Source organism: Camelus ferus, chromosome 10, assembly GCF_009834535.1.
Source record: "Camelus ferus isolate YT-003-E chromosome 10, BCGSAC_Cfer_1.0, whole genome shotgun sequence".
Classification (NCBI taxonomy): domain Eukaryota; kingdom Metazoa; phylum Chordata; class Mammalia; order Artiodactyla; family Camelidae; genus Camelus; species Camelus ferus.
This window is the reverse complement of record NC_045705.1, coordinates 11,658,709-11,730,797: the sequence shown is the minus strand read 5'-3', so window position 1 is coordinate 11,730,797 and position 72,089 is coordinate 11,658,709. Positions and strand designations below refer to the sequence as shown.

General features: G+C 35.6%; 1 non-coding gene across 1 annotated transcript; it reads right to left on the bottom strand.

Moving 5' to 3' along the window:
• Positions 1–27,803: 27,803 nt before the first annotated feature.
• Positions 27,804–27,929, bottom strand: LOC116666704. The gene has a single exon (XR_004323606.1). It is a non-coding gene; the product is annotated as a small nucleolar RNA SNORA19 (small nucleolar RNA).
• Positions 27,930–72,089: the final 44,160 nt, after the last annotated feature.

The following is a 72,089-nucleotide window of genomic DNA, read 5'->3' as shown; positions in this document are numbered from 1 at the left end:
CTTTCTTTCTTTCTTTCTTTTTTATTGGTTGAAAATCCATCTAGCCATTCTTTTCCACTTTATATGGATAAAATTTTCATACACAAGCCTATTTCTGTCTTTTATCATATCACAGGAAAATGGCAGTGAAGTGATAGCCTAGGATTTGCATTCTTTAAACCAGTTTGGCTTCAGTGAGGAGAATATTTTGGCAAGGGGCAGGTCAGAACGTTGGAGGACCTGGAGAGGAGACAAAGGCAGTAAGTGGTTCCCTGGAGAGCTGACTCTGGCGTGGGCAACAGTGTCACATTACTGTGAAGTGGGGAGAAACAGGTACACTGGAGAAATGCTTAAATTGTAGAATTCACTGTGCTTGCTGGTTGATAGGATGTGGAGTATAAGCAAAGTTTCAGCATATCTGGCTTGAGGTTTATAAGGGAAAATTCAGTTCAATTGGATATAAAGTTTGATGAATTATAAACAAAACAAAAAGACAACCCATGGAATGGGAGAAAATATTTGCAAATGATGCAACTGACAAGGACTTAATCTTGTTTGTAGAATATACAAACGGCTCATACAACCCAATAACAAAAAAACAACCCAATCAGAAATGGGCAGAAGTCCTAAACAAACATTTCTCCAGTGAAAACATACCAGTGGCCAACAGGCATATTTAAAAAAATACTCAATATTGCTAATTATCAGAGAAATGCAGATCAAAACTACAATGAGGTATCACCTCACATCAATCAGAATGGCCATCATTAGAAACAAACAATAAATGCTGGAGAGGGTGTGGAAAAAAAGGAACCCCCCCTACACTGTTGGTGGGAATGTAGTTTGGTGCAGCCGTTATGGAAAACAGTATGGCGTTTCCTTAAAAAACTAAAAATATGCTTGCTATATGATCCAGCAACCCTACTCCTGGGCATACATCCAGAGAAAACTCTAATTTGAAAAAATACATGTTCATAGCAGCACTATTTACATTAGCCAAGACATGGAAGCAACCTAAATGTCCATCAACAGATGACTGGAAAAAGAAGTTGTGTATATACACAATGGAATACTACTCAGCCATTAAAAAGATTAAAGTACTGCCATTTGCAGCAACATGGATGGACCTGGAGATTGTCATACTAAGTGAAGTAAGCCAGAAAGAGAAAGGAAAATACCATATGATGTCACTTATGACATCTAAGATGTCATATATGACATCTAAAAAAAATGGCATAAATGAACCTATTTACAAGCCAGAAATAGACTCACAGACTTAGAAAACAAACTTATGGTTATCAAGAGGGAAAGGGGGGTTGAGAATAAATTGGGAGTTCGGGATTTGCAGATGCTAACTACTATATATAAAATAAATAAACAACAAGGTCCTACTGTATAGCACAGGGAACAATATTCAGTACCTTGTAATAGCCTGTAGTGAAAAATAATATAAAAAAGAATATGTATACGTATAACTAAATCAGTATGTTTTACACCAGAAACTAACACAACATTATAAACCGACTATACTTCAATAAAAAAATTAAACTTATTAGCCTTAGCATTCAAATTCTTCATTCTTAGTTAATTTTCGTCAACTTAGGAAAAAAAAAATCAAAGACTTCGTATTAAGTCTGTTCCTTTTTCATCTTTGTTATATGGGGAGAAATATGTCTTTTTTTTACTTTTATTTATTATAAATAATCTTATTCTTGTTTGGTCAATTTTCTAGCTGGTTAAAAATTAATGTTTACTTTTTTTCTGTTTATTTTCATTTGCCTGAAAAAAATATGTGCCGGGTAGCTCTTTGATGAATTTTGCTTTTAATCATTTATATGAGAATCCTTGTTGTTCAACAGAAACATTTTATAAGAATTTTTAAAATTTTAACTGGTATATTTTAGTTTAGCTTAGATATATATTTATGTTTTTCCTTTTAGATTTTTCTACTTGTTTTCTATTAAAACTATATTTTCTTTGTTTTGTTGAGTGATTTTTAAATATATCAGAAATTACTTTTATTTTTTCTAAGATATTGTTTATTCTGTATTTTCTGATTATCAAAATAAAATAATAAAATGCACATTTTGAAGAGGAATTAACATACTAATATTAGTGTTTGTAAACCTAGTTCAGTTAGTAGAATCATCTCAAATGCTTTTAAAAAGTTTTAATGCCCAAGTCCCATATCAGAAACTCCAATTAAATCAGAAACTTGATGGTGGAACCCAGGTATCCACATGAAAAGAAAAAAAAAAAAAACAATCCAAGTGATTTCAATGTTCTGCTAAGGTTGAAATGAACACTCTGTTCCTCTTCTGTCTGCTCTCTTTACCGTTCTCTTCCTCTTATCTACCACCCAAGTTCAATCCAAGCGTTCTGTTCTAGCTACCTATTGGAATAGGCTACATCAAAACTTAGTACCGTAAAGCAGTGATCAGTCATTCCATCTCAGGATGCTATGGGTTAGGAATTTGCCCCAATTCAGTGTGGAAACCCTTCATTACCCGTAACATTGCAGAGATGACCTGGGGTAATTCTACTGGCAGATGGGCTGGTCTGGAGGATCCAAATGGCTTTACTCACATGCCAGGCAGCTTGGCAGTGATGACCGTAAGACTGGACAACAGGAATTATCTAATGTAACATCTAATTGTGGCCTCTCCAGCATGTTTTCTGTGTACTGTGTGTGCTTGAATAACAACTGTAGAATATTCTTTACTAGAATTATTCAAGTATTTTGCTGTAATTTTTAAAAACAAGCACTTTTTTTGATTTGCGTTGAATACCTCCATTGAAATGGAATAGATTCCATTTTTATACTCAGATTATTTTTGTTTTTTATTTCATATCTAGAAATTTTCTTAGAGAATGTCTTCATTACAGTTCTGCACTAAATATTCTGATATCTTTCTCATGAAGTCGTTTTTAATGGACACATTTAATTAAAATATAACATACCTAGCACAAATTATAAGTGTGCTGCAGGTTGGATTATCAAAACGTGAGTTACCCAAAAGAAAAGAAGATATACATCCATGAAAAGTTATGTACACAAATGTGCACAGGAGCTTGATTTGTAGTAGCCACAAACTGGCAACTATTTAGAGGTCCATCAGCAGGTGAAAGGATAAACAAATTGTGATATATTCATATCACAAGAGAATACTATTCATAAATGAAAACAATGAACTCTTGATGCATGCAACAACATGGATGAATTTCAAGGTAATTGTACTGAGTATAAGAAGCCAGATCAAAAAATGAGAGCATACCGAATAATTATATTTATATAAAACTCTAGAAAATGCAAAATAATTGCTATAGTTACACAGACCAGATCAATGGATCTGATCTGGTGAAGGGAAGGGAAGGACAAGAGGGAGGAGTGTGTTCTCTATTTTGATTGTGGTGATGGTTTCACTGGTCTATGCATGTGTCAAAACTTATCCAATTGTATGATTTAAATATTTGCATTTACTGTATGACAGTTATACGTCAATAAACTTATTCTGTTTTAAAATGTACAAGATTTGTATAACACACATCCGGATGAGATAACTTGTACCATACTATCCTCCCTCATGCCTTCTCCCAGCCACTGTCTTCCCCCACGTCATCAAGGTAACTGCATCTGGATTTTTAACTACATACATTATGTCTACTTTTGAATTTTATATAAATGGAATTATACCATAAGTACATTATTGTCTGGTTTATTTTGCTCAACAATATTGTGAGATTCATCTATGTGTTGCATTTGTTAATTCTCATGGCTGAATTTTATTTGATTACATTAATAAGCAAAATTTTCAGATCGATTATCCTGTTGTCTGACATTTGAGTTGTTTCTGTTTCTTAGCTTTTTTTGAATCTTGCTGCTGTGAACATTATTGTACATGCCTTTTGTATGTTTTCTATTGCATACATATCCATAAGTAGCATTGGCAAGTGAGAGTATGCGTGTCATATGGTATGGGTATGTTTTAATTTTTAAGAGACTGCTAAACTGTTTTCCAAAGTGTTCGTTATCATTTTTATTCCAGCCAATAGTGTTTGAGATTTTGAGGTCCTCATATCTCCAACACTTGGTCTAGTCTTTTTAATTTTTGATATTCTGGTAAGTTTGTGGTATTCTCTCATTATGGTTTTATTTTTAAGTCCTCTAATGATTAAAGATATTGAAGGTATGTTCCTGTGTATATTGGCTGTTTGTGTATCTTCTTTAGTAATGTGTCTATCAAATCGTTTGCCCATCTTTTATATGGATGTTTATTTCCTTATTAATACATTTGAGTGGTTCTGTAAATATTCATTATATAGGAATTTTATCAAATATGAGGTTTGCAATATTTGTTTCTCTGTTTGTAGCTTGTCTCTTTAGTCTCTTAACAGTATATGCTGAAGAATAGAATTTCCCAATTTTGATGAAGTTCAACTTACATATATTTTCCATGTATGGATCATGTTTGTAGTGTCTTTTTTTTCTTTTGAGTTTTGAGTATTTATTCCTTTGTTTTTACTTTAAGTTGATGCTCACCAATCAAGTAGGTGAAAAAAAATGTTATCTCAAAAATTTTTACTATACATTATTCTTTTTGAGTGAGGTTGACTCTTTTTTTTCCCCCATATGATTAAGAGGCTTTTATTTATTTTTCTCTAAACTTTTGTCATTTTTCTATTGGGTTGAAAGACTTTCTCTTACTGACTTCTGGAAACTCTTTGAATATTAAGATTAGCGCTTTGTCTATGATATATGTTGGAGCTGTTTCTTCCTTGTTAATCATTTGTCTTTTGACTTATCTGAGAAATCACTGCCTATACCATGATCACAAAGTTCTTCTCTTATGTTTCACTTGGAAGGTTTTTTAGCTTTAAAATTTACATTTAGGTCTTTAGTCCACTTTTTGAGTTAATTTTGAATACCATGTGAGGTGTGAATTTAAGTTCCTTTCATGTGGATATCCAAAAATTCTGACACCATTTATTTAAAAGAGTTTTTCCCACTGAATTGGTTTTGCACCTTTGCAATTAAGCACGTGTGTGTGTATATGTGCACTTCTAGAACACTGTGTTCCGTTGATCTATTTTTTATCTACATGCCAATACCACACTGATTGGAGTTTAGTAAGTCTTGTAGTTGGGTTGTGAAATCCTCCAGCAATATTTATCTTTTACAAAGGGGTTTTGGATATTCTAAGTCCTGTCCATTTCCAGATGAATTTTAGAATCAGCTTTTCAATTTCTGCAAAGAATTCTGTTGGGATTTTGACAGAGAAATCATGGCATTTATAGGTCAATTTGTGAAGAATCGCCATCTTACTATCTTAACAATACTGAGTCTTTCAGCCCGTGAACTCTGTGTCTCTCTCCACTTATTTAGGTATTCTTCAATTTCTCTCAGCAATGTTTTGTAGTTTCCAGTATATGCAAATCTTGGGTCACATTTATCCTTAAATGTTGTATATTGTTGATGTTCTTGTAAGTAGTATTTTTAAATATCAACTTTTGATTGTTCATTGCTAGTAATAGAAATATAGTTTACTTTATAGCTTGATCTCATTATCTTGCAACCTTGATAAACTCATTTATTAACTCTCTTGGCTTGTTAATGAATTTCATAGGATTTTCTACATAGAAAATAGAAACTGTAGATAGGGATTGACTTCTTCCTTTGCAATCTGGTTACTTTTATTTCTTTTTTGTACCTTATTGCCTTCATTGTAAACTGTAGTTGAACAGAAATGGTGAGAGCAGTCACACTTCTTGTTCCACGGGAAAACAGTCAACATTTCACCTGTAACTATGCTGTTACTTGTATGCTTTTCATCGGTGCCCTTTATTAGGGAGAGGAAATTCTAGTTATCTAGTCCTGTGTAACAAATCACAACAGACTTAATGGCTTAAAACAACAAACATTTATAATCTCACAGATTCTATGGGTTAGGAGTTTGGAAGCAGCTTAACTGATTCTGCATCAAGGTCTTGCATGAGGTTGCAGGCAAGCTATTTGTCTGAGCTTCACTGATCTTTTAATTTCATATTATTTCCATATATTTAGGTATTTTACATTATTTATTATATCTAGTTATATATTATACATTATTCACATATATAGATATGCACTGATAAATTCACACATATAAGAACATACATATATGTTATACACAGACATTTAGATTCACACTCATGAAAGTTTCACAGAATATTTCTTCTGATTTGTACTCTCATGATCAAATTAAGAATGCCCATGTTACCTCATTCAAATAGCAGTTTTAATAACAATTTTTTAATACTAAAAGGGATTCGCAGGACAGTTTTTTTGTCTAACAAACACATTCACATTTTTTTGGTTAATAAAACTGAAACTTATTGAGAATTAATGAGAAAGCATTACACTAGTTTACTATAAACCAGGAACAAGCTGATCTTTACCTGGACTTCTCAAATGTAAGTTTATTCGGATTTTTCCATATTTTCTTTTGATCGTACATATGTAAAGTTTTAAGGAATATTCACATCTTTTTCTCTAGGCCCCTTCATTTTACTATGAAGGAACTTAGAATAAGTCGTGTGGCCAAGGAGTACTAGTAGTTTTTCAGAAGCCTGTTAAATTTCTACATGTCGTGCATACATTCAGAGTTCTAGACAATTTATTTTGTTATCTTCTACTGTATATTGTACAAATGTAAATAAAGCCTACAATCAGAAAAAAAAAAACTCCTTCACCTGTCAATTTTATTAAATCCATTTTGTTTGATACTTCATAATTTTATTTTTTACTTCTTATTTTTGGAAAATAATACCGTAGGTTGTTTCTATGGATTGATAGGCTAAATAAGGCTTTCATAAAAGGATTTTATACTTTATCCTCACTCTGCAATTGTACTGCTGTAGTTTTTGCTGAATAATATATATATGTACATATATTTATTATTGGTGGATGTCATGAGAAATTAATGGTAAATATAAATATAGGCTGAAAATAAGATGCTAAGAGATTCCAGTCCTCATAATCAAGAGTTAAACCATACGTTTCACTTTATGGAATAATTATAATTCATGGGAATTTTGCAAGATTAGAATCATAAAGTTCCTTACCCAAATTCAACTATTGTTAATACTTTATTATACGTAATATTTTTTCCTGAACCAAGGTGAGAGTACACTGAGTACACAATGATCCTATACTGCTTAATACTTCAGACTTATTTCCTAGAAATAGATATTCTTTTACATAATCGCAGAATATGAATTAACTTGTATAAATTTAATGCTGATATAATGCTTTTATCTAATCCACCATTCACATTCCAATAATGTCCTTCAGAGCAGTTTTTCCATCCAGTACAGAATCTAGTCTAGAATCAAGTGTTCTATTTAGTTGCTATGTTTCTTTAGACTTCTTTATTCTAGAATATTTTCACAGCTTTTGTTGTCCTTTATGATGCTGGCAATTTTGAAGAATTTATAAACACTACCTTTACTTTTTTTAATTTTAATTTAGGAATAATTTCAGATTTATGGAAAAGTTATGAAAATGGTACATTCAGTTCCTACATAATCTCAACCAGCATCCCTAATGTAAACTTCAAAATTACCACAGTGCAGTTGCCAAACTAAGACATTATTATTGTCACAATACTGTTAATCGTATTACAGACTATGTGATTTTCAGCAGTTTTACCAAAAAAGTCCTTCTTCTGTTCCAAGATAACACATCACATCTAGTCATCATCTCCTTAGTTACTTATGGTCTGATACACTTTCTCAGTCTTTTTTGCTTTTCATGAACTTAATAGTTTTAAAGACTACTCCTCAGATGTTTTGTATAATGTCTCTTAATTTGAGATTGTCCAATATTTCCCGTAATGGATTAAGGTTATGGGCTTTGGGAAGGAATACCACAGAACTGTAGGTGAAATGTCCTTCTCATTGTATTATATCAGAAAGCACACATAAACATGAATTATCACCAGCTTTCATTAGATGTACCTTCCACTAAAGTAAAATCCCCATGATATAGCTCAGGATAAACTATCTTACAGATTTTAATCAAGAATAAATGTTTTCTACTAATAATTCCTTTGGGCCTGGGCATCTCAGATTAATTTAATTTCTTTATCTGCACATATTGCTATTGCATAGTCCTATAAGCATGACAGCTGGTAATAACAGCGCTTCTGCCTTTTGAGCATCTGGTCAGTTACTAGTAAAATGACTGATCTGGAATAAAATTATTCCCAGTAACTGTTAGGGGTTCTCTTCTTCTGTATCTTTAGTAAATTCTATTTCTATTTCTCATTTCTTTCCTTGAGCCTCAAATCTAGACAGAATAACTTAGACTTTGACTCATGTCTGGGTATGGATCCTATTTTTACAACTTGAGTAATTGTTTAACTTTTATAAACTTTAACACTGTAAAATGAGGATTCTGAGTGTACTTGGTTTTAATAGTGATTGAAGAGACACTAAATGAAAGCACTCAGAACAGTGTCTGATACACAGTAAAAGCTCAAACAAAAAAGTTTGTGATTAACATTTTAAGCAGAATTGAAAATGGATTGTACCTAAAGAATATTCTTGAGAGCTTGGTTCTCTGTCCTATTTGAGGAATGCCTAAAATAGAAGTAACTAATACTAATGGTTTTTTCCCTAAATCTTGAAAGGTCTAAATCTTGCAAAGTACTACATGAAGATTAGAATGCTCATGGTCCAGAAATATAATATACATAAGAAAAGTTTATGATGCATTATTTGTGGAATTTAACATATTTGGGATTTGGATAAACCTGTGAGACTTTCCTTATCTGCTTGTGTAGTCAGATTATTTTAAATAACAAGAATAGAGGAAGCTGGGCATGGACCTTCATTGTGATGTTTGATGGGGGAAAAAAATACTTATATAGAAAAGAACTTCCTAGAACCATAGAAAAACATATCAATCTAGCAGAAGCTGCGCTCAGTTTCCCAGAATGCTCGTCGTTCCACCTTGCAACTCTTAAAGAAATCGTTTTAACAGAACATAGAAAATTGTTGTAAAATCAAGCGGCACAGGTGTTCATAACAAGCAGGTTTTCTTTTGAAACAATCATTGTGAGAGGTATTTTTTTGAGTGAGTTCATTCTTGCTTCACTTTGCAGTCACTTGAAAACCGTTACCCTACTTTCTGGCAAGGACTGAAATGTGTGGAGGGCCCTTGAGTCTCATGAATTATCAGAATGAATCAACAGAAAGCTCTCTCTTTTTTTTGGCCCAGGTGTTTCCATAATTGTGAACCGTGGGGGACATAGCTATTGTGTTCAACTGCCTTCGCAGTCTCTTCCTACTAAAGTAGAACCCAGATTGTGTACATAGTTGTCAGTAACAGTTAAAATTTACCAAAGGGTGACTTACATTTTATTTATAGGGCATAAAGGTAAGCCCTGAATTTGCACTTCATAGTTATCCAAAGATAATACTCCCAGTATTCAAATTCCCAAATAATTTGCAAAACAGGTAATTTTGCTATAAGGCACACGGCTATTATAGTTACCCATAAACCATGAAGAGCATAAAAGTACAAAGGGCTGAGTGCTTTTCAAATTGCTTTCACAAATCTCATGTAAGACTCACAGTGGTGCTGTGAATTAGGCCCGTACCCTAATTTACAGAAGAAGAAATCCATTCAGAAAAGTCAAAATGACTTCCTGAAGGTCACTTGACTAATAAGTGTTAAGGCAAAGACTCAAACCTGGATCACTTAATTTCAAGGCCGCTGCCCTTTCTACAACCACATAAATTCTGGCCACATATTGCTGGAGGACATTTTTGTTTTTATTGATACATCAGTATTCCAGCTCTGCAGTTTACTTTGCTGGTATTGGTGTTTCTTAAAATAGGAACACAATTTAGAATGCCAAACAGAGTGAAATGAGATAAGAAGTAATGAAAGGACATTTTTAAACTGTTTTATCTTATTCTACTTTAGAAATATGATTTTAAGGTGCCACAAAAGAATTACATTTTTGTATATCAAATTCTGTATTTAAAGCAAAATTTGATATACAAAAACTCTTCTAAGGAAATCCTTCTTAATATGGTTTTGTAAAGCAAATATTATTTTTCCACACTTTAAATGAAATACAAAAATACATCTTTCCGAGTAGTTTATCATGTGTAATAATCTAGAAATTAGGTTTTTCAGGTATAGGCTCAAATAAATCTAGTAAGTACAATTGGCATCTTGAATCTCAATCATGGATCAACATTCCCTGCAAGAATTCTGACAAAAGTTCAAATTGAGTTTTTTTTTTTTTTTTTTTTTTTTTTTCCTCTCCTGATGGTTGTAGAGAAGCCAGCACAGCATAGAAGGATTTCTCTAATGTTGGTCATCCTTCACGGCTTAATCACAGGAGACACCTTTCCTGAATATCCAGAAAACCTAAGGCTTTTCTGTTACATTCTCCTGAAGCATTCTCCTTGCTCCTTGATTACACATATTATAAATGAAATAGTAAACAGCTCATGGGATTTTATTTATTTATTGTCTATTGTTAACTTTTACTGAGAGGCTGTGGGAGAGCAGTCTCTGTCCGCTTGGCCAGGTTGTCCCTAGCACTTAACACATGCATGAGGCAGATTAGGATGAAGATAAATATTCCTTCAATACAGAAGAAAGGCTTAAAAATTTACAGTATTATATTGTATTTCTAAACTAAATTGGTGTATGACTAATCTATATCTTTAGAAAAATACATACTAGCATTGTTAAAGAGATTATGTCTGGGTTTTGTAAGGTTACTGATAATTTGATTTTGTCCTTTGTTCTTAACTGTGTTTGCCAATTGTATATTATGTTTTTATTAAGGGGAAATAATTTTAAAAGTAAAATTATAGTAAGAAAGTAGTATCATCATAAATGAGAAGGTAGAAAAAGAAGCAGTCAATAATGCAGTGAACAATTTGTTGGTTAAAGGGAGAATTTCAGTTAGATCCTCATATTAAATAATACAGAACAATAAATTGCCCTATTAAAATAATTTTAAATGTAGAAGATTAAATGTAGCAACCAGCTGATGGCTCAATTGAAAGACTTCTGGATGTAAGTGGATATTAAAATCATAAATCAAGTGATGAAAAATTCCAAGAATATATAGATAGATTGGGTATATTAGAAATAAAAATATCCATATATTAAGAAACAATAAAATTATTTGAAAGTAAACTCCAGAAAAATGTTTTATATTTAAAGAATTATTATGAAAGAATAAGGAAAACATATGACCCCACATATATAAATAAGCAAAGAGGTCCTATTTGCCTACAGGAACTCTGCAAAGAGAACACTCGAATGGCTGATAAGCATATAGAATGTTGATACTCACTAGGAATCAAATTCAAATTAAAACATCAATGAGATACCAATTTTATATCATCAAGCTGGCAAAGATTTTAAAAATACACTTAATGTTGGCAAGGTTACAGTGAGACAGGAACTGCTGTTTTTATTATAAATTAAATCGACTTTTCTGGAAAGCAATGCCATATGTATAAGGAGATCTAACTCAGTAATTCTCATTTTAGCATTTCATCTAAAGGGGAATAATATGAGACATAGACAGGGATACGCATGAAAGGAGTATCACTGAAGATTTATTCATATGGTGAACAATGGGACAACTTAAATATTCAACAACTAGGTAATGCTGAAGCAGTTTACTGGCCTCTAGATGATTAATCATTACACAGGTATGAAAATGATTTTTTTTAAATAATGATAAAAAAATTCATATTATGATGAAATTGAACAGAATAGTCCGTATTGTCTTAAAACATATGAAATATAATGGAAATATAATTGAAAAACATTTTTTAAGAAGGTAATGCTTTCTTGCACTTGGATGAGGTCGTATCTGGTGGTGCTGAGGCAAGGATAACTGCTAGCACGTACTGATCTCTTGCAGACACGCATTGCCCTAAGCACACTCTGAGCCACCTGCTCTAATTCTCTTAATTCTATTAAGCGAGTACTATTATTTTTTCCATCTGATACATGAGACTTAAAGAATTTAAGTGACTCACCCAAGGTTGCACAGCTAGCAAGGAGTAAAACAGAAATTCAAAACAGACATGTTTTTCTACTGCACAGGTACTAAACTTTTAATCATTATGTCAGTTTGTTTTTGACAAACATTTAAAACAAGCATTTAGTAAAGTATTTAAGTAAAATATCATTATGAAAAATTACATCCAATTTGAAGCCTGATATTATGCTTTTCAATATATTCTAAATCTATTATAGGTTTAAACATTTTAAAAAGAAGTAAGAAAAAGAATAAAACTTATCTTACACAACACACAAAAGTCAACTTAAGATAGATTAAAGACTTGAATGTAAGAACTGAAACCATAAAACTCCTAGAAGGAAACATAGAGGGTAAGATTTTTACATATGTATTGGCAATGATTTTTTTTGGATTTGACACAAAAGAAAAGGAACAAAGCAAAAATAAATAAATGGGACTACATCAACCTAAAATGCTTCTGCACAGCAAAGGAACCAAAAAATTAAAAGGTAACCTAGAGAATGGGAGAAAAGTTTTGCAAATCATCTATCTGATAAGGGGTTAATATCCAAAATTAGTAAAGAACACATAGAATTCAATGGCAAAACAAACAAAAAAACTCCACATAATCTGATTTTTAAAAGGGGCAAAAAACTCAATAGATATTTTTCCAAAGGAGACATACAAATGCCCAACAGGTACATGAAAAGGTGTACAACATTACTAATCATCAGAGAAATGCAAATCAAAACCACAATAAAATATCACTTCTCACCTAGGAGAATAGCTATCATCAAGAAGACAAGAGAAAGTAAGTGTTATCTTCTGATAACAGAAGATACAATGGAATTTTATTTAGCCATGAGAAAGAAGAAAATCCTTACATTTGCAACAATATAAATGGAACTTGAAGGTATCATGCTAAGTGAAATAAGCCAGACAGAAAAATACAAATAGTACATGGTGTCACGTTCATGTAGGATTGAAAAAAAAGTCAAACTTTCAGAAATAGTGAGTAGAAAAATGGTTGCCAGGATCTGGAATGTGGGGGAAATAGGGAAAGGCTGGTAAAAGCACATAAACTTCCAGCTATAAAGTGAATAAGGTCTGAGGATCTATCATAAAACATGTCATATCATAAAATTATAGTCATATAGTTAATAACATTGTATAATTGAAATTTTCCAAGACAGTAGGACGTTCTCACACATAAATAAATAGACAAATATGTGAGGTGATAGATGTATTAAGTGGATAGGGCAGTCTTTTCAAAATGTACACATATATCAAATCATCATGTGTACACCTTAACATATAATTTAATTTATCAACTATACCTCAACAGAGCTGAAATTTTATAAAAAGCAATAAGACAATAAAATAGAATTTCATCCACATCTCAACTGTACTAAGAAGACATTTTAGGTTTCAAAGCTGATGAAGAAATTGTCACTGACCATTCACATAATAAAACATATGTATCTCTGATTATTTGTAAAATTAAGTAAAATAAACACAGCAAAATGTGAAAAAAAAGATAATGGGATACACTCTTCTAATAAATATGTGAGGGTCATATTTGGATCTAAAGTGTAAAACACAACCCTAGGGAATAAATGGTTAAAGAATTATTCATTCATTTATTTAATCATTCAGTTAACATTTATCACCTTATGTATGCCAGGGATTATGAATAGACAAATACCTTTTAAAAGTCCAGATATTTAATAAATTAACAAAATGCTAAAGAACACAGGAAATATATCATTCTGGTATACAAAACAAAAAAACCCTTTTTAATTGACAGAAACTTAATATCTACAGACTTGTTGGGAGTAAGTGGATTTCTACATGACTGAAGGCACTGTAAGCTGGTACAATATTTTGGATGAGCAGATTGACAACTTATGACACAAACAATAAAAATCATGTTTTTTTTTAACCTAGTAATACCATTTTTTAGAGCCTATCTCATGGGAATAATGCAAGGAGGGAGAAAGTCCTCTTTGTTCCAAAAATTCTTACAGCTTCATTATATATTATAACTGAAAACTGAAAAAAAAAAGTCCAAATGACCAATTGTGAGAAAAACGCTAAGCAGATAGTGCTATGTTCAATTAAAGAAATAGTGTATTGACATTGATGAATGTAAGAACCATGCACAAACTGAGAATGAGTGACATACTTGAAAAAACATAGAACTTGGAAGGCAGTATGCATAATGACTGCAACTCTAAAAATTAATCCACACGATCATAATAATAGGCACAGTATACATGATGAAGTTTGTATATAGGGATGGAAACGGGCTTTTCTAAGTTTTTTTTCCCTGATATGATTGATCTAGAGACAGTATAACACAGTAGAAGATGATATAATGAATTAGTAAAAACGCGAGGTTAAAGTCAAACAGACTTCTGTTCAAATGAGAACTGCCACTAGACTGGATGTGTTTACAGAAAGACTCATCTCCTCTTTCTCTTTAATGTTAAGAGGCTGCTGGGCACTTTCATCACTGCAATGAGAATGAATGAACCGTGGGTTCACCAATGGGAAGAAATGCAATAATTGTTCTAAAACTTCAGTCAGAATCTTTTTGGCAGCTTAGGTAGCAATGCTATTTAAGCACATGGTCCAGTTTTATTCTATAAAATGATAAATGGACCATAATGAAAGCAATAAAATGAATTATAGTAGCAGGATTAATCATGAGTGAAAATGAGTATATCAAGAATAATACAGAGAGGGGAAGGGAAAGGGAAATTATACCTCCCTCTGTTCAGCTGCTTGGAATTTAGTCATTTCTACTCTTAGCCCTCTAAATGAACAAAGCTCTCTGGAGAATATTTTGGATATCAAATAGTCAAAACTCTTTAAATATATTGCCCAATTTCTGTGTAGTTCTTGCTTAATTTTTTTTTCTCATTCCCCGAGAGTTTTGCCCTTCTCACATTCACTTCCACAAGGAAGAACTCAAAAGCAGATAAAGTGAAGCACTGTTGATTTTAAAACCCACTCTTAGGGTGTTACGTTAGCTTGTCTGTTTCCTTACAAGATCATTAACTCTACGAGTCCGGGAGGATGCTTACCGACCTTCAGTATCCCTAGAATCTAGCGCAGAGGCTCACACAGAGTGCAGTCGATATAGGTTTATTGAGCCACCTGAGAATTCTGGAAGTCACACAGAAATTTACTTGGTTCTCATTATCCAAGAAATGCATATTCCTGTTCCTCAGACAAACCAAATTTTGTCTTGCACTTGCCTAGTATGAACACAGACTATTCAGTGTCATCTCAACAGACCTTTAATAGAGAAGTTTGCATCTTTCAGATGGCAATAGTCTTAAATAGCGAGAAAAGGCTGCCCAAGAAAATTAAGTAAAGTTTCAGTTAAAGAGACAATGGCAGGGGGTGGGAGAGTATAGCTCAGTGTCAGAGTGCATGCTTAGCATCAACAAGGTCCTGGTTCAATACCTAATACCTCCATTAAGAAAAATAAGAGATGGTGCAGCCACTGTGGAAAACAGTATGGAGATTCCTCAAAAGACTAGGAATAGACTTACTATATGACCCAGGAATCCCGCTCCTGGGCATATATCCAGAAGGAATCCTACTTCAAAATGACATCTGCACTCCAGTGTTCATAGCAGCACTATTTACAATAGCCAAGACATGGAAATAGCCTAAATGTCCATCAACGGATGACTGGATAAAGAAGATGTGGTATATTTATACAATGGAATACTATTCAGCCATAAAAACCGACAACATAACACTATTTGCAGCAACATGGATGCTCCTGGAGAATGTCATTCTAAGTGAAGTAAGCCAGAAAGAGAAAGAAAAATACCATGTGAGATTGCTCATATGGAGAATCTAAAAAAAAAACAAAACATAAATACAAAACAGAAACAGACTCATAGACATAGAAATCAAACTTGTGGTTGCCAGGGGAACGCAGGATGGGAAGGGACTGGGATTTCAAAATGTGGAATAGATAAACAAGATTGTACTGTGTAGCACAAGGAAATACATACAGGATCTTGTGGTGGCTCACAGCAAAAGAGAACGTGACAATGAATATATGTATGTTCGTGTATAGCTGAAAAATTGTGCTCTACACTGGAATTTGACACAACATTGTAAAATGACTATAACTCAATAAAAACAAATGTTTAAATAAAATAAATAAAGAAAAAGAAAAAGGAAAACAAGACGGAGTCAGTGATACAGTACCTACCACCAGCAGCGCCTAATGCTAGTCCTGGCTAGACTATTTAGACTGGCAGAGGCCTGTCTATTTCCTTATTGCACAATTCTGTTTGTTCTCCTCAAATAAATTCAAAGAAAGCATATGAAAGAATGATCTGCCTTCTGTGTGATCCATCATATTGAAAATAGCAAAGTAAAATGAGAAAATTCTGGTAATAATATACATATATCAAAACCAAACTAATATTTCCATTGTTAGTTTCACCATTTCTAGTGATTTTCTTACTCAGTTACACTTAGGTCAACAATTAACTTCATCTCTCTGTCTCTCTCTTTTTTTTTTTTTAGATTTCAAATGTATTGGAAATATTCTTTCTTTTTTTTCTTTTTTAAAATTTTATTTATGCATTTATTTTACCATATCATATTTTTAAAATTAACATATAGTTGATGTACAATATTATATGCTATAGGTTTAACTTCAGTTTCTTTTATACAGAGTCTGATTGTTATTTTTTTCCTATTATAGAGACCAAATATACTCACTAAATATCTTATGAAATTTATGTTTATTAGTTTTTGATTCTTTTCAAGTAGTTTGGACATTTATTTTATAGTAAACAATAAAAATAGTAAAAAAAAAAAAAAATTTCCAGGAGAGGTCTCCTGAAACAGAAGTATGAAAAAATCTCTTTTGGAGGCTGATACAGTGATATTGAAATTATTTGATGCATCTTTAAGCATAGTATCTTATGTCATAAAACTTTCTCACAAACTAAATCCTATGAAGTTGTTTCTTAGAAGACTGTTCTCTACAGAATACAAAAGGTGTACTATAGTTCATGCAAATTGCACTTGGCTGATGATATTATATATTATTTTCCTAGATTTTGTTTCTGAGATGGGCAGATTACTTTTGCCTGTGAAGAACCACTTGACATTAGAAGAATCCAGATTTTTCATGAGTCATTAAAAAATAAATGAAACAGCTTTGAATATTATCAGCAAATAGAGTTGTGTTACTCCTCGTGAAAAACATGGGTGAGTAACAAACAAAATGTTAACTAATTTAAGTAAAATTAATTTAATTTAATTTAATTTTAAATTAAAAAGATACATATATATAAATTTGTTCTATATCTAAAAGATATATACACATATATTTATATTTGTTGACCATTCAATAGAAAATCATCATCAGAGAAAGACGATTTAAGTATATAAAGGCTGTGAAAGATAATCAGACATAATTTCAAGAAGTTTACAGTCTAATTAGAAATGCGAGATGATATCTCAACAGATACAGCTGCATCGGTATCTCTGCCTCTATGTCTATGTGTGTCTCTATAGCTACACACCTGCTTCTACACCTCCTGCCCTATTTCTGAGGCCATAGTACCAAATACCAAGTGAACTGCATAGATTCATTCATAAATTCTTCAGGGATCCACTGGACAGAAAGATTGTTGTAGATGGATGCTTTTGGAGAGGTGAGAAGCAAGATTAAACTGAAGAAGGGTTTAGTTCAATTTGAATAGCAGAGAGGAGAAAGGGCAATCTAAGAATGATGCCATAAACAAGGACAGGTAAGGAGATGTGTGGGAAAAGCAGAGTGGTTCTTCAGAAATGGAGTTCTTTAACAGAGTGAAACTGAGAGATGATGCTGTTGGGTTGGTGGCAACTGGGTTTCGAGGAGAAGTCATAGACTATAATGTTGATCAATAATATGACCCGATAGGCTGATGCTACTCAAATACACACACATCACTCATTTGCTGCAAGTTCTGCAATCACCTTTATCATATATTTCCAAGTTTAAAAAATTAAACAAAATTATAGCAAGGAGAAGATGATGTACAAACCTAACCTTCAAGTGGGCATCTATGCCTCTTGTATTAATATGAAGACATTCCCTGCTTGTTTGTACCCCTGCACCTTTAAACAGGCTATATCCTTTCCCTGTCCTTTTTCTAGTAGACTCCAATTGACTCTTGATATCTCACTTTAGGTGTTAGCGTGATTTAGTTTACCCTGTGCTCCAGTAACGCTCTCTGCTGATGTATTATAGCAGGCATTATTCTATATTATGATTGCTTCTTAACCAATTGATCTTTAGGTCTAAATCTCCTAAAGGCAAATTGTTTTCTCACATCACCAGTTCAGGTATCCATAGCACATAGTAAAGTACCTAATCCATATGTATTAGTTTGTAGGTCTGCCATAACAAAGTACCACAAACTGGGTGGCTTACACAGCAAAAACTTACTGTCTCACAGTTCTGGAGGCTGAGATCAAGAACTTGGCAAGTTTGATTCCTTCTGAGGACTTTGAAGGAAGGACCTCTTACAGGTCTATCTGACTGGCGTGTAAATGGCTGTCTTCATTTTCACACGGCGGGCTTCCTATATCTTTACACCACCGCCCTTCTATACATATCTTGGTGACCAAATATCTCCTTTTCATAAAGATATCAGTCATGTTGGACTAGGGTCAACCCTAATGACCTCACCTTAACTTGATTTACCTCTGTAAAGACCATCTCTCCCAATAAGATTATTCTGAAATGCTGGGGATTTAGTATTTCAACATGTGAAATTTGATGGGATACAATTAAACATGTAACACCGTAATAGTTATTTGTCAAATTAGTGACTGCATGAATGAATAATATTTATATAACTTATACAATTTGTTTTAAATAGCCAACTTATATGTTTCCCCCGAGACTGTGAGCTCCTTTAGAGCAAACTCGTATCTCATTGATGCTTGAATTTGTCGTGCTGAAAACAAAGACCACCACAGAGTTTGTGCTTAAAATGCTTTATTAAATGAGTGGTGATTAGCAAATCGTGTAAAAGTAGTGTCTGTAAAAATACCTCTGGAAGAATGTGAGAATGTTTCGTATGAGTACTGGCTAATGCTGTTTAAGGATTTTTTGCTGACCGCTGCAGATTGTAGTCTCCAGGCTTTTAATGCTGTAGGCAATTTGAAAAAGATCCTGTGTGTCATTCGGAGGCTGGAAGTCTAAATATTTCCATGACCTTAATGTCTTGTTGCCTTATTGGAAATCAGCTCTCCTCTATGCTTTTGTGGCATTTCCATACTGTGTTGGGTTTTTTTTTTTTCTGATTGATCAAAACACAATGCTAAAAATAAAATGTAAACTGACTTTCAATGGAACCTGTCAGGGAAATACAAAAGTGTCTTCAGGATGTAAATAGAAAGATAATGAAAAATGGAGAGCCCGAGTGTGGGAATGAGGCCCAGAGGAAAAACTTCAGATGCCAATGTTGTTGTCTAGTTCAGTATGACCACTTCCATTATCATCAGGATGAGGGAGTCGGGTCAAATGTTGATTAATTTCACAGTTTCTCTAATATAGGATGTATAATCAGCACCAGTAGTAATAAAACAAGTAGAAACAAAGCCACTCTCTGAAGAAATCCATGAACCTAAAGTAATCTAACAGGACAAACATGGGCTAATTGTATTTACTGGGAAACAGACAGCAAGGCTGGGTAACAACCAGGGTTACCAAAGGGATGGAAAGGACCACATCCCATGTGTATTCACGCTAACAAATTGCACTCATGTTGCATCCGCATTTTTCCGGGTGATTCTTGGTTAGAACAATCTACTATTGAGTCATTTTCTAAGTAACTCATGGTTTTAAAGGTAGGTAGCAAAGAACACAAAGAAATGTTAGAAAGCAGAATCCAAATTAACAGAGCCTTTGTGAGGTTGTGTCTGAAGAGATTTAAATGAAAAGAGAAAAGTCTTTTATATTTACCCCAGAGTTACCATTTCTGCCACTCTTGGTTCTTTTATGCAGATACAGATTGCTACGTCGTATGATTTTCCTTGTGTTTCGGAGGGTGTGTGTGGGGGGTTCCTTTAATATTTATTACAACGTAAGTCTGCCAGTGATACATTTTTTCAGCTCTTGCATATTTGAAAAATTCTTACTTTTAAGGTTTCTTTAGGATCTCAGGTTTTAAGTAATCTGATTTTTGTGTAATTTTCTTCCTATTTTCTTGTGCTTTGGGTTGATTGAACTTCTTGTATCTATGGATTTATAATTTTCATCAAATTTGAAAAACTTCCACCTATTATTTCTTTTCATATTTTTCTACACCCTTCTCTCTCTCCTCTCTTTCAGAGACTCTAATATACACATAATAAAATGCTTAAAGTCACAGTTAGCTGACATTGTATTCATTTCTTTTAATTATTTTTTTAAATCACTGGGTTTCCTTTCAGATAATTTTCGTTGCTGTATCTTTTCATTCACTAACATTTTGTAACATCTAATCTGCTGTTAATCCCATTTAGTGCATTTTTCATCTCAGACATTTTAGTTTGCATTTCTCAAAGTTCTAACTGGATATCTTTTAAAGTATCTTCCATGTTTCAACCTTTCATCTAGCTTCTTGAAAAAATGGAATATAATTATAATAACAGTCTCAGTCCACTTTTCTACTAATCGTATCATCTGTGTCATTTGTGTGTAGGTTCTGATTGAGTGATTTTTCTGCTGCTTATGGGTATATTGGGTATATTTTCATGCCTCTTTGCATATCTGGCAATTTTTAGTTGCTAAATATTGTAAATTTTAAATTTTGGAGTGCTAGATATTTTTGTATTCCTCAAAATATTCCTGAACTTTTTTTTTTCCCCCTGGGATACAGTTTAGTTGCTTGGAAACAGTTTGTCCTTGATTCTGCTTTTTAGTCTTCTATGGAGAAACAGAGGAGCATTGACTTAGGGCTGCTTTGCACCACTACTGAAACAAAACCTTTCTAAGTACTAAACCCATTGCCCCATGAATTATAGGATTTTCCACTACTGGTTTGAACAAGAGCTATTACCAGTCATAGGTGAGTGCTGGAAATTGTTTCCTCTAATCCTTCCAAGTGATTCTTTCTTGGGTGGATTCCTCCCTGATGCACCGAGTAGTCCTCTGACAAAGACCCTGCAGATCTGCAGAGTTCTCATCCTGGACTCCTGTCTCTTCCCTGTTACTCTGTCCTTTCCACTCTTGCCTGTGTGGTCTCCTTGGACTCCTAGCTTAATCTCCTCATCTCAGAGAGACTGGCTCCTGACTCAGGCTCCGACTTGGTGTTCCTTCTTCATGCCATTACTTGGAAACTGTCTGTAGGCGGTAAGTCAAGGCAATCAGACTTACCTGTACATTTCCTGTCTTTCAGAGATCACTGCCCTTTATTACTGTACTTTCAATGTCTAAAAATCTATTGTGTTCTATAGTTTGCCTTGTTTTTTGTTTTTGTTTTTGTTTTTTAGTTATTTTGGGTAGTAAGATTTTTTGTGAAAACGTTTAAAAATGGCAAATCTGTATGATAAAATACAGACTATGCAGAAAAACTCCTTATGAGGCTTCTAGTTGTCCAGGAATGTATGTTAACACTGAGGTCAGCATATCCTAATACGTAAGTTGTTTCAGTGGCCCCTGCCCTCAAAATAAATTTGAGTTTTCCATTGCAATTTCTCTTTTTTCCTATTTTCCTTCTAACACAGGAAGAACATGGTCTTTGCCAGATTGGTTCTTAGAACCTCTATAATATAAAATTAGAAGAATTTATACATTCATTTGTTCAACATATATTTATTAAGTACCCGTTCTCTGCTAGGTACTCCTTTGGGTATGTGAAATACATCAAGCAAACAAAAGAGAAAACATTCCTGCCCTCATACAGATTTTATTCAGCAAAAAGAAACTAGCATTAATCTATTAACTTAGAAAATAAGTAAATTGTATATCATAATGGAAGGAAATGTGTAGACCATAGAGAAAAGAAATAAAAGCCACAGATGTCAAATCAACATCCTTAATAAATAGCTGGGAAAGAAGGGAGGAAAAAAAGAGTAATCTGGAAAGTTTGAAGATTTATTATGAGAGAGGTTCTTAGCTCTTGAAGGATCTAAACAATTTGTGAAGAAAAGGGACCGTTAAGAAGAGTTGCTGGTTATTATAAACTGGAATGGCCTGCAATTCTCTCTGAGAGATTAAATTATAGAATGCAGTCATTTTATGACCTTTGAAATGCTGGAATACTCTTCCTTGAAAGTTACCTCATGTTGATTCCAGGAAAATGCACGGCCATAGTTCAAGTACAATCTACTTGTACATTGCCATCATTCTTACCTTTGAAAGAATATATTATATTTTTGTTTTATAGATGAGAGAACTAAAGGTCAAGAATTTTAAGAACTTGTTCAACTAATAAGTGATAATCAGAGCTGTAGTCCAAGTCAGCCTTTTAAAAAGTCAATGCTTTTGCTTGTACGCAAAACTACTCTGTAACCTTATTTATGATGTAACAAAGGTACATTATAATGCAGGATGTTCGACCAATGCTCAAATAATGTTTCCATGACCTTTGGTCTAAGTACGTCTCAGAGGATTCTCTAGCCCACTTCCATGGCTATGGTGACCCGTGAGCATCTCCAACAAAGTTTGTTCATTTTACAGCATAGAAGTTTTAGTTGGTAAGTCATTCTTTTTATGAAAGAGATTATGAAACAGAGCAGAGGCCCGCTAACTAGAGCCAGTGGACCAAAAATCGGTCCATCACATGCTTTTGTAAATAAAGTTTTACTCGAACACAACTCTGCTTGTTTGTTTTCTTATTGTCTGTGATTACTTTTAGTAGACAATGGCAGGCATGAGGCATTGTGAAAGAAACCCTATAGCTTGTAAGCCTAAAATAGCTACTTTATGCTTTTTTATAGACAAAGTTGCTAATCCCTGAATAGAGCAAGCATCTTCTCTAAGGTCTTAGTGGTTCTCAAATGCAGGATTTCAGATCTGTGCTGATTCTCACGTCTGGAGGATTAATTAGGCAATTTCCTTACCGCTACACTTTGAGGAATAAGAATTCTTAGCAGCCAGTCCCTGGTGAGACTCACCATCAGCGGGAGATCCCGTCCAGCTTTCTTCCTTGAGGAAGTGTTGCTCAGTCGACTGGCCAGTTACTACCCGCTCTCGTCTTACTGAGAGCAGTTTAAGGAGACAGTCAGAGGCCTAAGAGTCTTTGTACTGTTTTTTTCTTGGCTTCTAGTATATTCTGTATTGAATGAACTAACTTTAAGAATGACAAGTCCATGTTTTTCAGCATGTTTGGAACTGGATTTTCAGTAATGTCTGAAATAAAAACAATAAAGTCCACTAATCATTTTATGTTGCATTGCTGAATAAGACCTCCTCCAAATAATACATTCTGGTAAATAAAATATTTGCATGAAGAGTAAAATAAAACTTTATGTTATGATTTTAGCATTGTAGAAAATAATATAGAGTAACTTAAAAATTTTTTGATATGTCATTACAAGATTGAGAAATACCCATTTTAAGAAAGAAGATCCTATGCTTCATTTTTAAAAAATATTTTCAACCTTGAATTTTGAATGAATTTACAACTTACACTAAAGTGACAAGATCATAGAGTTCTTGTATTCCCTCACTCAGCTTTTCCTAATGTGAAGATCTAACATAGCCATTGTACAATTATGAAAACCAGAAATTATCATCTGTATTATGCTATTAACCATAGAATTTACTCTAATTTCAATGGTTTTTCTAATGAAAATTTCTACTGAGAATCTTTTTTTTTTTTTTTTTTCGGTTCCAGGATCCCATCTTGCATTTAATCCTCTCTAATCTGTATAGTTCCTGAGGCTTTCTGTGTCTTTCCTGACCTCGGCAATCTTGACGAGCACTGGTCAGTTATTTTGACATAGATGAATTTGTTTTCTTTTGTAAGTGAAATGATGGAAACCTGCTGTTCCTCCTGATGGGCAAAGAAATAGCCTGCAGGTCTTTGGGGAACTCCAAAAGCAGATGACTAAAATCATAAATCCACTGTGTCTGGAGATTTCTTCTCCCAAGTGGAGCAAAATGTATAATGAGACTGGAAAACTGAAATTCTTCCCAAAACTTACTTTGACACACTGTCCAGTATGTTAAGAGGGCAAGTCACAAACTTAGTTATTTTCTGCATCTGAGTTCAGCAACTCAGTACTGACCTGAATAAAAAGTGGACAATATTCTCCTAAGATTGAAATATAACAGCCTGATCAGAGAGCAATTCCATCATTTGAAAAGAAGTTTGAAAATGCATATGAAGATAATCATGTTTGCCTGTTCAGAGAATGACCCGTCTTATTATATTCATTACTCCCAAATAAATGGCAAAGTTATTTAAACCACTATCCTTTCAAGACTGAGATTTTAAAAATAGCAATAATGATGAAGTATAGAGAGATTTCCTCAGAGCACTGTAATCATTTTAACATTGAGATGGGAAGTGATCACCTATTAATAAAAACTAAATAGTAGCCATAGAGTTTAAAAAATAATAGCTTATCAATTAGAGAAAGACTGTTTTATAGAAAGCAGACTATTAGGAAACTGTTTTCAGGGAATTTTCGCTTTTGATTTAATAAAGGATTATCTCTTTGTTCACTGTCTATTGAAAAAAAAAATCTAAACAACACAATTTTTCCTAGCTTCATGTAAAATAAACCATTGCCTGAGGAAGCCTGTTTGCCTGGTAACAAACACTTTGCATTTTGTGCAATTAATCTTAATCTGTCAGGTAGCCAAATTCCTTAATCAGCCATTTTCCTACTGGAGAGCCAGGCTTTTCAGTGAAGAAAGAAACAACGGGATGATGTCACATCTGCCTCATTAATTTGAATCCCAGCTTGTCTGAAGAGAGATGTAATAGAAAACATAAAAGAAGTGTCTTAAAGAAATATTTTGTTATTTTATCCCATCCTCCCCAGTGTTGGTCGCAGGAGGTAAATACATTTTTTAAAAAATCTGTTCCTCCAGGCAGTTGATGTATATGGAACTTCTCCTGCTCTTGTGGAGGCTGTAGACAACCAGCAGACACAGACTTAAATTAACATGATGAAATCTAAAACGGAGGAGCAGACCGTGGTCAAGGAGCACACGTTGGGGCAGGAGGGAAACTAGAGATTTCACCTCCAGGTGGAATGAAATAGGGAAGGGAATGGGAATGGGAATGTGGTCAGAGGACAAGGCGAAAGAAGAGGGTTCTGCCCTGAGCTCATGCATATGTGTTTCTGGAAGAACAGCAATTTACTTATCACTGATGTTTAATTCAGAAGTCAAAATGTGCCAGTGCCATGTTGACACACTTTGAATGAAATGTGATAAAATATTATCTTCATTCTTATTGATGACAGCAGATCAGAGTAAACTTAGAAGGTAAAATTTTTAAAATCTCAAAACTTCATCTAAGTGAGGAATCAAAAAGATCAAGAAGTTTGTAAAGAAAAAGTGAAATATATCTTTAAAACTATGTTAAAATGTAATTTGTCATGAGAGATTGAAGGTGTTAGGGATTTTTTTTTTAAGCAGTCATTCAGAACTACTTTTTAAAATAACAAAGTTTAGAGTTGAAGGAAACATTTACTAGATATATTTATAAAAAACCAATTCACCTGTCACTAATTACCTTAGGAGAAAAATCTAAAGTCAGAGTGTCATTTTAGCATCTGGAGGCAAAGATACAAAAGCAGAAATCTTTAAATATTTTTAATAAATTGACAAATAGATGCAGGAAAACTCTTAGTTTCCTAAAGTTGTATGTTCCAGATAGAGGATATTTTAACAGGTTTCCCATGGATATAAATCTCTGATAGATTGGTTGATTGGCCTTTATTTATAACCTTTTTGTCTGTCACTACATATCTGTCAAAGTGACTGGTGAAATTTTTTAGTCTCAACCAAAGAGATTCAATAGTCCCTTATAATGGCAATCATAGCCTTCTGCCTTTACTGAATTTCTCAGTTTCTTGGGAATTTAAGCTTGTAGCATATCTGTTTGCCAGGTGTTACCAGCAGAAGGAAGATCACAAAGTCAACTCACGTAATTACAATTTAGGCAGTGCCATTTATAATCAATACTATCTCATGTCGAAGGAGCTAACTGATAGCCACAGAATGGCTTCAATGATAAGCAAATTTTGTTTTCTCTCTGGCTTTTCCAAAAACCAAGTTGTGTATGATCAAGAAAGTCTATGTGGTTCACTTCCCAATTTAATATTGGAATTGTCTGGGTCATATACAACATAACTGGACCATCTATGGAGTGTGTAGATCCTTTGTCTTCTTCCTAGGATTGAATTGATTTCCAGGGATATTAAACAAGCTCTTCAAATGACAACAACAAAAAATTGATCCTCAAATGTTGCTAACTTCCTAACAAGTGCCAGGAGTACTCTCAGAGCTGGGAATAGAGAGGAAGGAATACATTATTCTGTTTACAAATGTAAATTTTAGATCTGCAACACGGGAGACTAAGTGAAGTATTTTATTAACTCAGTGTTATACAGTGAGGGAAAACTACAATGTTAATTTCTTTATTAGAAACAATCACCAATCCTACAAACTAAATGTGTAGCATCAGATTTCAATGTCAGATAATTACTGACATTGTGAAGCATATTGCATGATCTTGACATGCAAAGGTCATAGATTAAAATATGAATCTATATGATTATTAGAATTAGTGACACTGTGGGAATATTAATGTTAGAGAGAGGAAAATGAATAGAGAAAACTCTTTATATGTCTGTAATTTCAAGGGGTACTAAAGCTAAGTGCATACAAATTAGAGCAAAATTGCTGGTATTTCTAATGTGACATATTAATAAAGCTCAAAATTTTCTCAGAAGTTTTGAAGTTGGTCCATACGTCACTTCCATTAATGTCTTTCACACTTGAAAAATTGTCAAATACTACCTAACTTTGCCAGAATTCTGCCTCATATCCTCATTTTCTAAACTTTGGGTTTGCCAGAATATATCATGTCACTGGCTAACTTCTGCTGAAATTCAGCCCTCACCATATCCTTTATTCATTGTTTCATTTGTAGATGGTGCCTTTGGCTCTAAGTGCTCCTGTTACTTTTTGGGAGCATTTACTATCACTTAACAAAAAATTTTAAACATGGTACATGTAAGTCATTTCAGTAAGGCTACTTTAACTAAGGCTAGTCTTAGTTTGCAGTAGAATTATTGGCATTAGGTTAAACATTTCTGAGGCCTCTATAGTATGGGAATATTACAGTCATGTAGTCAAGAAATGTATAAACCATCTAATGCAATGTGGGTACCAAACACTGCCAAGTGTCGATGAGCACATGTGTGTACAATTTCTGTAACTTAGGGGATGTGAATAAGAAGGGGCCTGGACGAGCAGAAGCCTTACTCGTTATCTGTCCTATCATTAGATTTCAGGTAATGGAAATAAGAGTCAAGAAAAATATAGGAAAGGAGAGCACAATCACTAGAATTTTAAAGAAAGATGACTCTGAAGGCTGCTCTGGCTATATCTGGTATGAAAAATATATTCAAGCACCAGTTAAAAGAACGGAACTGTAGGAGACAAAGAAATAGTGGTAGTTAGGGGATTTTGTTTTCCTTTTTTCCCTTTTTCTCTTCTTTTCTTTTTTCCTCCCTTTTTCTTTTTTTCCCTTTTTTCATTTTTTTCTTCTTTATTTTTTTCCTTTTTCTCTTTGTCTGATGGTGTCTGATAGCAATGTCTAAATTAGTCATGCTGCTAATTTACCTCCAGAGGTTTAGTTAGCACATCAGAAACATCTTTTCTCTTGACATAAAGAAATAAAATGAAATGTGCACAGGGAATTTTTTTCACATCCTTCCCTTTTCCCTAATTATTTTCAAGTTACGATGGGAAAAGCACCACATAATGACTGAGAGACCACTGTACAGTGATGACGTGATAAACCTGGAGGCAGACAAATCCGAGTTCAACCTGAGCTCGCTCTGTGATTTTGTGTAATATGAGGGTATGTCTCATTGGAGATCTCCAGTGGACATGCATTCTAATATTCACATCCTTGTGTAGTTCCTAATTACATTTCCTCTGGGGTTGCCCATATGACTTGCCTTGGCCAATGGAATGTGTGACACAAACAGGGTCTTCATAAGCACTTGAGTGCTGGGGCTTGTCGCCTCTGAAATCCACCCTCCCTGCAAAGAAGCCCAAATCTAGTCATGTGGGGAAACTAGGTAGATGTTCAGTCCCAGCTGCAATCTGACTACAAATGTGAGACCCCAGAGGAAAACAGAAGAACAACTACCCAGCTGAGCCTTTCCCAAAGTACAGAAACAGGAACACTAATACTAATTGTTATTTTAAGCCACAGCATCCAGAGCTAGTTTGATGTGCAACAATATATAACTAAAGCTGTAACCTAGATCAAATGACTTAAATTCTGTGAGTAAACCAACATTACGGCTTTACATTGAACAGATGAGGGAGGAAACAAATCTGGGCCCTAATTGCTATGTTTCTAAGCTGTATCACTGCTTTGTCATGCCCTCTTTTCTTTAACTGTTTGGAGAACTAGAAATGTGAAAGGCTGCTTCTATAAGATCTTAACTTGAGGCCAATTTTTTTTTCTGATGGTTTTCCTGAGACATCTTTACCTACATTTTGAAATCTGAGTTGAAAGCGTTATTCAAGAAATGGTCATCAACCCAACATTTGTTGATGAAAGTGTCAGATATGGTTCCTGCCCTTACAAGAATTTATAATCTAACAAGAGAGATGGCTTTAAAGAAAAATACTTAGAAATCTGTGTAATAACTTACTGATTGGACACAATTAGGATAAAGCTTTATTTCTCTCCCACTGCTGACATTAAACACATTCTAGTGAACAACCCTTCCCCCGTCGTTGGTAGCAGCATCTCAGGAAGATCCACACATTTCAGATCTCTTTAAGTGAGAATGGTCTCATTTCAGACATTAGAAAGTCAAAATTTCAACTCCAGTTCAGAAATCGTACATCTAATCTCATATGCAATGTGATATTTCTTCCTTTTCATTCACTCATATGTCTTTTTCAGTTTCTTTTTCTGCTCTGGATCCTCCCAGATCTGGGCTATGGAAGAGAGCATTTGAAGGGGAGGATTTATGCCCTCAGGGACTAAAGCTGTTGTAATTGAGTCATTGGGGTCCTTTGTTATGGAGATGCTTTTCTCCAAAGAAGATTTTGTTTGCTTCTCCCAGGAAAGTACAACCAACACAGGGCTGCCTCAGCTCCCCCACCATCAAACGTGTCATGTTTAACTCCTTTGGTTTTCAGAGGCCCCAAGTCTTACTGTCATTACTGTACAGAACCCGGCATTTATATGGAAACACGTAATTTCACTTTGGCTTTTGAATCACCAACTGTAACTCTGATTTCTGCTCCTATTCTTTTTTGTTTGTTTTATTTGTTTGCCATTAGAAATAAGTCTGATTTCTAAACTAAAAGAAGTACTTTTAAATGTGTCTTATTCATGATCCAGTTGTATTGCAGTGCTTGGTGCCTTCTGAGTACCTAATTCTCATTATTCTTGGAAGTCATCAAATGGTCTTTTTACCCTTCTTTTGACTTAGAGTTGTGGAACAAACTCCACCCCTTTATAAAGGAGGAAGCGGGACTCTGCTCAGTGAGCCTTAAAATCTTATTTCTTTCCTTTCTCTTCTTTTTACCCCTAGAGTTTGGTGATAAGAGTTGATGGTTCGAGAATTAATAGTAATAACTTTTAGTAGGTCCTGTAACTCCCTTTAGAATGTGAGGGTACAGTTTTATAATGCTCAGCTTCATTCTTCAGCCGAAATTTTATGGTTAAGTACAATCCAACATCACTTTATATTCTATTTAAGGGTCACAAAGGTTCTGTGAGATATTATAATGTGAAAGATTGAATTTAAAATGTGAGGTCAGCAAAGGTCTTTCTGAAGAAGTAACATCTGATTTGAGAAGTGAAAGGCAATGTTATCTGGGGAAAGAATGGAAAGAGGAGATTGACTGCAGAGGGGAGTTTTAATATCACAGAGAGAGTGGTATGAATAATACTTTGTAAAAACAACTCAGGCTGCTAAATGGAAGGGAAATTTAAGCACTATGTCCAAATAAGACATCCAGACTTGAGGTGCAAACAGTGTAAGTGCAATGGAAGTGAAAACAACTGTTAGATTCAAGAAATGTTTTGCAGGTAGAATTGCAGAGACATGCAGTGGAATGGACGTGGGATACAAGGAAGGATACATGTTGGGAATAACACCCCGGTTTCACACTTCAGCAATGGATAGATGAAACTGCCACTTACTGAGATGATCAAATTAGAAGAACAGAAAGGGAGGTTCATGGTCAAGCATTTGGTTTGAGAGGGCTGTGGATCATGCAGATGGTGGATTTAGATGTCTGGGGAAGAGTCAGGATTGTAAATTGTTACCACTTCCCAATGGGTTGGTGACCCTTCAGTGGGTCCTTTGCCTGGAGTTGCAGATGCCATTTAAACAAAACGAGGTTCGGCATAGCAGAGCAGAAACTTCATTCACTGATCAAGGAATGGAGAAGGGAGAGCTCATGCTCTTCAAATACCTTCTCCCTGCAGGGAGAGGAGCAAGGGAATTTCAAGGAGTAGGAGGCAGACGCGTCATCAGGACTCTAGGAAAGGGGTGGATACTTCCAGGGGCAGCTGGGGCATGCACAGTCTTCCAGGCTTCTTTGCACAGGGCATGAATTGTGCCCAGCAGAGTGCAAATTTCCTTCCTGGGGCAGAGATCTTAGCATGGTAATGAAGCAAAACTAACTTCCAGACACCTCCAGGCCTTATCTGTGCAGGAGCTGGAACAGGACAGTTGGCCACTGCCTATCTCTTCAAGCACAGCTGTAAAACATCTCTGTCAAATATCAGGTGCTTTTGAAACAAACAGATAAGTCAAGGCAAGGAGTCTTTAGCTTCAGGGGTTAGTATGGGTGGCAAAATGAGAATTTGAGGCCACTGAATCCTCCTGAGTAATTCCAGTATTTATTATTTGAGTTGCAAAGAGCTGATGAAGGTCACTGAGAATGAACCATTAGAAGAAATGGGGGAAACCAGGATAATGGCATGGATAAACAAGACAGGAACAGAACAGCATTCACTGGGCTTGGCCACACTGAGATCAGGAGTGGTCTTGTGGCTGGGAGATGGAGGAGGAAGCCAATAGTCTTAAGGATTGGAGTTTTGGAAGCTTCACTGCCAACACCATGGCAACTACTTTCTGATTCTTTCAATAAAGAAAAGTATGAATCAGAGAGAAACAGAGACCCTTCATAAATGTACATAATGAATTCACTCAGTGGGATAATAGACCCTGAAGGACCAAGGACACTCTTCATTTTATATTTTCTCTTTTGATTGCCCTTTAAATACAGGTGCATTTGTCAAAACACACATGCTAATTTTTGCTTCTCTTTGCATGTAAGATGTTAGTGGTGGGCTGGAAAGGTGACACAGCTTGTTAAATGTCTGCTAAATCTCAGTAAAAGTAAACTGGGTATTTCGAGGTCTCATATCCATGATGTTCCACTTGTCCAGCTACTTCTCAGCCGTATTAAAAAGCGCATGCCTCATTTCCTCCCTTAATTTGCTCAGAAGGATGAGTGGGAGTATTGCAATGCCTAGCATTCTCCAAGTTAATGAAGCACATTACATGACTTTAAGAAAAACAATCCACTGTCCTGCCCTCTAAACTAAGCCTCTGGGTTATGGTCACTGATTAAAACCAAGTGTCCAATAATTTGACTCAATTCGGACACTGTCACCCCAGAAATTGCATCAGATTTCACGGGTAAAGGGCTCAGCCCAAGACCGTCCCTCACTCTGGATACCAGTTGCAAGCCCAGGTTGTTAACCTGTGCTTTTCGCTCACTGGCTATATGTCAGAGGTTCTCGGGAACTCCCTCCTTGGGTTTAATGAATTTCCTAGAGTGGCTCACAAACCTCAGGAAACCTATTCACATACTAGATTTCCAGTTTATGACACAGGATGTTAAAGGATAGGAATCAACATCCAGATGAAGAGTTGCATAGGGTGAGGTTACATTCAAAGGAGCTCCTGTCCTCATGGAGGTTGGTGCAGCATGGTGGCACCTAAAAGTGTTCTGGTTCCCCAATCTAGAAGCTCTTTGACCCATCCTTTTGGGTTTTTATGGTGGCTTCATTACATAAGCATGGTTGATTAATTTAATTTGACAAGAAATAAGACATTATGAAAAAATTTTTCACCTTCAAGCTATAAAGCAGTTCTTACCAGTTTCCAAGATTTTCCACTCTTTAGGACAAGGTCCTTATGGCTTAGATGTTCTGAGTTACCCATCATAAAGTTATCTCATGCCATGGAATCTTATTATCTCCCTACACAGTTAAAATGAGCTTCTTATTTATGTATTTTTTTTTCAGAGTGTGCTGTTCAGGTGGGCAAGTGTAAGATTAATTACAATGTGAATAAGATGCATTTTTTATTTAACCTCAATACAAGGAGCATTTTTCTAAAACTGCAGAATAGCTGTACAAGTTGGTTTAGGTCAATCCCTCAAATATGGACAAATAAATTCTAGGAAAAAGACTAGGCAAAACCATATCGTATGCCTGAAGGAAGGCAAAGAGTTAGGGAAAACAGGTCCCTCCTTCAGCTGTTAAAATAAGCAAAGGGGAAAAGTTCACAGGGACACAGTTCCCTGCTTCCCTCTCAGCAACCTCAAGTATCAAGTGTTACAAACCTTTATCAGCTGATGCTGCAGCTTACTTTTTAAAGGAAGTTTTATGTGCTGTTCAGAGAGAAGGGACCTTCTGAGAATCCAGTCACATAGCAAGTGAGATGGACCTATCCTTATTCAAAGATAAGCAAACGGGGTGGGGGGGGGGAGAAGTAAGATTAATTTAAAGAGTTGCTACATTAAAAACACACGCCCACCCACACATATATGTATATTCAGAGCATGCAAAAGTGTATTTTTTAGCATTTTTCCTGTGAAACAAAAATCAAAATGGAGTCAAAATTGCTAAGATAGCTCTCTAAAATGGAGCCAGGAGACCATTAAGAAATTGTGACTTATACACATCTCAGCTTGGGTGGAACCAGATCTTTTGACCGCTGATTGGCCTAATGAAGTCATCTAGAGCATCAGTCAGAAACTCAGTGTATTTATTGGTCCACTTACCCTAAAATAACTAGGAACAACCAATCTACTTATCAGACCCCTACTCTAAAATACCTTGCAGTTCCTTAAGGACTAATATTTCCCGACTAGAGTCAGAATCAATCACATTTTTCTCCAGGCAACTTTTAGCAACATCATGGCTTTTTGTCTTTATAACACCCAGCCCTTTCGCTTCCCTGAAACACTCGTTCAGTTCTACTTCTATCTGTGTCTCCCGAATTGCAATTCTTAAATAAACTCTTTTCTTATTTGCAGCCTCCTGCATTGTTCTTTTACTGACACATCAAATAGAGAGGTTTGGGAGAGCAATTTTCATTCTCAAGAAAATTAATGAAAATAACACATCCATGTTCATGGCAGTACTGTTCAAAATAGCCAGAGGTAGAAGCAAACCAAATATCTATCAATGAAGAAATAAACAAATGTGCTACATACACACCATGGAATACTTTTAATCTTTCAAAAGGAAGTATGTTCTGATACACATTACAACAAGGATGAATCTTGAAGACATTATGCTAAGTGAAGTCAGCCAGTAACAAAAAGCAAACACTGTATGATTCCATTTTTGTGGTATCTAGAGTAGTCAAATTCATAGACACAGAGGTGAAATGGTGCTAATTAGGGACTGGAGAGAGGGGAGAAGTGGAAAGTTGTTTAAATGGGTAAGGAGTTTCAGTTTTGCAAGATAAATAAGTTCTGGATATTGTACAAAAATGTGAATATACTTAACACTACTGAATTGTACACTTAGAAATGATTAAGGTGGTGAATTATAATTATGTATTTTTTCAACCACCGTTAAAATACATTTTAAAAAGAAAGTTAATGAACATAAGAGGATGATATAATCACATATTGCAGAAACAACTATCAATTTTAAGAAGAAATGGTGCTACCACAGAATTTAAAAATAATTTAGAATCTAGACTACATAAAACCAAGTGAGTAATGGTAAAACAAACAAAAACAACAAAGCCCCAAATTCCCAGATTTTAAAACAACTTTTAAAAATTCTTCTAGCATTCAGAGGACAAAGAAAAGATGATAAAATTGATCGGAAACAAGTCCATCTAAATAATTGGCTTCCAATATGAAATCAAGAAGTAAATAGAACAAAAATATAGTAGATAGAGAAGATTAGCTAAACTGAAGAAGGGAAGGGCCTGAATCTGTAGATCAAACAGGCTCCTATAATGGTTATTAAAACAATGTATAACTAGATATGCAAAGATGAATTGTTGATTTTTTATGGTTTAAAAAAAGGGAGATCCTGAAAGCATTCAGGAACAATAAAAGAGAAACTAACAAACAGTTTAACAAAAACAAAAGCCTTCCTCCCTACCAAAGGGGAAAATCTTTGCCTCAGCAATGTTAAATTACTCTAGAAAAAATTGTTTGAAGGTGGAAGGTATGACCTAAAATCTATATGCCTAGCTGAGGTGAATGTGAATCAATCCTCAAGACATACTATAGAAATATGTATGGATTTAAACTTGCATTCAATTTAGTTCTGGTGTTCTAATTATGTTAGGCTAGCACTGATGAAATACATGAATTTATGTTAAGTGTAGTGATGAATTATCACAGAAAATAGTTTCTAGTTTAAAAAAAATCTCTAAAATCATAGAATAAATTAATACTATACTTATGCTCTCAAAAAAATAATAAATTGAGGCTGGTACCTATTTGAAAATCATCTCAGATGTATCATTATGAGGGAATTTTTTTAATTAGTAAACATTTTAGGTGCCTCTGAGCCTGACATTAAGACATCAGTCCTTGTAATACTGAGTGAGTAGGTGGATTCTTAAAATTCTTTGAATGTGAATATATGACCTGAGGGAATGCTTATAAATGTTTAAAGTATTATTTATGACTTAAAGGAATGATCTGCTAAATGGTATAATGCATTTGTTTATCTACTATTTGTTGATATGATTTTACTGTTCCTGACACTCTTTCAAGAGCAGAGTTCTCCTAAGGCCAATCAAGGAAACTGGATGAAGTCCAGGAAAGAGTAACAAGTAGGTTTTGAGAAGCTGTGCTTCACAGATGTTGAGAAATGGAGCAAATAAGATTATTTACTATGGAATGAAAGGAGGATATTGGCATCTCGAAGATAAAACCAAAATGAAGAGAAACAACACAATTAGTCTTTGCCAGGAGACAAGCCCAAAGAGGATGCTAGAGGAGTGCCCAGGTGGATACAGATGATTCTTCCAACAGTACAAGAAATAGAACAACAACAAGACCTAGAAGCCATTTAAGAGAACAGACGGCCATTTAGTCAAGTTCAGCTTCCAAAATTTTTCATTTTATTTTACGATGGTCACTATTAATTTTTTATGGTAGTTTCACAGTTTGCTAACTCCTAACATTTGAGGTTATTCAAAAGGTGAATGAGTCTTCTTCACCAGGGTTGGTGGTGGTTTGGGGATGAGAATTGGGAAGGTCAGAGACGACTGCCTACAAAGCAAGCAAGATGCCCAACCGCCCCACTGGGCGCACGTCTTCCCCACATTTCCTCTTGACAGAAAGCCTGCCAAAGGCAGGTTGCCGTTCAAAATCTATCAGGAGTTTAATCCCATATGTCAACTCCTATAGCCTATAAATTTTAGAACTTGAGATGAAGTTGGCTTTGGATAAGAAACTGAAAAATCTTGGGTCATAAAACTACTGTCAAGACAGTCTTCCAAGAACAGAGGATGCAATTATAAGTTTGAGAAGAGAAGGCTGAGGGTGGAAGAGATGCGGAGTCAAAGTTGAGATGTCAGTCTGTTTCCTTCAGACTTGAAAGATGTGTAATTCTAAAAGCAGATTTCTTCCACTAGGAAGAGTGTCCTATTGAGAGAGTGGGAGAGGAGAGAGAAGGGGAAAATGTAGCAAAGATGCATGGGGGAGTGATCAGTGGCCAAGGGCTGTCACTGTTCACAGAAACTGAGTAACTTATTTCTGAAATGGAATTTTAACTAATGGGTGGAATGGGCCATGGTGTTATTTCTCAACTCCTTGTTAGCATAGGAGAATGCGATGATAGTGACTGAGGGTCAGCCCAGGACCTGTCTCCTTTAACACAGTTCTCTCACTGGTAGATACAGTCCTTCATAGAAAGTATGTCTCAGATAACTTAATTATTTATCTGGGAAGACAAACTGGAATATAGTTTAACAACTTAGAGGCTATACCTTAATATAATTATATCATAAATAGTGAACAAACTAGACTGTAATAGATACTTTAATGGAAGTGCTGTGGGAGCCTAATAATAAATAAAAATGTATATATGCAAAAAATATTTTTCTTTAAAAGTCACTTGAAGAGATAATGCACTTATTCTAATTAGAAGTATAAATTCAAATTCATTCAGACCTTAAGCTAAAATCTTTTCAATTTGTATGTGTGTATGCATGTCTGCATTTCACTCTTACGAAGACTTCAAAACACACAACTTACCTGGACAGGATTAAGCCCACCCTCTCCTGCAGAATTCTCTGAGTAAGCTCTTCACCTGCTTTTAAATGTCTCACTTTTCACTCCGTTTGCTATTATATCCCCCAATGGCAGTCGTGATTTGTCTTTGTAACCCCAGTGTCTAGTATTGTCTCTGATAAATAAGAAGTGCTTAATGAATGCGTCTTGAACGAAGTTAATGGTTTGATATTGTCATTAAAACTTGGCAGCCACTATTCAAGGCCCACATTCCAAATGACTTTGGCATTCAACCTGAATAATAAAGTTAAGGGGGAGGATGTAGCTCAGTGGTCAAGTGCAGTGCTTAGCATGTTCAATCCCCAGGGCCTCCTCTAAAAACTAAACTAAAATTAAAAATTAATGTAAAAATAGATAAAGAAACCTAATTACCTCCCTCCCCAAAACAAAAACAAAAATTGAAAAAATAAAATTATGTTTTCCTATCTAGGTGGAATAAAGTTACAAAACAGATTTCCTTCTATGGTTTCTAATGGCAATTCCAAGTCTATTTTGAGTATTGTCAGTTGCTACATGGAAGAAATATGCTGAGAGTTTGGGATGCAAGATGTTTAGTAGGGATCAATACCTGTGAAAGGGAGAGAGGGCAGGGGAGAGGAGGATGGGAGAGGGCAGGGGAGGGCAGACTGAGAAATCAAACTGAGATGCAGACCTGACAAAGATAATTGTCCACCAGAGTGTCCCATGTAAGACTCAAAAGACTCCATACACCAGTCTTGCATGGTCACTAAATCAAGGCTGCCCTCGGAGAGAGCTAGGCGAAAGTTTGCTGCTGGGGCTGACCTAAAGGATCTGACGGTTGGGATTGTCTGCTGATCCTCACTCTCTACAGATGGACAGCAAATCCTTGCTTGAAAAGAAATCTGGGTATCTCAACTTCCTGTCTCCCACATTACCTTTATTAGCTGGAAAAAAAAAAATCTTGGACTGTGAGAATTAAAGTAGAACATATATATAAGTTGCTCAGCATAGTGTCTGCTGCAGTAAGCATTCAAATTTCTAGCTATTATTATTACCAAAATAAATTATTTTCTCTACTTTATCCCTTGAATTGAGAGTCATTTCATGAATCATTTGAAGGTTTCGTTCAGAACTATATAAAGAGCTTTCATATCCGAGTCAGCAGTATCCCTCATCTACTAAATATCTGGGTTTGGAATGTAAAGTCAGAGATGTGCTTCATTTCTGCCACTTACTGAAGTGAAAATGTGGGACAGTTATTTTCTCCAGACATCAGTCTCTTCTTCCAATGAAGGTGCTTACAATACCTCTTTGTTAGGATTATGATGATGAGAAAAATATACTTGAAATATCTAGTGTAGAACTGGGAAGACATTAGGGGCCAATGAATGGAACTGCTTTATTCATTTGCACTCTTTCAGGCATATGACCATCATTATAATATCATACTGTCCTGAAAATGTTCACTCTCCTAAAAATCCTCTGTGTTCTACCTGTTCATCTTTCCCCACTCCCATAGCCCCTGAAGACTGCCAAACTGTCTTCCAAAGTAGCCGGACCGTTTTACTTTCTCACTAGCAGTAAGTGACAGTTCTTGCTACCCTCCATCCTTGCCAGCATTTGGTGTTGTCAGTGTTCTGGAATTTGACCATTCTGTAGGTGGATTGTGGCGTCTCGTTGTTTTGATGTGCATTTCCCTGATGACATATGATGTGGAGTATCTTTCCATATTCTCATTTGCCATCTATGTATCTTCTTTGGTGAGATGACTGTGAAAGTTTTGGCCCATTTTTCAAACAGATTGTTTGTTTTTGCCAACCTCTTTTAATCCTTTATAATTTTTAAAACAAACCAGTTAGGTGTTATAATTATCTTCTCAAAATGTTAAATGTTTTTCCTAGAGCCATTGAGATCTTAGTCAGTTTGACCCTTGATGTTTTGAATCCAAACCCTTTGCCCTATGCCCTGGCGACTCTTAGAGGAAATTGACCACCAAAAGTGCCTTGAATAGTACAATGATCAAACAACTAAGATGGGCCAAACCTTTGCAAGTTCTTGTTCTGCTGCTTCACCTTCAAGCCATTGAGAAATTCTGGTCTACTGGGAACCACGCGTGATTGGCGCCTAGTGGGTTTTGGTGATCCTCCTGCTCAGTCTAGGGAGCACAAACATGCGTACTGTGCTCTAAAAAGATGTACTGGGAGCCAGGCTGGAGCTCATTGCTTCCAGCAGAGGAAGCCAAACAGCTGTTGCAATCGCTGCAGCTTGAGGCAGTGAAACAGACGTATAAGAGCTGTCAGTGAGAGCCTCACGAGTGTTGCCTTCACGGCCTTCCTTCCCACACTGTGCCTCCTGATCACAGAGGCTTTATTCTGATGATGATTCTATTTCTAGTGAGCCCGAAGAGCATAAGGGAGATTATTGGACGAAGCACAAAAGGTATACAGGACTTATCCATCAGAGGACCATTTCAAAGGTTTTGAGTTTCAACCGTTTTGATGCTTTAAAAATAATCCAGGGATTTGGGAAGTCTGAAAACAGAGTTGTGCTCAAGATACCAGTATGGTACACAAAGTCCTCGATTTATCACAAAGACAGCAAGAGGTCAGCACATAGTCTCACTCCCAAAGTAGAGATTTGGATCTACCAATGATAGTTTATGGCTGGGGTTTTTGAAGTGTCTGGTGTCACAGAATCCTTACATTTAAAAAAAAAAAAAAAAAAAGCAAGAGAGAAAACTTTTAAAAAGAAACTTGATCCTCTATAGGGCAGCGAATGATAGTTTAATATTTTGTGTCAAATAATCTGCAATAAAGCAAATTCATAGTATTTTGCAATAAAAATAATTGTAATAGGCAATCTTTCTATTTAAGAATAAGAATAATGAGAAAATGTCCATGTAGTAGATTTGAATGAATCACTGAGGGATGGCAGTCAATGTAAGTTTTATGCAATTAATATTCATCAATATATTTTCTCCCAATGTGGTACTGTTTGAATTGCTGCTTTTGTACGTGACTCTTCACGACATTTGAAATTCAATATACAAAAATGTGGTAAAGAAGAAAGTGTAATTTGTATATAGAAGTAAAAAGAAAAAATGAGAAATATTCTGATTTAAATACTTACACATTTATTAAAAATAATTTGTTTTAACAAAAAACATGGATCCCATTTTCACTAGTAAAATACCACCATGTCTTCAAAAAAGAATTCTTAAAAAAAAACAAAAAAACTGGCTATAGGTGAAAATAATAAGTACAAAGCAGGTAATAGAAATTATGGAAGTTCTTATATATCAAACATGGTACTGTTGTGGCTATGAAGGGAAAATTTCTCCAAGAAATAGACTCGGAAACATACACACTGAGAAATATTCACATTGTAGAAGTTATAGGAAATTTCTCCAAGAGATCTGGAATTCTCATCAGGAAGAATATCTTCATATATCTAATAGATATTAAGAATCTACATTTTTGTGTTTTAAAATAACTTTTCAGGTTTGCTGTAATTATAAATTTTAACATTTTAATTTTGCAACAAAACAAACATTTCAGAAACAAAAGTAATAAGGGAAAAGAAAAACATTCAAAATGGTTGAACTTCCAACACCCAGAAGGCATTGTGATAAATTTTTTAAAAAATTGTATCATAATTTTAACTGTTGTGTCTTTGCCAGCAGTTTGTACTGTCAAACTCTTTTAATTGTATCCATTATAATAAGGTATAGTGGCATCTCCCTTCATGCACACAGAAGAAAGTCCAGGTGAGGACAGAGTGAAAAGGTGGCTATCTACAAGCCAGGAACCCTAGACACCAACCTTGATGACAGCTTATCTTAGACTTGTAGCCTCCAGGACTGTGAGGAAGTAAACTTAGGTTGTTTAAACCATCCAGGCTGTAGTTTTTTGTTTTGGCAAACTCTAGCAGAATGCTAGTTCTGTTTGCCTTATCTCAGGGTTAGAATCTGTTGATTGACTTTTTCTCTTGACAGTTGGTCAGATGCTTCTGGTTCTTTTGTATCAAAAAAATTTTATAATTTATTCTAGATATTTTAAATGTTACTTCTGTTCTTTTGTATCAAAAAAATTTTATAATTTATTCTAGATATTTTGAATGTTACGTTGTTTATACTCTGAATTCTTTCAAAATTCTCTTGGAGAGTTTCACATTCAATAGCCTCTTAAGAGTGTCAATGCTGAATATACTTAGGTTTGATGAGTATATTGGAAAGGGGCACCTGAGAAACTTGTCTCGATATTAAGTTCACACAATAGGAACACTACTTTGACCTATATTGTATTATTTTACTTGGATGTGGTTTAGTGCAGCTGATGGATATTTAACAAAACAACAACTCCTTCTCTATCCAATCCCACCCTTGCTTCCATTACTAGCTTTAGTAGATTGGGACCAAAGGAAGTTTGATAATTTAAGATTTATCTGCTCCACAGTGACTTTGAAATATCAGTTGTTTTGACTAATTGTTTAATGTTTTTTATACACATTCTCTAAGGCATGAAGTGGAATTATATATTTATAAACAATTTAAGGAATAACTTTTTTTGGGTAAATAACACAAATTGGCTTCTAAAAATATGTTTAATTCTATCATTTATAGCAGCACAATGTTTATTATATGTAAAATGATATTATCTGATATGGAAACTTTTAAAAATTGTGTTGACTGTGAAAAGCCATTTCTGCTATCCAGCGTAGCTGATTAAGTAATATATTTGAAAATTATTGGTTTTTTTATGTGTTGTTAAATATGTAGAAAATCAGTTCATTTATGTTAATAAAGTAAGGTTTTGGTTATTGCAAATAATAACTGGCATTAACATAATTTTCCATGAATCTAGGTTTTTCTGCTGTGAACTAAAAATTTAGCTCTCTATTTAAGTTGCCGCTATCATTTAATATGTACATGTCGAAACCTCAACATTAGCCACAGAGTTATGAGGAGGAAAGTTCAGTAAATGGCAACAAATTCCTTTGCTTGTAACTAAAATGAATTAATAATCGATATGACAAGAACAAGTATTTTAACAGTTACACAAATTCCCAACCATGCCAAATGACACTGCATTAACAAAACATCAAATCGCAAGTGGCAATTTACAATGATTCAAAGGCCACACTTCCTAGAGTCTACAGAACTTACGATATTGTAGGCTCAGGCTAAAGATAACCTATTGTACATTTAACAAAGTGGCCTAGGAATGACTGCAGTGTGTGTGTGTACAAAGTAAAATAGGGAATCTTATTCCATAGAATTCAATGAGCTTTTGGAATGCAAATTTCAACTGTCAAATCTTAATTAAAAAGTACCAGTCAGCACTATTTAAAAATTGGAAGAGAACTAAGTGGTAGGTTGTTGGAAAATGTGCAACTTGCCTTCTAAATAGAGTAGGTAGGCTGACAGATATATAATTAACATCGCATCAAGTGAAGGACAGGAAGCCAACTGTAGTTCCTTAAAGGGAGGAGCTTCCGTGATTTTCAAGGGAGGAAAACAGTTCTTCAATCAGAGTTAATTTATAATTCCTTTTATTTCTAAAGAGAATCTCCGTTTTTATTTTTTGTGCTGAACTTCCCTGAACCTTAGAAAGCAATGACATTTGCAGAGTTGAGGTTTTATTTTAAGAGGTTAATATTAACATAAATGTTTAAGCACCTTCTATCAGTTAGAACATTTTCCCAGTCTCATTGGACTTCTGGTATCTTTGGGTCACTGTGCTTGTCAACTCGAGATTTTTTTTCCTGCTATACTGTTTCACTCATACGTAAGCAGGTAAATTAGGCAACTGTCATTTGGAAGAAAGAGATTTCAGACCTTAATGTTCTCTCCTATAGAAATACCTCTGAGCACTCAAAATTCACAAGAGGTAGAATACGTTCTGGGACAATGTTGTGTTGAAGAGGACAGGTGTAACTCTCCTAGGCTCAAACTGGTTTGCAGAGGACAGTAGAAACTTGCCTAGTTTGTGATTTTCCTTAGAATTGTGCAGCAGTGAGAAATTTTCTAAAGAGAATATTCATAAGAACTATCTCTTTAGACAGAGATCAATGGTTAACCCACCACAGGAAGAAAGATTACTAGTTACTTCTGAAAGAAGTCTTGCAACAGTTACTTTATGATTAGGGTCTTTTTAGTGAAGGATTAAGAGAACTGATTCATTTATGAAAGTGAGTGGGTTAAGATTCTAGGTATGGAATCTTGATGGGATTGGAGACTTGGTGTAAGTAGGAATTGTGCAGACACAGAAGAGGAGATGAACACTCTTTTAGAACATCAATCACTCTGAATTCTATTGGACATACTGGAAATTCAGGGTTCCTGTAGGGTATAAAGATTCACACACATCTGCGTTAGGATAGTGGTTTTGTTTTATAACTTGGTTTTGCCTCTATTTCCAGCAAATACAGAGAATTTTGACAACTGGGAACTCTGATACAGAAAGTTTCAGTTTCTGATGGCAAATTCATGGCAAAAGAAGGCAAACCTTCTCTCAGTTTCCCGTGGTACACATTGTGTCAATACAGCACACTCTGTTGATGGTGCCTATTAAGCTATCCACCAATGTGGAACTGCTCACTTGCAATAACACTGATTCTTGTTGAACTAGGGATTTGAAAGATAAAAACCAAACAAAACATAAACAAGAAGCTCACTGCTTGGCCACTTTACTTTCCTATTTCTCTTGCATGTGTTCAAATTAAAGCTGTTAAGTAGAGCAAATAATGAATGGCTTGCTTATTTTAAGCACTTACCATGGACAATGATGGAGGAAAACATCAGTGTGCTGCCTCCAGCTGCTAATTCCTACACACTTTCATTAATTACTCAGAATAATTCAGAGAAGTGACATATTTAATTATCCCAATTATCTCCAATTTCTCAAATGCAAAAAGATAACATTCAGCCACCATGCAGATGCACATCACAGTGGTAGCATGAGCATTTTTGACAGGAATCCTGTAGACAGTAACATGTCAAGTAAAGCAAAACCTTGACCAAATAAAACCAATATATATAACTTCTAAGGCAACCTAAAGTTACAGGACAAACAGCCATGTTAGTAAAATATGATTTTACTTGGGGGACCCATTTGGATTTCATCATACTAAGAGTCTGGGAGTTGCTACATGGCTCATTTATATCTGATGTCCATCAATGCTATCTTTGCAAACACCATATATGTATTCCCTATTTTCCTTCCATAGCAGAGATTTTTTTTTCATTCTTACTTTTTAGTGAAGTGCAATTTACAATGTTAGTTTCAGGTGTACAGCAAAGCAATTTAGTTATACATACATATATATATATATTTTTTCAGATTCTTTTCCATTACAGCTCATTACAAAAAACTGAATATAGTTCCCTGTGCTGTACAGTAGGTCCTTGTTGTTTGTTTATCTATTTTATAATAATATAATATTGTAATGTGTATCTGTTAATCCCAAACACTTAATCTATCCCCCACCCCCCACTTTCTGCCCTGGTAATCAGTTTGTTTTCTATGTGCATGAGTCCATTTCTGGTTTGTAAATAAAATCTGTATCTTTTTTTTACATTCTATATATATATAAGTGAAATCATATGATATTTGTCTTTCTCTGTCTGACTTACTTCACTTAATTTGATAATCTCTAGGTCCATCCATGTTGCTATAAATGTCATTATTTCATTCTTTTTTATGGCTGAGTAATATTCCACTGTGTGTGTGTACACACACACACACACACACACATATACATATATGCACATCACATCTTCTTTATTCAGTCATTTCTCGATGGACATTTATGTTGTTTCCATGTGTTGGCATAGCAGAGATGTTCGATGGAAGGTGGATTAGATTGCTTACTTGGGCAGCCTTTTCAAAATGTTCATGTCTTCTGACTACCAGAAAATTAATAATTCTGTAGAGGGTAAGGACTGTAGTGGAGAAGGAATGTCCCAAAGCTTTTGTATTGAAAAAATGTTCCTGGGTAAATTTGATACATGCCATCCCCTCCAGTTGTGAACAGTTCTCCAAAGAATCTCCCAGTGGTCATGGTAATGTAGTGTAGAGTTCATTGAATCATTTATTAATTAAGTCAATCATTTAGTCATTGATTCATTCAATAAATATTTACTGAATGTTTATGGGTGTTTATGCTTACTTCTGGTGAAAATAATGAAACAGAAATAATGATCTTTGTCCTTGGAAATCTTAGAATTTTCTGAGAGAAGGGAGAAAATGAGGTATAGACAGATTTCCAGGCAATTACAACATAGTGTGATAAATGCTTTGATGTGAGGAGACAGTGAGTATACGGTATTCTGAATACAAGGGGAGATACCTAACCTAGCTCTGTGTGTGTGTGTGTGTGTTAAGAAAGTAGATGATGCTAGGAAGGGCTTTCAAAGATTAAGTTAGGGCCTGAGAAAAAAGTAAGAAATAGCCATTCTGATGGAAGTGAGAGGAGAGTGGTCCAGGCAATACAAACAGCATTTTTAATGGCCTGAATGTGAAAGAAAAGATGACATGTTTATACCAGCTTATAGTCACTAAAATCAAATTTAGCTGATAATTAATATATCCTGAATGAAACTGAGGCAACTTAGCATGAAAAATGTTGACAGGCTATCTCCTGTGGCCACTGAGTGGGGCATATGTAAACCACGTCCCATATCTAAGCTTCCTAAAGGTCTTCTTGACCTATTTCTTTGCCCCTAATCCATCTTTCCTTTCTTTCCTCTTAAAACTTTCACCTGCTTCTCTTGCCCACTTACATAAATAACTTTAGCCTTTCTGAACTTCTGCAGGTTCCATATACCTAGTTCAGTGAGCATGGAACCCAAGCACAGATTTCTGAAAACTTATGAAAGAAAAAAATAGGAATAGTTACAAGGAAGGTGCCCTAAACTGACTCATTCTGTTCTCAGATTTTGACCATCTAAGGAATATAGTGATTTATGGCCATGGCATAGTGAAGGCTGATTTGCATGCCTACCGAGAGTTGATTGTATTTATTCCCCAAGCTGTTTATGGTAATTGTATTATAATATCATAATTTAATTGATAAGAAGATTTTTTTTTGTCCATGGCATATAAATAAGGACTGACAAGTAATCACTGAATTGACTAATAAAATATTTCATTTGAATAAGGGAAGTAAAAACCAAACGGTAATCAAGTTCATGAATAAATGTCAGACCAGGAAGTAGAGACGGTGAGAATAAATAACTCTTTCAACAAAATTGGCTGTGAAAAGGACAGCCGTGGAATAGTGGATAGAGGTGATGTGAGAGGGGTCAAGGGAGCGTTTTGTTATTAAATGAGAGATGTAAGTAAGCGTGTTAAATATAGATAAAAACAGATCCTCCAGAGACAGGCTGAAGACCCTGGGGAAGGAGGTGGCAATCACGAGCATATCCATGCGGAAAGGTTTGGCTGAAAAATCATGGGCTTTGGAATCATACGTGTAAAGCTCTATAAGTCATACTCATCATCAAACTATTTAATCTCTCATAGTCTCAGTTTCTTATTTGACAGTGGGAGCAAATAATGCCCTTTAATGAATATTATTAAAGTGAAATAAAACACACAATTATTTGTGTACACCTAGTCTTTGTGAATAACTTACGTCCAAGAAGCATGAAACTTTTTCTGGTAACTATTATATCCCCAAAGACAGGAGCAGTAGTTTGTATTAATAAATATTTGCTGAGTGAATAAATGAATAAATAAATTAATGAATACACACTAGTTTCCTAACTTCTTATCATAGACCAAAAAAAATTGAAAGTTAGCCAACTTTATCACCTTGGCACAAAAATGGAATAGAAATCTGCTTATGGCTTTTCTCCCTCTAGGCTTGACTTGATACTAAAGTGTCCTCAGGACTGGGGAAGAGGTTATCAATATCTTAACTGTGTGAATCTGTAGGAAGGAATTGTCTTGAATATCTAGTTTATCTCTTTTGTGCCATTTTCTCTCCATTCAAGGGTACTACTTTCTCCATGAACTAAGTAACCTTCTGCCTAATCCTGAACAAAATAGCTCTTACCACTTTTGTCTAAAATTTTATGAAATTTAAAAAATAAATTCTAGTTGTCCCTCAATCTTTCATGCCTACTGGTTTCAAAATGCCAACAAATCTTCTCACATGCCAACATTGGGCATACATGAACTCATACCCCTCTGAAGTAGGCATAGTTATTCTTATTTTAAAGATTGGATAATTAGGATGATGAAAGGTGAGATGCTGTGCATGAAGTCATCCAGGTAGTGAGTGAAGGGTCCTGTATTTAAACTCAGGCATCCCAATGGCACAGTCTTACTTGTTTCTACTCTCACGAGTTTGTTTTCTGTATCTGAGTGTCAAAGATAGTTGCTATTGGTCAGACCAAAGACATAATCGGATATATAGTTCCAACTTCAGGAAAAATGATGGTACCCTAATTCTCAAAATATTACTTTCTAGAAGAGTTTTTGTAAACTTTGAAAGTGACAGAGTATCTAGCAGATTTATTTCTGAACTTTGGGATTAAGTTTGAAAAATAGAGAAGTTAAAATTACATAGAAATTTTATAAGCCACTGGGAAAGTGAATTTTTTTAAGGAGTTTTATTGTTTTCAAATCTTAGGCTATTTTTTTCCCTAGAAAAATTCAGGTAAGACAAAAACACAGTTCTCATGGATTTAGAGTGTGTGTGTGTTTGTGTGTGTTTGAAACATTTTTTTAAATCAGTATTGTAGCTGAGAAAAAAACAATTTTTCCTTTATTCCTTAATACTCAGTAATATTTTGATTAATTCATAAATAGTAAAATATCTATTAAGTTGCCCTACCTTAAAGCACAAGAGTGACAATAAAGTTATCAAATCACTAAAATACAAGAAAAGCAATAAAAATAAAGATAGAATAATTTTAGCATATTTGACTCTTCCTACACCAGTTTACAAAATTAGAGAATTTTGAAAGTTAATAAAAATTACTTCCAATGAAAGTTGTATTGAGTAAATAAGAAACAATGGGACATTTTTCTTTAACTTTCTTGAGCTCTCAGGGACCAGGAAACACGATGGCCTGGAAAAAAAAAGAGAGAGAGAGAAAGAGGGGAACTCTATGAGTAAATTCAAATGAATTATTTAAAGGCACATAGATGAGTTAAGCAGAAAAGTCTCTGAAGGAATTAGAGAGTCCTTGGTCTCAGATATGCTAAGTTGCCTCTCATGGGTAAGAAATTTAATGTATTTACAGAGTCAGTATATTTTCCACACTCAGCCATTAAAGTAGTGATTTGCTTATGAAAAGCCTGTACTTATAAGAAATAAGACAATCGGGTAAGCACGTGCATATGTTACTTAAAGGAGTGCTCTATTTTTGTCTTCGGAATCATTTGTTATCCTTTCACCAGAGACTCTTGAGACAGGCTCCTAATCATTACATCCCATGTGACAGGCTCCCAGCATCCATCTAGCCTGGTGCTTGTCACACAGACGTTTATAACTGGCCCTTCCAGTCACCTGTCGTTCCTGAAATCAAACCCTGGACTTCAATGATGGCGCTTTATCTTGGTTCTTCTCCCTCTTCTTTTCAAGACTGCCTTCTCTTGTTGTCCCCCAAAGTAATATTCAGTCCTAACTCACTCCTTTGGAGATTCCAGCCTTTCTGTGGTATCATCAGAGATGGATTCGCTGTGATGTTTAAGCTTCTGTGCTTCTCACTTTCATGGGTCACTTCCAAAATCCCCAAAACAGAATTTTGTATTTGCAATATTCCTTTATTTCTTCAAGATGCCCTCCCCCCAGATTGATAAGTTTCAGGTCCACAGCACCTGTATCTGTCCATAATTTTACATATGTATGTAGTTTTTTGTTTTCCAACATCTTTTCTGAGTTCTATGCCTTGCTAGAGTTCACTAACTTCTTACATTTAGTATGATTAAAACCAGCTGTTCTTCCTTCAAGCTGGCCTCCTCTCCTGACTTACATGTTTCTATTAAGGTCAATGCAGTGTTCTCTGTCATCCTGTGTGAAAAAACTGAGAGTAGTGATTAAATATCCCCTCATCCACATCTTATATTTACAGTTAATAAGCCCTATCCATCTTCATTTAGTTCAGACCCATTTCTATTAATGCCATCCCAGTTCAGGTCCTTGTTACCACTTCTCGCCCCCACCACTGCTAAAACTCTTCTTCAAGTCGCCTCTATATTTTAACCTTTTGTTATTTCATTGGGTCTCCTGGCTTCTATCTGTGCCCTGCTCCTGTCTGACAGTCTCTTTTCAACATATCAGTAATAGTTATTTCTTTAAAACATGATTCTTTCTTTAAAACACATTTACTTATTTAATTAAACCATACGATCATGTCAGTCCTCTCTCAAGCCTTCCAGTAGCTCCCCGTTTCTCTCAGAGCAAAGGCAGGCTTTTGAGTGTCCCTAACACCCTATTCAAAGTTCTTCGTTCCCCTCCAATACCTCACTTTCTCCTCTTCTCACCTTACTCCAGCTGCACTGGCTTCCTGATTCTCCCTGGAATATTCCAGTACACTTCTGCATTAAGGTCTTGCCCCTGGTTCTTGCCTCTGCATGGAACATGTTTCTCCCAGATGGCAAATACCTATCCATTCAAAGTTTTCCTCAAATGTCCCTTCTCAATGAAGCCACTGTAACTTATTTAAACTTGTTAACGCCCCCATCTCCCACCCCATGCTTCTGATCTCCTTGCCCTGTTTATTTTCTCCCAGATCACTTAATGCCTCCTCACACTATCATTTATCTATTTATTACAGTTTTGTTTATTGTCTGGCTCCTGCCACTGAAATGTAAGCTGCATGAGGCCGGGGATCTTGTTCTGTTTTGTTTACGTCTCTATTCTGATCACCTTGAAGAGTACTTGGCAGATAGCAGATGCTCAGTAAATATTTGTTAAGTATAATAATTACTTCTGGACTGGACTTTTGTGGTATTTATATCACTAGTTCCCTGCCTTGTTATCTCTTTCTTTTCTCATCCAGCGTCCATTCTGTGGCAGGTTAATAGTTCTGGAGCTCAACTCTATTCATATAATTTTGCTTAAATCCTTGAATAACTTCAAATTTCCCAAAGTTTAAAGTTTACAAAAGGTTTAACTTCTTGGCCTGCAACTCAGTACCCTTCATGTTTGGTTTCCAAGCTTTGTTTCCCAATCTCAATTACTGTGATTCACCTACAATATCCTCTGCCTGACTCTTTATCTCTAAATATTCTTATTTCCTGGAATTTTGCTTTGCTTTTTTTCCACTCCTCATTATAGGTCTTTAAACTAACCCTGATCATGGAAATGTTATATGGACTTTGGTGAGACCTAACCAAGAAGCCATTGCCTGAAAAACAAACTTTCCTATCAGCTCAACTATCAGGGTTCTTTCAAATATGAGAGTATATTTATTGGAAGCTAATTTTATAAGTAATCAATTATTTAGTAAATTTTTTCATGTCTTGATAGCTTTTGTTTCCCCTTATAATTTTATTACTCTTGGGAAATGAACAATGAATTATCAGATAAATACCCCCACTACACCAACATGCTAGTACTATCAGTCTATGATAAAGTTGAAATGGAAATAATACAACACATGTACAAATTATGTAATACATAATGAGTATTTCAACTACTACTAGTCTGTTAGTTATGATACTTCTTCGAAAATTCTCACATACCTAGAAAAATCCAGTTAAAAAACCTGTGGCAAGTTCAATATATACCTATTAATAGTGTAATAAGATGTTCTCTACTGTTATTGAGGAGTATAAAGTATTCACTCTGATATGCTTTAATTTATTTAAAAGTTCACATTTGGCTTTCAGATATGATGCAATATTCAATTTCTTTCAGTCTTTATCAAGATTATTAAATACATGCTAACAATAAGAGTTTGAAAAAGCTAGTTGCCAATAACCATGTTTTCCTTAAAGTAGCTATTTTAGAGAGTTTTACAAAATAATCCTGAAGGAATTATTATTTTTTAATAATAAGAAATAAGAATTGAAGGAATCTTTCAGTATTTACATAAAGTTAACATGATTTTTGAACATTTTCTAAGACTAGTTTGGATCTCAAGCAGATTTTTTCAAACATATATAATAGTATAATTTTATTCTTATGTTGAAATAAACAAAACAAAAAAGAAAAAACCAAGCCAAAAACACCCCGAAACCCCAAGTCCCAGCTATTGAAGTTAAAGTGTTTTTTATGGTGAACTGACTTTTGAATCAGGTTTGCAGGGTAGTAGTTGAAATTGAATTTTGACTTGTATAAAAAGAATATAGACTATGTTATTTAATAAGAAAATAACAAACTTGAAAAGTAAAGGTTAATCTAATAGTCTAAGCCTTAATGGCCAAATCAGACTAATTCCATAATTGGTTCTCTTAATTATGCAAAAATTCCTCAACAAAAGATGTGAATGGGGGAAAAAAAGAAAGCAACCAAGAACCAGTTGATCCCATGGCTACACTTAAACTTGAACTCAGAGAATATTAATATCAGAATTGTCTAACTCACAATCACTTAGGGGCAGGAAAAGTGGGCGGACATTTGTTAAACTACTTAGAAGAATATTTGAAATATCATTAAAAACTGGAGTAGTGCCAGGAAATTGAGGGAAAGCAGACAGGGTATAAAACTTCAAACAGAAGAGAGTAATCAGTGTGATATGATATGTGTAATGTCAGTATTATTTTCAAGTCCAGATATTGAAAAGGAATCTACAAACACCCAGAGAACAAACAGACTGATTAATATGACTAGATGGACTTGTAAAAAAATTAATGATGCCAAACATTGTGTCTGTTTGTGGCAGGACACAGCTAGTAGCATTGTGAAATACAATCCGTGTTTTATTGGAGTGACAGTTGAGCCATTTAGTGGAGTGTCCCAGAAAAGTTAGTATCCCAACCTGTTTCAAGTTGGCTTGGATACAAACACCATCACATCATTTTGCTTGCTGGCGGAGCCAGCGCACAGGAAGGTGGTGATAAATGAGAGCGCGTCCAGTTGTGAGGAAGTGGCTAGTAGGGGGGCTGTGGGAGCTTTGGCGTGAGGTCAGGTTTTATTTTCCATCTTTATTAATCATCTCCAGGGGGGAATAAATTGCCTGCTAATGAAATTTGCAGATAGCACTAAATTTTGAGGTGTTGCCAACACGGTTAACAAAGGAGAAATAAATATAAATGGACTTAAGCATGCTATTTATCACTTATTTGGATTTAATCAAAATTGTTCCCAGGATACATTTATAAGCGATTCCCCACAAATTAAATTTTAGAGGGGGAAATCTCCATCACATAGCAAGACAAATGGGCTGATGGTAGGGTTGCCCCTGCTTTCTGCTCAGAAGAAAAAGGATATTCTGCAGCAAAAAGGTACTGGTTAGAATGTCTTCCTTCCACGTCCACTGAGTTCCAATTTGGAAGTTTGGCAGGTTTCCAAGACTTGAAAAATCTCAGTTTTAAGAATGTAGCTAAAGTACAGAGATTAGTAATAGCATATATACTCTCTTAATCTTCTTATTCTAACTTGGCTATCCCTAGAAAACATCCTTTTCCCAGGAATCCTCTTAAGGAAGAGATGTGTTTTTCTTTTTTTTTTTCTTTTCTTTTCCTTAAGTCTCATATCTGCACAGAGCCTAGAGGTAAGTTTTGTATTTACATTGCTTCTCCTTGCTGTTCCCATTGACCTTCTCTATGAAAGCAAACAAACAAATAAACAAACAATTAAATAAAGGTAAATACATACATACATACATATGTAAAATACTAGCTCCTTTGAAGTTCATGCTATCAGATATTTTAGTTACCCTCTCACTCACGAAATTTTCAACACTTTACTTGATGTTTTCTCTTATCACTGTATCCATTTTGATCTCAATATGCATTTGTCCAACACTCTGGATTCTCAGCTCCTAGATATCCAATTCCTCGTGACCTCTTTGCTCATTCTGCCATCGTCACCCACTCTCTGATCATCTCCTGGTTCTTGTCATTAAGAATAGCTATACCATCGCCCCCAAAGCTTGATATTCTAATGTCCCACTTTCTGATCTCTGCCTCTTGCCTTTACAGCTTTCCAGTTCGAAGAATTAATTTGACTCACAACTTGACCTCCAATTGGTTGGCCCCTTCCAGTGTTTTACTCTTTATTATCTTATGTTCTCCTTTCATGTTGTGTAGCTTAAATTCCATTTGTCTGTCATTATGTTTACTCCCTTGTATAATCCTCAGCTCACTTGTTCTTCTCTCCTTCTTTAGTTCTCCCTTTGTAAAATGCAAGCTTGGTCCATTCCAGTTATATTCCACGTTGGCACAGAGAAGCTGAATATGGACACCTAGGGACTTCTACTACTTTACGTTTATGATCATAAGAGTAAAGAACACCCTTGGTACTGTTTAATAATACTACCACATTTCACTAGCCAACACTTTACGTTCTTTCTGAGAAGGCTATTTTACACTTTCTTCCATCTTCTCAAACTTCTTTCATTCTTTTTTATTTATTAATTCTCAGCTAGGGATCTAGTTTTTCTATTTCATGGAGAAAAAATATAAGCAATGAGAAAATAATCTCCCTATCTTCTCACCATCGAATATCCCAGTTGTTCCTCGAATCTCTGCTTTCCCTCCTGTTGGAAGAAACGAACTGTTCCTGTAGGGTTCAAAGCTTCCCCCCTGCACCAGCTCTAGTCCTTCTTACCTGCAGAAGGACTCCGTTCCAGTTTTCTTCTTCTGCCCTGCATTAGTAATAGTCTGCCTTCCTCGGTCATTGCCATCATCATAAAAATAGTTTAAATGACACCCAATATAGAAACAAAGCAAGACAAAATGTTTCAGCACCTCCATCCCCTGTAATTATGCTGCATTTCTAGTTCTTATTTATTTATTTAATTGAAGTAGTCAGTTTATGATGCTGTATTAATTTCCCATGTGCAGCCTAGTGCTTCAGTTGTACATATATGTATATTCCTTTTCATATTCTCTTTCACTGTAACTTATTACAGGATATTGAATATAATTCCCTGTGCTGTACAGTAGGACCTTGTTGTTTATGTATTTTATACATAGCAGTTAGTATCCATAAATCCTGAACTCCCAGTTCATCCCTCCACCACTCCCTTTCCCCCCGATAACCGTGTTTGTTTTCTATATCTGTGTGTCTAGTTCTCTTTCATAGAAAATCTCCTCCAAAAATTCTTTCTTTTCTTTCTTCTTCAGTTTCTATGCTTTTTCTCTTTGACCTGCACCAATTAGCTTTTAAAGTCCACTACTTCCCAGAAATTTCATTTGTCAAGGTCACACAGGAAGGCAATATCATCACATCCAGTGGTTAATCTCAATCCTCATTTTACTCAGTCTCTCAGTTACATGTGACATTGTGGCTCAGTCCCTTGTCTAGGGAAAAAAAAATTATTCTCTTGGTTCACAGGATATTATCCTCTCCCGAATTTTCTCCTCTTAACCATCCAATCTGTCTCAGTAGGAGCATTGCTCTTCCTCCTTTTTCTAACCTTTTTATAATGCCATTGTTCCCTAAGACTTAGTTCTCAGCCACTTTCGTCTGCCTCTATAAATTCTCCTTAAATGGTCTCACAAAGTCCTGTGGTTTTAAATATCACCTACATGCTGAGGATTACCAGTGTTTGTTTTTTCCTCCAAACATGCCTCACCTCCAGTATTTCCAGTCTCTGTAAATGTACTGTTATTTACATAAATTTTAGGTCCCTGGTTTTGTTATTTCTTTAATCACACATCTAGTCTATTAGCAAGTCCTTTCAGCTGTAGACTTTAAATATATTCCGTATTTGTCCATTTAACTTTTTATTGAAAGACAATCTCAGACTTGTGGAAATGTTGCAAGAAGAACACATGTATCATTCACTCAGATTTCACAAATGTAAACAGTATATATCATATATATTATTTATATATCTCATATTTACGTATATAACATATAATTCTTTTTTTCTCTGCTGATTGAAAGTTGAAGATGCATGACATTTTAGACTTAAATGCTTCACTGTGTATTTTCTATAAACAAAGACAATGATACTGGTATGTCCCATTACTGGTTATGTTAACTTGGGTTAGGTTGGTATCTCCCAGGCTACTCCACTATAAAAGTACAATTTTTCCACTGTAAAATTAATAAATAAATTAAAAGGAAATATGAAAATATAAAGTTACTCTACAAACTTACTCCAATTAGTTTTAACATCCATTGGTGATTCTTGCCTAAGTCAGCTCTTCCTATGATGGTTCCTATGGAAGAGGGAACAATGTCCTCACTTCCATGATGCCCATGTCCAAATCCACAGAACCTATGAATATGTTAGGTTGCCTGGCAAAGGAGAATTAAAGTTGCAGATGGAATTAAGTTTGCAAATCAGCTGACTTTAAAATTAGGAGACACCCTGGATTATGTGGGTGGACAGAAATTAATAGGAAAGGTTCTTAAAAGTAGAAGAGGGAGGCAGAAGAGGGTTGGTCAAAGAGGGATACGACTGTGGAAGGTCAAGTAATGCCATGTGAGAAATAATTGATTCACTTTTGATGGCTTTGAAGATGGTGGAATGGGGACATGAAGAGGAAGTGGGGGCATCTGAAATCTGGAAAAGGATAAAATAGATTCTTCCCCTGGAATCTCTAGAAAGGAATCCAGCCATCCAGACTCATTGGCTTTAGCTCAGTGGTATCCCTGTCTACCATCATCAGAGAACATTCATTGTGTAGTTTCAAGTCTCTTCAACGTATTGAGATTTGTTTTATGGCCTAGAACATGAACTGTCTTGGACAATGTCCCTTGTGCCCTTGAGAAGAATATGGATGTTACTGTTCTGGCAGAGTGTTCTGCATCTATCTGTGAGATCTACTTGGTCTATACTGTTGTCAAGTCCCCTATAGCATGGTTGATGTTTTGCTTAGTTGTTTTATCTGTTGTTGAAAGTGTGATATTAAAATCTCCATTATTGTTATTTGTCTATTTCTCTTCTCCTTTCAGTTTTGCTTCATGTGTTCAGGTGCTCTATTATTAGGTACATATGTGTTTATAATTATCATATCTTATTTATGGATTCACCTTTTTATCATTATAAAATGCCCATCTTTATTTTTAGTAACACTTTACTTTTCTTGTAAATTCTACTTTTTGGGATATGAGTGTAGCCAGTCAGATCTCTTATGGTTGCTGTATGCCTAGGGTACCTTTCACCATCTTTTCCTTTCAAGCTTTTGTATTTTTGAATATACAACTTGTTTTCTCTACAGAGTACAGAGTAGGATATTGTATACTTATTAGTTTGTTTTTAATCTAGTCTGACAATCTCTTCCTCTTATCACATTGATAATTCACATGGATTTACTTCTGCCATTTCCTTTTTGTATTAACAAGCAGATAGATGTGTATTTTCTTTTTTACCCTTCTTCATGTTTAAGTTAGCAGATTACAGATACAATATACCAGTTACATTTTTCCACTTAACAATACATATTCTGTGCATTTCAAATTTAACTGTTTTTCATGACTTTCTCCACTACAAAATAAAAACACTTTTTCATAATTTTCCTAGCCCTACTTAACTATGTAAGTCTGCCTTGTAGTGCTCTAACCTATTCTATATCACTAACCCTAGCCTTCTTTTTTTTTCCTTGAATAAGACAAGCAGAGTATCTTTGTAATTGCTGTACCCATTGCCTGGAATATTCTTACCCTGGATCTTCTCAGGGATTACCTCTTAACTCATTCAGGTCTAACCTCCTTAAAGAGCCCTTCCCTGATCCCATTGTGCCCCCTAAAACCAATCAATATCATCAATTTTAAAAATGCTTTTCTTGATAGCACTGATCATAATTTTACATAATCGTATTGCCTTTATTTCCCATTTGAAAGTATGCTCCTGCAGAATAGGGCTTTCTTATATTCAGGCCATATTTGCCGATACCTGGCATAAAGAGTAGTTAATCAATCATTTTTGTTTAATGAAAGTGTGAATAAATTACATATATATAATATATATTATATATACATAAATTACATTATTATATATATTATAATTATATATAGTATACATATTTAGAGAATCAAAACTGGCTTCACCAAGGATGTCAATACAGAAAATTAAGAGGATACTGTATCAATATATAAGCACTTCTCATATAACAAGGAGCTGAAAATAATTGTAGCAAGTTGAATAAGCAATAAATATTTTATCTAGTGTAAATTATATCTCCTAATTATTATATTTATATTGATTTGAAATTAATTATGGACAAATAAAATAATTTAATTGGATACTGGACATAGTTCTTCATCTCTATACTATCATTACTTGTATTGTCATCTTTCTTAATATTTTTATTTTTAACTAGGATGGGCTGGAGAAAAAACACTTAATGGGTTAGTTAGGCTTGGCTTTAGCTGAAAAGGTATATGAAAAATACAGAAAACTAAGAGAATTAAGGACTTCTGACTTATGTGATTTTTTTGACAGGGTACCACAGAAGAGGATTTTAGAAAGATGTGTATGGCCTGATTTTTTCATTACACTTATTTCCTATAGCCATTTCTTGGGAAAATATACAGAAGCTTTCTGTCATAAGAACAGTATTTTAATACAGTTCTTATATAGTTGTATAATTGTTGTTTTGTGTTAATTTTTATGCCACCCCTGTAGCAGACAAGGATGTGCCAGGCTATAAGGTGATTAATTGTTGACTTGAAAAGTTAATTGAGAGTAATCATTTTACCTTTGCAAAGTTAATTACAAAATTTGCTCTGATAAATTCATCAGATACTTTCCTTTTGTACCCTTTATGACTCTCTCAACAAGGAATTGTGTTTGAAAAATGAAAGCAACGTGACTGGTGTTATAAAAGTTGGAATCATTGGGAAAAGAACGGGAATGCAGCACTACAATGCAATGGCTATATTCAAACATGTGTCCTGGTCCATTTTACTTTATCCTTAATACCTGTAGTCTAAAGCTTGCTAATTCCTAGTTTTCTGCTTTGGAAACCAAATTGGCTGTCCAGGAGCAGTCTGTATGGAAGCTTTCTTTAGATAATTCACCAGAAATTGAAATAGAGGAGGAAAGTATAAATTAGAATGGGAAAGATGGAGAGTGGGGAGGAAACATGCTATGGCCATGCCGTCTGACCACATGTCTTCTCTTACACTTGGAAATATAAATGTAATGTAAATAAATATAAGTAAAACTTCTTTCACTTATTTTTCCTTCCAAATTTTTTTTATCTTTTCTGCATTCTGAAATTAGAACAAGTATTTTGCCTAAGGAAAAATAATGAAGCAAAGTTGTTCTTTACTTATACACTTTAACTTTCTGTGCTGTCTTTTCCCCTGTCGGGCCCCTCTTGTCCTGAGTGGCCTCTCACTCTCTTTCCTACTTCATTAATCAAAACTCGTTCTCAGGAAAGAAGTTGACAAATACATTCACGCTAAGGCAAGAATAATAAATAGTATCCTAACCATTGTTACCCGTTTCCAGACATTCTCATCAATCTTGATCATCTTTATCACTTATACTGGCTGTGTCCTCAAAATCCCTTTCAACTGAATACATTAGGCAAAATGTATCAATTGTTCATAGTTGATGCTAAGGAGAAAACCTATCTCTTAAGTTTACATTAAAATACAATTAAACTTTAGAACTAGATGACATCTTTTATCCTGAAATATTTTGAATTTTTATTGGGAAAAAATGCTGCATCACTTATAGATGATTATCACATGATAAGGAAGTGATAGAGACACATTTATAAGGTAAGAAGCTCACCATTCTTCCTGAACATTGAATGCTGGGCACTCCTCCTGTTGGTAGATTCGGTAGAATCTATAATATACTCCCGTGAATTTCTCATGTGTTTCTCCAGTACTTCATATGCTTAAGTATGGTTTTCTTCTCTAATCTGAATCTCTTTGAGGATAGGAGCTATTGTTGCTGATCTATTTATCTTCCTTAGCCCCAAGGCAGGGACGAGTTTGATAAATGCATTTTGTCTTTGACAGGCTCCAGTATTTACCTGAATCCACGGAAGACAGATCCAAGGTTGAATATCTAGTCAACATTTTAATGGTCAAAAGGAAAAGAGGCAGGAGATTTTGTTTATACTTTTTATTCCAAAGAGATAGAAATCCAGTTAAATTAATTTAAGCAAAAAAAAAAAAAAAAAAAAAAAAGAGTTTCCATAACTAGTTGTAAAAACTGTTCACATTGCTTTCTGGATCCAGGAATGGTTATTCTATAGGTTCAAGAAAGTTATTAATTCTCTCTCCCTTTCTCTCCATATCTTGACTCCACTGCTTTTACAGATTCTGTCCCTCTTGCAGCATGGCAGCAAAAATGAATCCTGGGCAGTTGTATTAGTAGAAAATCCAAAGGAATATGGGATTGTCTTAGTGTCAATTCAAATCTCTTGGAATACAACTGGCTGGACTTCTCGGAAATCAGCTATGTTAGAATGATTATTAACTTCATCCAACGGGTGTAAAAGATAGAAGAGTTAAAAGAGTCACAAAATTATATGTGGGTACTGAGATGCAGAATGCCCTCCTTGACATCACCCTAGGTGTAACCATAATCTGTCAGATGGAAGGAGTTCCGCATGTGACACACAGACTTTAGGGACCTGGATTTAGTAGGGTTGAATCAGGAAACACCATTATGTCAACACCATTTGGGGTTTTTAGAAATTGGTGAGACTACCGTTACTTATTTTGAAATCAGGAAAGAGTTAGAAAACATGAGTTCCTAGGAATACAACGTAAATAAAACAGATATGGACAGTGCTTCAATGATAGAGGTTCAATCAGACAAGTAGGGAGGCAATTCCAGTAAACAGTGTGGTAAGTGCCATGGTGAGAGAAGTGTAAGGCACTGGGGGCGCACTCAGGAGGGCATGCTCATCTCGTTATCCAATCGGCCATCCAGGACAGACGACTTTGGAAAGGTATGGGAACAATGTATGAGTCAGCAAGTTGTTTTTCAAAAGAAATATTTTGAAAAATATTCTTAGTTACTTGTATATTTAATTTAACCATTAAACTATTAAATGGCTGAGTGTCAGAATCCTTGAAGCAATTACCCTGTTTTCTAAAGAGATTGTGCTCCACCATCTGCTACCACCTTATATGTAGCTCACTGATATAACAAGAAGGAAATATTTCCTGCTCTGATTTTTGGGTCTCATTGGATGCTTCATTGAAAACTCAGTGATTTTGGATATAAAGCAGGAAAGTGGTTCCTAAAACAGCAAAAGGCAAGCTGTACGAAGCCTAGCTCTGTGTTGTACAAAGAATCCTTGAGGAAGCTTGTCAGGTTAGGCCCTGGTTGTAAAAGCAGGAAAGTCAAACAGATAATGCTTAGCAACAAATAAAATAAAAAGAGTTCAGCTTTGCAGCTAGGTAGACCTGGTGACAAGGCCCAGCAGTGCTGTGTAAGGAATGGCATCTTCTTCCCTGATACTCAGTTTCCTCATCTGAACAAAGGTCACCACATCCATTTTACGGGATTTAGACAAGGGCCAAGTGTTTGGTACATAGCAGATGCTCAATAAATAATGATTTAGTCCTTGATTATTAATAGGTAGTGATAGTTTTGAGATACAGGAGTAATTATCGATGCCTTCTTATTTGTCTAGATGGCAGTTTGCAAGTAAATAAGAAAGTGATCATTTATTGACTTTCTAATACAGGTCAGCTTAGTAGTTACTTTGTTCACGTTTATTTTCTTATATACTTTTCAATTATTCACTGTGGTATTTGATTTTATCTCTTGATTTTAAAGTAATGAATAAGTGAAATTCCACTTGAAGAAGAATGGAGAGTCAGTGTGGTTAGTGAGGTTGAGCAGATGTACGTTTGAAATGTAGCTTGAAAGGTCAACAGCCTCATGGGGGACTTAGCACAGAGTGAACCACAAATGAAGTCACCATGGTTTTTATTGTTCTGAATCTAAATATTATAAGTTGATTAATCTCATTGGGCTTCAGTGAAACACTTGAGTATTACATGGGGAATATAAAGGTGTTTAAGCAAAATGCATGGGGTATAATTGAAACTTAATAACTATTAATTATCCTCCCTTATTTCATATTTGGGGGAGAACCTAGCCCAGGACTATTGGGCAAAAATAAAGTGGAATTTGGATAGTGAGTATAATCTAGAGAGTTTAGGCCCTGAAGTTGATTGGTGAAGAAAGCATTCACAATATTTGATCTGAGTTTACTATGTAAGTGATTAGCCTTCTGCTTCATTTCTTCTGTCTTAAAATGGCTTAGCATAAAATATTTGGCTTACTAAGCAGGGCTATAGCAAAACCCCAGACAGTAAATTCAGTTTCACTAGCTCTCTGCATGGTTATCAGGAGGATTCAGGAAAAGCAGTATGTAGCGAATGTTCGATCAGGATTGTGTCACAGTTGAAGTGGAGATGCTGAAGTTTTTGTTGGTACATTTCAATTCAAACATCACAGAAGAGCATGAAAAAGCCAGAACGTACTGCAGTGAGCTGATAGCTGGTGCTCCAACACACATTCACGTGCACACACATACATAGTGTTGGGTCTCAGTTACTGGCAGCATCTAGTTATTCTCTGAGATGGCATCACAGAATTCACTTGCAGAGGCTAAAATTCTCTTGTGCACACAGAACTAAAAGCATTAATGAGTACTGCTGTCTAAGGCACCTTGCTCTCCAGGAAACAAATAACCTAACAATAATATTTGTAACAGTAGCTGTGGTTTACTGGGTGATATCTATGTTCCATCAGCGTACACAATTCTTAGGAATTCCATTTTACAGGTGAGGAAATCAAGATTGACAAAAGCTCACATAAATTGCTCAGAATTACACAAAATCTGAGTAAACATGAATTCAAATATATATTCTCTGAGTCAAAAGCCTGATCTCTTAACTGTCTCATTTATAACAGTGGGAAAGCTGGCCTGTTCTTAGGGGACTCAAAGTGATTAGTGGTCAAGAGTTGACTAGCTTTCTTCTCTACTGACTCTTCTTTTCCAATTAGTTAGCTCACTGATGCTCCAAACATTCAGCGGTTCTCTATTGCCTAGTGAGTCAAGTACAGATTCCTTAAGGTTTTCCACTCGCCTTAACCCGTGCTTCAGAGAAGCTCCCAGCGCTCCCCTGTGTGTGATAGTCAAATTGGATTACTTATCATTCTCAGAGACTTCTGCGGGCTTTCTCTTACTTCTTTTTTGCTGATGATGGTCCCTCTGCCTGAATGACACCATTCTATCAGGGTAACCTTTAAGCTACTTTTCGAATATCGGGTTAAATTCTCTCTTGTCTAGGAAGGCTTGTCTGAGCCCTAGAATCAGACGTTATCTCAGCACCCATAGCTCTTAACATTGCTTTGCTCCGTATTACGGGCAGAGGCGTTCTAATGTGGATGTCATTTGGAGTCCTGCAAATCCTCATTAGATATTTCATTCATCACTTACATATTGGCCAAATTATTTGCTTTTTTGGAGCCTCCCTATCTTCTTACATGTATAATATTACCAACCATGATAGGATGTTTGCAGTGATGAAACTCTTTTTTTTTTTTTTTCCAGCAGAATCTATTGGCTGTTTTTTTGGCTCTCAACCGGGTGCAGTACTACCTCCCTAGAGGACAGCTGAAAATGTACGAATCTCTTTGATTTATCACAATGGCAAGGGAGCACTGCTGGTATTAGTGACAGGAGGCCAGAGATAGTGTTATGTGTGTGACCGTACAAGGAAGGATTGTCCCACCCCAAGTACTAAACGCTCCCATGGTAAAGGGGTGACAACAAGACAACTCACCTTAAGGTAGCTATTTTCCATTTAGGCAAAGACCAAAAGAATGGACTTTCTTAATTATGCAGATATAAGTTGAGAGAACTACTCAAAAAGATGAAACTATATATTTTATGACCTGATAAAATTTTGATCCTCCCCAAATCCATTATTATGTGGAGCTGATCAGTCAGGAGGAAGTCGGTAACTTTCCTTAAAAGCCAAGTAGTTAGTAGAGCACTAACTTAGATAGACACACATAGGTTACAGTGAAACTAAAACCGAAATCATAAGAGAAAGCCAACCACTTAAGGAGACAGAAGAACATGTCAAAGGAATGTCAACTGTGAAAGTGGGAAAGCAGAGAGAAGCTAGACATATTCCTGGCGTGTAAGACCAGTGTGGCTGCAGCATCATAGGTGGAGAGGGAAGAGATGCAGCACGACATGAGATCGGAGAATAGAGTAGGCCACAGGTTTTCTTCTGAATCCAAAAAAAAGAAAGGTGATTGAAGGGCATGAAAACATTGGGAGAGCAAAATCTCATTTTCTGATTCAAATATTTATTCTTGTTCTTTTGCATAGAGTTAATTGGAGGAAAGGTAAATGGCAATAAAGCAGTTAGGAAGTCATTATAGTAATTCAGATGAAAGGTGCTTATACCTGGACCAGTAGAGTGTCTGTGGATATGAGGAGACGGGTGTGGTTCTGGACTTACAGTATTTTGGAGGTAGGCAAAAAGGAGACGGCAGGGATAGAAAGAATGTGTGAAGTACAGGAAAACCAAGAATTGAGAGGGACTTTTAAAGGGTTATGGATTTATCCATGTTGGTATCTGTACTATAGTGTGTTTTAAGTAATATGCAGTATCCTATTGTATGAATCAGACATGTGTCCCAAGAACTTTGCCTTTAGGAAGCCCTTCTTACAGGTGAGTTGATGCCTGGTTGGTATAAACCCTCCTGGAGGGAGGGGATGATTGGGGCCCAGGGCAGGATGTCCATTACATGATCAGACACAGCACACTAAACTAAGAATTAACCTCATAACTCACCCCCTGAGAGTGATCTGCATCTATGACTATTGCCTAAATGAATACTTCTTAATAAGCCTTTAAAACAAAAAGGTGTAATTGACATATCACATTATGTAAGTTTAAGGTGGACAGTATGTTGATTCGATAATTAATATATTATGATATAATTATCACAGTAGTGTGAGTAATTATAGTCAATGATACTGTGTTACATACTTGGAAGTTGCTAAGAGACTAGATCTTAAATATTCCCATCACAAGTTTTTTGAATATCTCAGGAAAACTATGGAATCTCTCCCCAGGGCTGGGTGAGGTGTACCAGCGGAGGGACACGGGACACAAAAAACAAAATTCTGCATCTAATTTTAGAGGCGTTTAAGAACCTCAGATTAAGAACTTTTAACCTAAACTTCTTATAGGAGACTAGAATTCAAGGATATTTCTTTACACAACTAATTTAATTACATTTCCTCATCCAATAGTTTCATTTATTCCTTTCCTATCTTATTTTTTCTCTTTAGCACTTGAGGGTTTATTCAAGTTAACTAAAAATTGATTTTTTAATTGTCATTTTAGTTATCAAAGCAGTCTTTCACTGCCATGTTCCAAGTTCTACTCTATCTGTTCCAGTATTTGGAAGGGCTATTTCATCGAATTATGTATTTAGCCATGTAAATCTTATTCAGCGAGTGGGAAAATAAATAACATAAATGTTATTTATATATACATATATGTGTGTGTGTGTGTGTGTGTGTGTGTGTGTGTGTGTGTGTGTGTGTGTAAAATATATATATAAAGATAATGCTTATTACTTGTCTCCTCTGCTTTCACGGCAGGAATTCTAATGAGTTTTATTCTTTATTGTATCTCCAACACCTAGAACATAATGCATGGCACACAAAAGGCACTCATTATATATTCATAGAATAAATGCCTTATTTAAAATAAAAGGGAATTTTACCATTGTATGCTTGAGTACATGGCCTTAGAATTTGTAACTGCTTCATTAGTATCGGTACATAGTTTTCATAGTTGCTCATGATAGGGACACTTTGCTTTCAGCCTAGTAACATTTACCTTTGTTAAAAACTTATTTGTACCAGGTGTTATTCCAGGTTCTTTATAAAATTATCCTATTAATTGTTCCAGCAATCTGCCAAGGGGGTAACATAATGCCAGTTTTATAAATGAAGACTGACAGTGCTACCAATATCAGTGAAAAGTAAAATAAGGTATTCAGAAGTTTCCAGTTTTATTTCTATGAGCCTTCACTTCAACCCTCATCTAAGTCCCCATGAGAACCTCAAAACTGAAAAACAAGTATAGTTCTGAGGAAGTAAACTCTTACAAACAAATATGAACCATTATATGCAAGTCAGTTTAAGGAATGTTATATGCAGAGCCAGAGTAACACTTGACTATAATCAGACTGAAGGTATCAAATTATCTCAAGAAAGAAGGTACAGGAGAACACAGGTGATCAGCAGTCATGAGGCTTACACACAGGATGGCTACAGCATCAAAGGCTGGCATATCTCTCCAAGGAGAGGTCTTGGCTTCCAGGCAGCTATCTCTCCAAAGCAGATATGGATGTGTATTTTCTGTACAATACATTTTTTTCTCATATTCAATGAGTAAAATTTCAGGCTAATGATTTCATTTCTGGAGACAGCACAATGAAAGGACCAGAGGAGAAAACCAAGGCAATGAAAGAGCAGGGAATGAAGTCTTTAGAGAGGAATGAAGTAATTAGCTGCACACTCTGAACACATTCTATGTGGTCAAAGGTAAGCAGTCATTATAACTGGGGACTTGAGATATTAGGTTAGATTTTGGACTTTGAGGACAGTATGAGGCTTGCATTACCTAATTCACATGCACAGGCAAATCCCTGTTATTCATTGTTTGTGACTGGGTTAACAAATTCAACCCAGGGAAAATTAATTTAGTGTTATTAAGTAAAATAGCAAAGTGAAAAGGAAGACAGAAGTAGACAAGATGGAAAAATTGATGCCAGGAACATGGCATATTAAATACAGTTCTCATTTGTTTGCTTTTTTTTCAGAGGAAGTAAGGAAGAAGTAGAACTGACTGTCCTGTACTATCTAATAATGTCTTGCCACGTTGCTACTTTTGAATTTGTTTAGCATCTCAATTTGCACAATAAATTTAGAATTGAGAGAGAGCACAGATTGTGGCTTTCTATATTCTGGCTTGGGAGTTACAATGTAACAAGGGCATTTTCTAGAGAAGAAAATCAAGAAGCCAAGCAACCCATCCTGAACTGGATTTTGTGAGATTAGCAGGATGAAAGGTATATGAAGAGGTCAGGAACGATATCAATCCTGGGATTAGATTTTTAAGGGAATGGAACAACTCAGCACCCAGCGGGGAAAGAGACAGGGGAGTTGGAAGTTACTGCAATGTGCTGGATTTTTTGCCAAACGTTGGGAGAATGAAAAAAGAACAGGGAAATGTAATCCTGGTATGTCTGTCCTAAGAGCTTGAGAATATAAATCATTTGAAAGTTATTCTGGTGATAAAACCCTAATCACCTGAAATGCCTGTCACTCGGTTCCAGGGGAAGCTTAGCCGTAAGTATCTCCAAAGACCTGGTTCTAATTGCTTTGATGGTTTCATTAAAAAGATCAGAAACCAAGGGAATGAGACAGGAGGGAAGGGGACAGGGCACAACCACTGAAAGAACGGCACAGCAGCTGAGGACAGGACAAACTGGTTACAACCAAGATGGCAAAGATTTGACTTCCAGTAGACCTTGAGCCTCACGGCACACCCATAGGCATCATGACAGTTCCCAGGCTGACCGTAAATGTCAAAAAGTGGCCAGGGGCCTGCCTGATTCCTAGAAATCCCTGCCCCTTCCCCAAAGTAGCTGGAATAATCTTCCTACTCATTAGCATATGAAATTACCGAGCCCATAAAAGGTAACAACTCCGCACCTCCTGATAACTCTGTCTCTCTTGCCTTCAGAAACAGCCCACACTCTGTCCATGGAGTGTGTATCTACTTTTACTTTAAACTAAACACTCCCACACTTCTCAGTTTCTCTCCCTCTCACCTTTTGAGATGGCTACTTTCTGTTTATGGAGTATGTATCTCGTAAGTCACTTTTCCTTCTGGGTGAGGTGGACCCCACTCTGTCTGTGGAGTGTGTATCTCTCTAAATAAACTTGCTTTCACTTTACTATGCCTTGCTCTTCAATTCTTTTACTGGGCGAGGCAAGAACCTATTCTCTGTTAGGCAGAATGGTTTCAACACCTTTCCCTTTAATTACGTTCTGTCATTCTGCTTTGGGTGGGGATGAAAGGCACATGGGAATGTAGTATATCTGAAGTCAAGTCAATGCCCAAGTTCTCAGGAAAACCACTAAGACGAGTTAGATTTATAACTAGAAAGAGCTTAGTTATTCCCTCTGAGTCCATTTCCTCATTTACTAAATAGCAATAACCCTACCAGCCTGTGTTCCAACAAGAAGAGTTCAGTGTACAGTACAAGATAATAGGCAGAAATATTTCTTTAAGAATAGTAAAGTTCTATGCATATGGCAGTTATTATTTCTAAATAAGTCAATAACTATCACTTGTACTAAGTACAATCAGGAGATAAAAAGCAAAGTGAAAATGCACCTTCGAATTCTTCTAGTTGGGGATATAAGTTGTCCACAGGTTAAGAGATGGCTAATAAACCAGGACACTGCTGCTAGGTTGTAAATGGGAGTGTAGCCACTCTAGAATTCCAAGATAAGGAAGAGGACTGTGGATTAAGGAGCCAGGAAAAGTTTCATGAAGGAGCACAGATTGGAACAGAGCCTTGACTACTGGGAAGGATTCAGAAACTTGGACAGGAGGGATCGTGGCATTATGGAAGGTGTGGAATTGCGTCCTCACTCTTGTCTGCACTGGCCTGCTTGATCTACAGCTTCACATATCGGGCAGGAGACGCTCTTAAATACACGGTACAGTTATTGCAGTCCTAATGTGACAATCTGAAATGGCAATTGTTGTTGCAAGAAATATTTGTTAATTATCTGCCAAAAGTAAGGCAGAAAAGGATGCAAATTATATGGGGCAAGGAAAACTATAAATGACATTAACTGAATGTCAATTCAGGGCCGAGCACTGGTGGACATTTTGCATATATACCATTAAATTATCAGAACACCCTGCAAAGTGAATATTATTGTCCTGAATGTAGAAATGAAGAACCTGGGGCTCAGAAATCTTAAGTACATATTTCAAGATTTTATAGCACAGAAATGGTAGAGACAGGATGTTTACCCAAAGCTATCCAACTTCAAAACCTGTGCACGTTTTACCAGTTCATTGTTCCTTCTCTTAAAAGATTTTACAAGCCGCTGGTGGTGAGAGTGAGGAAAGAGGGAGTAGAAATTATACACAAATAACAAAATGCAAGACAGTGTGTAATAAGTCTCCATTGCTGATATTTAAATTAGAATAGAAGCTCTAGCTGAAATGGACTTAAAGTGTATGGAGATGCACTGTCTTTGGTGGGATTAGATCCAGGATGGGTATAACAAGTAGCTTATATGTGTGATTAAAGACAACGCTGTTTATTTTCATCTCTACCCAGTCATCCTCAGTGTGGCCTTTAATCTCAGGCTAAGAGCAAGATGGTTCCAAGCACCATAGCCAGACCCAACAACGTGCAGTGGGGATGTCTGTCTTAGAAGCAAAGAAACTTACCGCACAGGCTTCCCAAAGTTCCTTCGTGTCTCTGTCCATACATGGGTCCCGTGCCCTCTCCTGAATGATGTATAACTAAGAGGAATGGGTTGCCCTGAATAACACGAGCAACATTTATTGAGCACTTACTAAGTGCGGTCAGTATTCTGTGTGGTTCACTTCCATTAAATTCTTAAAGCTCTATGATATGGGCGTTAATATTATTATGATTCACCACTTTAAAGTGGAAGGAACTCAGGAAGAGAGAGCTTAAGTACTTTTCTCAAAGTCAGGAAGTGAGCAGGTGAGTCAGCCAATGCAAGCAACTGAATCTGCACCCAGTCTCTGTGCTTCATGTCACTTTACCCTTAAATTACACAGACCACCTGCTGGAGCTGGGAGTGAGGTCTGTGTCCCCGAGGTGCACGGGAGGTGAACAAAACTGAGGAATTACCAGAAAGACAGAAAGAGGTACACTCTGAGAGATACCTGCAGGTAAGAGAGAGAGTCATTTATGCCCGAGTTAGTCAGTGAAGACATTCTGGAGGAAAAGTCATGGTGCAGCTTTTGGGTGGAGAGGCAGAACTTCTTCTCTTCCATTTAGATGAGTATGGGATGATTTTTTCTAAAGCTAGTTTTATTGAATAATTATATACCAAATAATGTGATTAACTGTTTCACAGGCAGTTTTTATTTAATTTTTACAGTACTATGAAGAATTGTTTCTGCTTTTACCATGCCAGTTTTGTAAATGAGGGAACATTGAGCTTGGAGGAGTTGAGAGCCAACACACACCACTGGAAAATAGTAGAATTAGGATTCAGACCCAGTTCTGACTCTAAAGTCTAGCCCTTGTTAACTACATGAGAGTTCATATATTAAATACATACTGAAACTTGAGAAAGGAAACCCCCACGATTCAGTGCAAGCAGCAACCCTGGATCAGTTCATGACTATAAACTCCTTTGACCATCTAGGCAGACATCCATGTAAATCCCTTTCAAACCTCCTGACCTACCGAAAATCAATAAAAGTAAATTTGGAAATCTGTCTTTCTCATCCTGCCTTGTGATCCCAGTTAAATCATTTGCCTGTCTGTCTCCAGCTGAGCTTTTATAGAAGAGCAGAAATCAGGACTTTGATGGAACTCTGGGGGTCTTTCCCTTCTCTGTGATTTAACCGTTGCCAGAAGTAAGAGTCCAGTCTTGCTAGGGACGCTGACCCCTTCCATAAATCCACTTTGGTTGTATTCATAAAGATTGAGGTGGCCTTGAAGGGCTCAAAGCATGGGCCCTACTACTCCATAGATGGCTTGCCAACAGATTTTAGATAATTATAGCAGGTAAGCTGTCTGGCTCCATTACAGACATTTAAGAATGGGCAAATAAATATTTTTATAGCTTTGGTCTTACTTTTGATGTTGAAACCAAAGTCCATAAAAATCTTTGGGTACCACATGTTAAATGCTATCAAAGAGAAGAAAAACTGGCAGGTCCAACTGTCAGTGACACAGTTGCCTGTAAAGTAGGGTATGTGCAAACTCAGAATTTAACTTTAGCGGGCATTCCTCTAATTTTAAATGGCAAATGAATACAGATGACACTAATGCAGTAATGACATGGCCATTAGTGCTGATCTTCAGATTAACGAATCTGTCTCATATCTGTTAGAATTTTTTGGAATACGCAACTTGAATCCTTTTAATGGTTACTTAATTAAAGGGAATTAGAACTCTAGCAGTGTGGCAATTTAATTTTTTAAAAAATTGAGAGAGAAGTGTCACAGCTACATCTTTCATTCATTTTAATTTGAGAAAAGGTATTATCTTCTGAGAGAATATAAAAGAAGAGCTGAAAAGCATTTTTTTTCCAAAAAGAAAAGTGAGCTATAATAATATGAATCACAAAGTTGCCTCATATTCAGTTGTCATTTTGTCAATGTTATTAACTTGGTTTTATAATAGCTTGAAGGGGTAGATTCTCTTAGAGTAATTCAATCAGTAAGAGCAAGTTTCTTAACCCCTGTTATAGCAAATCTCTTCTATTGATTTATAGGGCATGTGGCAAATGAGGATAAATGCAAAGCAATCATAATGCTGTATGGAATATCAAACCTTACAAGTGGTTGGTTTTATGAGCTCATGTTTGTGCATTCATTGCTGCAGGAGCTTTCTAGTCTATCCATTTCAAGGGCTATTAGGGTATTTCAGACACAGCTTCTAAATGCCACACACGATTTTAATTTCAATATCTTTTCATTTCTTGGCGTGCATTGTATGTATCCCTGGTAAGTCCGGTTTCCCAGCTGTACTGACATAGATAAGTGTAGTCCTCTGAATGGTGTATATTTGTGAACATGCACTGAGTCAGGGGCTCAAAACATTTGCTACTGTCTTTATTTTATTTTATTATTTTTAAAATTTTTAATTGAAGTATAGTCAGTTTATAATGTTTCAGTTTCTGGTGTACAGCACAATGTTCTGGTCATACATTGTACATACATATGTTCCTTTTCATATCCTTTTTCATTATAGGTTACTATAAGATATTGAATATAGTTCCCTGTGCTATAACTAGTAGTAGAAACTAGTTGTTTATCTATTTAAAATATTCCTCCTAAATCATCTTCTCCTTTGCTTCAGACTTCCGGAGTTTGATCCCAACTTTACACCTATTGCATCTTCCTTTCTCTTGGTTTTCCTTTTTTTTTTTTAATATATTAACTTCTAAGGAACCTCCTTCAATTCTATAACCAAGCCACCCCCTCCCCGCACTAGCAGCACCATTTGGGCAGTGGGTAATTAGATTTATTATTATTATTTTTTAATGGAGGTCCTGGGAATTAAACCTAGGACCTTATGCATGATAAGCATGTGCTCTACCACTGAGCTATACCCTCCCCCCAAACTACTTTATTTTAAAGAAGTTTGAAAATACATCAAGATATTTTATTAGAATGCCCAAACCCAAGAATAGGCAATGCCAATCTTTCAAGAGGCTAACCTAGTTGAGTTGGATGAGAATTATTTTTATGTCACTGGCAAACATAAATGTTTTTTATTCCTACCGTGTTTATGCCTTTAAAAAAATCTGATTCGTGGTTCAGTGCTTTTAAAGAGAAGCAGTGGTATCACTCCTTGGGGCTGAGAGACAATGAAGAACGGAAAGGGAATAAACAAGGATTGCAAAGGCCTTGGGCTAAGAGACAATAAAGGATGGAAAGAAATGAACAAGGAACAAAGTGGATCTGGGGTCTTCTGGGAATCTCCTTTCAAATCGTGTGTATTTGATTCAAACAAAATCTGCTACCAATTTCATTTAAATGTATTTAAATGCCCTTTATTCACCTTCTCCCCTAGTGTAGTGTATACATTAGGGGAAGAGCATTTAAGAAACAGTGAGAAAGACCTAAGATGGGACCATGCTTAGATCTGAAGAAAAACAAGGAGACTAGCGTGCCTGGAGTCGGGGAGTGAGTAAAGGAGAGAGGGACATGACCTTGGGAAGGAAGCCGGGGGCTAAGTAACAGAAGGCCAAGGAAGGACTTCAGATTCTTTCTTTATTCCTGACATGAAGTCATTGGGAGTTTTGAGCAAGTGGAGACATGATCTAACATTTAAGAATCAACAACTTTATTATATATTTTATGTGACAATATTCAAATACATACAAAAGTGGAGAGAATGCTGCATTGAATACTCATATACCCATCACTCAAATTTAATATTTATTAAGAAGTTGCTGTGCTTACAGTTTTATCTATCCATCTAATTT